Source organism: Megalops cyprinoides, chromosome 6 (assembly GCF_013368585.1).
Source record: "Megalops cyprinoides isolate fMegCyp1 chromosome 6, fMegCyp1.pri, whole genome shotgun sequence".
NCBI classification, from domain to species: Eukaryota; Metazoa; Chordata; class Actinopteri; order Elopiformes; family Megalopidae; genus Megalops; species Megalops cyprinoides.
The window spans coordinates 29,412,428-29,484,516 of NC_050588.1; the positions used below are offsets into that span (position 1 = coordinate 29,412,428).

Here is a 72,089-nt window from a genome sequence, read left to right on the forward strand (position 1 = left end):
TGTGTCGGTGGTGAGAAGCATGATCCGCAGAAAGCTGGAGGAAAGACAGTCTCAGGTTTCGTTCAGTGTATTTTATTGAGTGATATTTGTTTTTCAGAGGGGTCAATGGTGAGAATCTGATTGTACATGGATGAATGAATTTAATTTATCTTAAGTTAATCTCAGTCGTTGAGTGCTATAATGAAATGAGCTACAGTGACCTATCAACTGCGAAAGAGGCATCTACCTGATTCCCGCTAACAACTCCACCCAAATCCTGGTCCAGGTCCTTGCACTACCCTTCCGAGACTATTGCAAGTCCCTGTTTACCTGCCTCCTTCCCCGTGCATCCGAACTGCTTAATCCTCTTCAGAAAATGGCTGGTTGGTTGGTATTCAACCTCCTGGATATACCAATGACTTCACTTCACCTGTATTCATCGGTTACTGATAGCAACTCGGATGAAGTACCATGGCGCTAGCCTATCAGGCAATCAAGGACACATCTCCTACCCTCAAGTCATAATTAGACCTTACATTACAGCACTATGCTTGGCAACCATTGTCCGTTTGGAAATTCCTTCTCTACACAGCCAAAAATCTATACCTATGCTTCAGTTTCTCCTGACACATTTGCTTCATGTATCTTACCATACTGGCTTTGTATGTTTGTCTAGTATAAAACATCTGCCAGATAAATAAATCACAAACAAATACACTGTATATTCCTAAGTGGTATTTGTCAAGTTTACTTTTTTATTTTACTTTGGAGAATAACATTGCTAGATCATTTCTAAGCGAAAGCTAAAGCTGTTGAGAAGTAATTCCATGACAAAATAGAAGCCAAAACATTAACCAATCTCTAGAATTATTTTAGCAACAAAGTGTGAACTGTTTGAAGTTGGAATTACTTTTATCTTTTCGCTGTTTTTTTTTTTCTCCTTTAGATGGAGTCATCCTGCCCACACAATTCCCTCTTAGCTTCTGGCAGACAAGAAAACTTTTTCACTAGTAGGTTTTGTCACAATTTTGCTTAAAGAATAAAACGAGCTTGTTTGTGACATATAAAGGGCGAATGAAAGGGAAGTGTAGGCCCGGCTCTCAGCCTCCCGCTGCTCGGGAGACTGGTGTCAGCTGTGACAGGGTCCTGATCTCATTGCAGGGGGCACTGGCTTCACGGTGAGCGCAATTAAAACAAGAATATACAAGAAATTCAAGGTCACAACCCAGAGGGATATGTTTTGTAATCTGTTATGTCTTTGTCAGTCTTGATTGTTTTTACAGTGACACTGTGACAAGTCTTAGAAAAAAAAAGTCTTAGGAAAAAAGTAGACAATGCTGATGCCAAATGATGATTCTGTTTTCTGGTACTGTAGGCTTGTGTTGCTACACAACTTTCACTTGTATGGACAAGTGTACACATACACATTCACTGTATATCCATGTAAAAATGTCTTTCTTCCTTTTCTACATTTGAAACATAAACACATATCAAACTGAATTAGTAATGTTATCAAAAAGGCTGCAATCAGCTCCCAAGTAACTCAGTGGTTAAGGCGTTTACTTTAAATACATGCAAAGCCCTACGGGCTGGGTTCCATGACTAGGAACCAACAGCTCCACCAGGGATATTGGTGGATTTGTTGGCAGGGGTTTCTTGTCTCACCGCTCTCAGGTACCCTTTGACTCATAAAGTGGTTACAGGTTGCTCGGATTACGTCAGTGAACCCACACCCATCTCCCAATTGCCGCTTAGCTTACTGGAATCCCCCCCCTCCCCAGCTTGCAGTGGGGAAAAAGAGTGAGTGTATCAGCATGTGAGTGTATCGGAGGACTGTGTTCAGTATGCTCCAGTACTCCTGCACGAGTACAGTGGTTGTCACAGGGAGACGATTACAACATGTCCAATTCCAAACTAGGCCTGCACAGAGGGGGAAAAAACCCATAACAAAAGGCTGAGCTGAGAGGTTGAACCCTACACTCCACAGATACCCCTGCCTCTCAGAGTGACTTAAATATTCCTGTGTTCTGATAGCAAGGGTTCTAATCAAGATAGTGGCTTCTGCTGGCTTTCATTTGAACTGTGTATATGAACGCTCTATTGAGAATACCTAATACTCTATTGAGAATACCAGCCCATCCAGCGATGCTAAGTAAGTGTGTGGGGGTTTCCACCCAAGGGTTTTTTGCAGCTACTTATGCTAGTTATGGTAACCAAACTCTTTTCTGATATAATGGCATTTCAACTTGTGTGTTTTCATTAAGCAGGAGCACAATGCACCAGCAAGGAAAGTATTTCTGAAAGTGTTTTCAGAAATCAAAAGCATTTAATATTTCAGCAGTCCAACATGATATGCATAAAAAAAATTACTGAACCATGAGAGCAAAAAGGATAAAAATATTTATGGGTAAGCTCTATGGGAAATATTTAGATATTTGGTGACTTCTAGGCCTTTGAATGTTGTTCCAAATAATTTGTCAATTAATCTTTTTATTTTCTTTTTATTTAGTTTGAATTTCTTCTTTTTCCAAGTACCATAAATCTTCAAAGCTTTTTTTAACAACAAGACAATATGGTGTATATAATAGAAATGGCTCCCTCTACACTTGCTGTGAGTATACATGCAATCTAAGATGTACAGGTAGTTCTGTTTCCAAGGAAATATCTTAAGCTTTTCAACTAAATATAGTGGGAGTTATAAGAAAAATAAATGGCAACAAAATTGTACTGGAACTGTAAATTATGAAAACTGTTGAGGTCTAAAGGGCTGAATTGCTCCTTGCTGCCTCATTGAGAATATGGATTGACTGACATTTGACTACTAATTGAGGCACATTTTGTGTTGGTATGCAATACAATGAGTAAGTAAGGAACTATCTACCTTCTTTCTTATGTGAATAGATTCCCCAATGTTTTAGCATACCTTAAAGGCAGAACCTTCACATTTATGATTAGAGAGCCTTTACAAAAACTTAGTGAAACAGGTACTACACAAAAATTCAACCACTGTCATTTCTATAATCTCCACAAAGGGATTGCATTATGCAAAAACGAAAACTAAAAACCTTACATCTGCAAAGCAAATATGCTCTATAAGTAAAACACTTGCAGGCCCACCAGTAAAGTATTGATATCAAATGAGACCAAGTTACATAAAACAATTTTGACCACATTAGATCAAACTAATCAAACACTATTCCAAAGCAATACTACCCAATGTCTCAATGTTTTCTTTTCTTTTTTGTAGTCTTACTTTATAATGAGGAAGGAAAAAACTGACCAGTAACAAATTAAGATAATGAAACTACTACAGATACAAAGGTGCCCTTTAGCATGAAGTCTTGAGATTATCGGACATCTCATCAGAAGCATGAAACCATCTGAAAAAAAACAATGTATGCTTAAAAAAATTAAAATAAGATCGTAACTGTGTGCAGTGGTATTCCTTTTGATGATGATCATTTCATTATTTTTCAAGCATATTAATAAAGTAAAGGTTAGGGCAGTGACCACATCCATATCAACAAGGTGGAAATCATTTTTGATGAGAAAAAGAAAAAAAAAATCCTAGAAACATGCTAGAAACAGGCAGCCCATCTTTCCAGGTCATTGACATTTATGATTTTTTAGCTAGAGATCACACAGTTTTTTGTGTGGTGTTAAAGTGTTTCCCGTCTACCACGGTCCATGTCTATTTGTGTTTTCACCACCAAACTAAAGTGTGTCGATGGCAAAAAAAAAAAAAAACACAAATAGACATGGACCACGTTTTCTATTATGCACAATGTGACACCCATATGTCTGCCCCCATGTGAATTTTAATGAATATTTATACTAATGATAGATAATTTGCACTCCAAAGTAATAGCTCTGCAGCATGACTATTAGTGCTCCTAAAATTGAAATCTATTTCTTTATATCATGCAAAATAAAAGTAAAAAAATTATGTAGATCATTATGCTTAGAGTTGTATTACAATTTTAGGCCATTAATAATTCTGTAAATAACCAATACGTGCACACTTCGCTGCAATATAAATGACAAATGACAACGTGATACTTCAAAATGCAAAGTGTCCGAACATTCCTAACAGCAGACAGAGACACACATAAACAAACACACACACATAGTTAGGGCTGTTAGTTGACTTTGTCACATACAAATAAGTAATGGCCAGAAGCTGAAACAATCCTGACTGTGTGAAGACAGACAAAATGTCTGCTTACATACTAACCAAAGCCTTTATTCACTCTCGCTGCAATATCAGCAAGTTTTATAAGTGTGCGCTCATCACAAGTTGTTGAAAACCAGTTGTTATGCACTTTTAAAAGCTGCACAGAAAAACAAGTTATACACATCTTACCTTTATGTGGGAAATAATTCAATTGTTTGTTTTGCAAAGATTCCTATCAAAGGTGCCCTCCATTTAATACATTTAAATTAAAATTTGTATAATGGCCCAAGCGAATTCTTCCTTTGCTGCCTTACAAATGAGCTTGTACGGAATTGCTTTGGTTGACCGTATCAGCTCAAAATAAAGAACTCTTTTAAATTACACATTGCATAAACAATCTAATTCTATCTCAAACCACTTCAAAACACTAACATTCTGTTACACAGCTTTCTTAATTTGCTAGATAGTACAGATGAAAAGACATAGGACTTGGACATGTATATGCTCTAGTTATCACACAAGTCATTTTGGAGGAACAGCACCAATTTCACATCAGGCAATCTTAAATTTTTTAGATCCCCACAGAAATGATAGAAAAAAAAACGTTACTATAACACTCTGATGTAATGTCTTCAAGTATTTGGGTGGAAAGCTGCTGAAATTCCCTAAAGAAGGGGGGACACTGGTTTCTAGCATCCAGTTGTAGGAAAAGGTGAGAAATCAGTGGTGAGAAATTAATTTTGGTTGCCCTACTTTGTTATTAGCTATGTATATACACAATAAACCACATTGTGAATACATTATGGAAAATATGCTGAAATGTGTTTATTCAGTGAATACTTTTGTGGGCCAAACAGCACGTGATTGTTCTACACCATCTTTATGGTATTCTTTTCTTGGACGCCTACAATCACAACACATCCATTTCCACCTTATTAAATGTATACTAACAGCAACAACAACACCAGTAATAAAGACAGAAACTGAAAAGCATTTGAAAAGTGTTTGCAGTAATGCAAATTCTCCATTTCCATGGAACCACCAGAATTAGCATACAACCCATGCCACTGATACAAAGATACGGATTTTAGTTGTTTTGCTCTAAAGACATCAATATTTGCTATAAAGACATCTGACAATCGCCTACACATATCTGGTAAGTGTTATTACATTTGCATAAACCATTTCCAAACACTTGGTATTTGAATGGATTATGTTGGCCACATTTTGGAACATACAAATTTGCTACACTGTATAGTCTCCTATGCCTACTTACTACTGTGCAATTTTCACACCAGCTGACAGAACAGTGAGATTTATTAATTTGCATATCATGTGCCAGTGCAACCATGCTGTTTCCCTAAAGATCTGAATTTAAGAATTCTGATGTCAGATTCCATAGATGTGTCCAAAGCAAATCAAATTAGAGAAGCAGATGAATGAGATGTTGCTTTTGCTAGTATGATAACTTTACAAAATTGTGGAAAACCAATTCTGGCACAATCAGCTGTAATGTAAATTAGTGAAAAGTTTCAGGGCTCTCTACATCACAGTTGATTAAAAACATAGTGATGTTAAAATGGGACTGCCACATAAATTCTGCAAGCTGACAAAACTGAATTTTTTCCAAGCATTCTGCTCAGAAGTTATGGCCTAATTTCTAGAATGACAGCAGAATAATCAGTATACTAAACAACAGTAAGGTTCCGGAACCTCTGGTGCACGGATCTCTAATAATAGTTCAAAAATCTATTCCCCACTAATTAATAGCATAGGGAGAGCTGCAAGTATGTGTGTGCATCTATGTTATATAATGAACACATACATACAAAGATGGCAAAATATTGTTTAGTTTCTTAAGACGGGTCAAACATTACAACCTGGTTTGCACAAACAGCAAAGCCTTTGCTGCAAGCTAATCAAAATATAACTATTTGCATTTATGAGAAAACGCTGAATGCATTTTTATGCTTAATTTCCCATTTCAAAGTTTCAAATGTGCTTCATGGGTTGAATTGCAACTTAAAAGGGCACTAAATTTCAAAATTGTTTTCAGTTCCTTACACTGCACTTCATTTGGCATGCAACTGGAGTACCCTGAATCGTTTTGGGAGCGTGGAACTCTCCCATTGGTTTCTCAATTTCAACTCACGAAGCATCAGCACACATTTCCCCTTTCTAGGAAGAGAGAAGTGACTTGTGATTTTAGGCTCCCTGCAATATGTCACAGTTGTTTTTTGTTTTTTTTTTTTTTAGAGTCTCTATATGACCCTTCAAAGAAGGTTCAGACAGGTGTCTTGGACCAATTATTCCATTTACATTTTTACAGGGGAGTTATTTTGTAAGATTTCACTGAAGACTGACAGTGATCCCTTTAACACTGCTGCTCAGTGCATGCCCATCTCCAGCAGGAAAAGCGAGGTAGTTTGAGTCTCTTTTCTCAATTTCAATGTGAAATGCATCCTGGGATGTATATAACACTTTGATTACCATACATCTGGCAACATAACCATGAAAAATGTTCAAGTTAGCTCATTTTGTTGCTTAATAAAAAGACTCTCTTCCCTGTGGATCTCAATAACAGTAAAACTGAGGAGCAACACATACATTTATGAAACGGCAGTTTAATTATACCTTTTGAGATTTGAATGCCATCATGAAATAAAGCAATGAGGCAGCACACCGCAGTATTTGGTGAAAACACTTTTTTTTAATACAAGATTTCAACATACAGTGTCTAGTGGCATAAATAAAACAATGCTATTAAAAACGGTAAAAAGAAAAAAAAATGCATTTCATATGCATTTTTTGTATTATTCTTTACTCAAAGCATTCATATGACCCCGTTTAGGATTTGTTGCCATGTTAATGGGCATTTGTCAGGCTTCAGAGGTGTAAGCAATTTGTGTTTGTTTTCCATCTGCTCTTTGTCTCTCTATCTCCCTTGCACAGACAACTGTTTCTCTGGGACCACGTCTCGGATACCCACTCACGAGCTTCTCCCTCACACCACAACACCCCAACCTCTGCCACTTGTGTGACACCAGAGGGTCACATGTGCACTGTTTTGGTGGAAGGGGAAATCTAGATCTCCCCAAAACTAAAAGGCAAAAAAAAACACAAAAGAAAACAAGTGGGATTCCAACAGAACCTTCTGTTTACCACAGAAAACATTTACAGATAAATCTACCTTATTATTATTTTCTTTCGTCATACATATATCCTCGATATTCCAGTTATAAGGACTAATTTATCAAAAGTGGGAGGAAAAGAAAAAACAAACAAACAGACAAAAAATATATTCTATTGCAAAATTGAAAAGCTGCCCTTGTGGAGGCTTGAGTACTGCAGGAGACAAAGGCGTAAGGCTGATATTATTTGACACCAAGAGGCAAAATAAAAGTCAACGGGAAGAAAAACAATAGCTAGTAATGGACAAAATCAATCTGTCAAGAAAGTAAGCTACGTCAAGCAAATGAGCACGTAGGTTCAACCGCTCTTGATTGATGTGCTGTACCTGTTTTCTGCTCTAGAAAACAAGGTGGCTTGCTGTTGACTGTATTCTTCAGTGTCAGATGTTATCAAAGTAGCACGGCGCAGCTGCGTATACACTAAGAGCATTTTGAGTTCAATTCCTTTGCAATGATTCTTATCCCCTCCCTCGGTTTATTTTTGCAGCCTGCCATTTTCAGTTATGGGCCATTTTTGAGACAAAAAATACAGAACTACCCTTTTTTTTTTACATATCTGAGACAATGTAGCAATTAAAACATTTTTAAATGACTGCCATTTAAAATTTGCATCTTTGGTTTCTTCAACTGAAATCTTCACAAAATCTGATCATCCAACTTTAAGTTAGTTGCCATGGACAGTCAAAGACTGATTCATGGATTTGTTGATGCACTGCATTAAGCACTGAAGAATACAGCTGGTAAACAAGGAATATAAAAGGCCACTTACAAAGAACAAAACTGCGTAATGTTCATCAAAAACCTCAAACATTGATGCATTTGCTTGCTAGATTCATGATCAAAACCCCAATGGCAGGACAACTGTATTTGGAGATGAATGGGAAAACCCTCAGTGTGATATGTATTAAAATACAATAAATGGATAAAGCACCTGAAAACATTTTAGTATATATATATATATATTTTTTTTTTTTTGCTCTGGCCTTCCCTCCTCCACCTCAAAGTTTTGTCGACTGATATCATCTGAAATCGAAGATTGCTGAAAGCAGGCCAATATTCCAGCTCTAAGGTTCTGCTGCACTCGCTGATATCCTGTATATATGAATGGGGAATGGGGGGGGAGGGTCTTGCAAGTAACATACGTTTCATAAATACTGCACATTTGTATCTCAGGATGTATGGTGAAACACTGGACTGGAACACTGATTTTCACATGTTTACCATTCACTATTTTTGTTGTAGAGGTTTCAAAATTTCAACTTTTTTTTTTTTTTTAAGTAGTCGTTCTTTTATACCAGTACGGCTCAGTACAAGAGACACATTAACCAGCTAATGCAATATAAGGGCTTCATATAATGCAGACACAACCAGGGTCCAATAAAACCTCTGTGGACTTTAACATATTGATAAATCAATGCATGGTAAATGGAAGCATTTTAAAATAGATTATGACCCCATTTTACTGATAAAAAATAAATCTATATTTTATAACATATAGCGTAAGGTCACACACCTCTCCATTACATGAAGAGGTACTATGCTTGGTTAGTTGTTGGATCATTTAGCATTAAGCACTGACAGGGTACCCATTCCACAACGGTCAGTTCTCATAGAAACGCACAGATTATAGAAACCCAGTATTCTGCTCTGCCCACTAGAGCTGGGTGCAATCCCCATCTGACCTGCAATCATGACTCATGACTGCACCTGCACCTAACATTATTGCAAAGGGTCACTTTCAAAGAAAACAATTTAAAAAAACAAAACAGTTAATCAGATACAAAGTGAGTCATCTTCACTGTCCAACAAATAGAAGTGATCAGAAAACAAAAAGAAATCATGATTACACAGAAGGATATGAGACATCCAAACAACATAATGGTAAATCCCTTACAATTTATAAAAAGAAAAAGTTGAAAAAGTGACCCTTGAGAAAATAAGGTATATAATGAATCAATTCTCTACTAAGCTACACTTTTACAAATTGCAGTACACTATTCATTTTTTTTTCTTAATAAAACAATTTGAGGCTGTATCAAAAACTTTGTAAAAAAATTAGATTGAGATTTTTTTAACCATTTTGATTTTATTCTTTAATCTCCCATTACATTATCTCTGATTTTGCTTCCTCCATGTCTTGTCTTCTGGGAATCATGATTTCCGAGTTGTGGACAGCTCACGTATGCTTATTGGTATAGTCTGAATAGTACTGATTTTTTTTTAAATGTGAGAACAAGAGCATCACTACATAAAAAAATAATTACCCCTCAACTAAAATAAACTGCAGGAGGCTTTTTCCCTCTTTACTATTTGTATTTACACAAACTTTATGGGCTTATGATTTTCAAAAATATCAATACAATTTATTTTCACAGGCACACCATTATGTACAAAAGACACTTGTTGCAATGCCACATAAGGACAATGGCATAAAATTAACATACTGTCATCAAATTTAGCATGAAGAATACCATTTTCATGGAAAAAATAGACACTTCATAATTATCATAAACTTGATTCTTATACTACGGGGCTAATCTTGGGCATACACATAGACTGTCATATGAATAGCACAACCTCTAAATACATCTCCATTTCTGTGAAAATATTTTCAGTCGGGTGGTATTATTCTGGCAGACCTTGGCATTAAATATACATTCCCTCATTTTCACAGCAATGATTTTTCTTGGTGGAAACCATTTGTGTGCGGTTATTCTGTGTACACAAACCCTGTTTGAAACTGGGGAAAAAATGTTTCCTGCAGGTTATTTCAGTCTGGTACTTACCCCCAAAAAATACAATCTAGCAGAACATCTTTCAGATATACAGTGGATTAAATCAAAGAAGTATTTTTTTTCTTTCTTTTTACATTTTTTAAGCTAATTGTTATGATCATTTTAGCTAGACACATGTGAATAAAAACAGTACAATTAGTGTTAAAAGGCAAACCTTATTGAATCAAAACACCAACCCCAGTGCTGTCCGCAGGGCTGTTCAAGTTCCTTGTGGTTATGTTTTTTTTTTTCTTACGTGATTTTTCTCTAACAAAACTTTGAGCCTGCAGTTTGTTTTATTGTCTTCTTGTATTATTTAAAAGAAAGAGTTCAGAAGATAAAAAGAGTGCTGTTAGGCAAGTACAGTTTGATTTGAAGTCAGTCAAAGAAAGAAAAAAACAACCAAAAAAAAAAAAAAACAAAAAAAACAAACTGATAGACAAAAACAAAAGCGCTGGGGTAGGAGGGTGTTATCTCCCTTGTAGCTGTTCAGCAGTAGCCAAAACAAGGGGAGACTGAAGAAGTTCTGGATGGCTTCCCTTTCAGGCTACCACCTACCCCTTCCTCCCCTTTTTCAGCCACCACCCCCCTCCCCCTCTCCCATGTTATAGAACCCTACCCACCCCCTTTTTTATCCCCCAAACAGACAACACTGGTGTGGAACCTCGGAAGTCCCCTTTCCTCCTCTAGTGGAGGTTTCACTGACCACTAGGGGGGCACGTAAGGTGGCGGAGACCTGTAGGGTGTCATGTTCTTTGGACGCGAGCCTTTCCCTTCCATGGGGGCGGTGAAGGGCGGTGGGGGCTGGTAAGGGGGCGCATTAGGATCCTCATCCCGCAGGGCCGTGTACTCTCCCAAAAGGTCCTGGTTTAGGGGAGTGGTCTCTGGACTGGCCATGTTGGGGTACTCGGGTGGGGGCAGAGGCGGCTTTTCCTCCTGGAGGATTAAAGGCATGCTGGAGGACGGCGGGGGCTTGGAGTCATCCAGCTCGTCGGCGAATATGATTGGAACACCCTTCTTAATGAAAGTGGCCTGGTCTTCGATGGTGAGCTTACCCTTGCGCTTCTTGCGGTAGCAGATCATGGCAATGATACCAGCAATCAGTAAAATGGCAGCCACAACTACAGCGGGGATAACAGTATGGAGATACACATCATCTGTGCTCTGTCGTCCTGTGCCCGAGGCAGGGGTCGCGACAGGCGGTGCAGGCATGTAGATCTCTCCTGGCGGAACGAACATGTAGCTACGACAGCTACCTGTGCCTCTAACAGTAATATTAATAGGTTTGAAGTCTGGCTCCATGACATTATTGAAATTCAGGGTGGGGTTTCCATTTGGATCTGAGATCTTACTGCTCATAGACTGGATTTGCTCTTTGGGGCAGGGATTCTGCTGCAAGCTGTTGTTTGTCCACTCCACTACAATGGAGCCCTTGGTGATGTTCTTCAAGGTGACTGTGCTGCTGTTGCGATCCCCAAATGAGTAGGCTAGATTCTTTATTAGCAGAATCTTCTTGTGAATGTCGTTGGTAACCATGCGGGGCTCTCCTTGGAAGCGGGCACTGAATAAGACTGGAGGCTTGTCGTTCGAGGGCCAGCGATTAACTCGGACTTCAAAGGCGTCTACGGCACTCAAGCCACCCTTATCAGTAGCTTGCATGAAGTACTCATGCTTGCCTACTTGCTGCCAGTCTGGAAGGCCATACAGTAGCTGGCTGGTGCTGTTAAACTGTATCCAGGAACCTTCCCCGACCACATCTTTGTGGCTCTTCCGCAGAGTAAGCCGCAGCTTATCTGTGGTGCCGTCCTCCTTGTCGAAGAAAGTATCGGAGGGAATTTTAACTTCAAAGTAAGTGCCTACAAAAGCATTCACCTGGTCTATGGGGTTGCGTAGTTCTGGGCCAACATTGATAGTGTCAGGCACAACAGATGAAGGAGTGGTGTGCTTAGGTGGTTTGGCTGTGGTAGTTCTAGTGTCCCTTGGTGCTGGAGTAGAAGTCTTGGGCTTCCTGGGCTTCTTTGTTGATGTTGAGGTCTTAGGTCTTTTTGTGGTGGATGTTGCTGGAGTAGGAGAAGCTGTGGCTTGAACAATCACAGGTCTGGTCATTGTGGGCTGGATAACTATAGTGCTAGTAGTGTCCATAACTCTAGTGGGCTGGGGAGGCCCCAGCGTGGGGGTGTGGGCGATGGGATCTCTGGTCTTAATGGTGGGCTTCACAGGCAGAGGTACGGGGCCTCGAACAGGAGGTGCAGAGCTGTCTGAGGTGGGAGCGATGGAAGGGGATGTAGGCGTGGGCACGATGCGTATGGGGGGATCAGGGTAGGTTGTTGGGGGAAGCACAGAAGGGACGGGAGTCGGGGTGTTGTTGAGCTGCCGCCTAATCCGTTTAGGTACATGTGGTTTCTTGTTGGCAATGTGCCACCCGACAACAGGGTACCCGAGCTGCGCTGACATTGTTCCCTCCTTAGCCGGCACCTGCACGCTGCTGATATTGGGAACGCTGCTCTGGTCCAGAGCGCAGCCCAGTTTCCAGGACAGCAAGGCTCCATTCTCCACTACTTTCTTGGCGTTCCCCGGTCCAGCCATGAAGGCAGACATGTCAAAGAGACGATTGTTCACTACGGGCAGGATCTTCATGTGCTGTAGCCCTACCCCAGAGAATTTCTTCATGTTAGACAGCAGCTCCACTCGCTGTTTGGAACTCATCTTGGTAAGGTCAGCGTCTAGTATGACAGTGAGCACTGTGACAGGCTCCTCATTGCCACAGACAAAGGGCTGGACCTCGTTGTTGGCAGACTGGAGTGCGACCTGAATGGGGTCAGTGTCCGCATGCTCCTCGGGGTGCACCTCGATGGAGAAAACATCAGGGCTGCGAGAGGTCTGGCTCCCGTTGGCATGTAGCTCAGAGATTGACACAGATATGTAGTGGACACCCTTGTCCACCTCCAGAGGAATGCCCTGAAGGGTGTGGCTATCAAAGTCCCAGTGAAGCCATGATGGTAAAACATCCTTGCCAGCCTCTGTTATCTGGGGGGAAATAAAGACAAAAGGAAATCAATGTATTTTACTGTATCAAGGCAAAAAAAAAAAAAAAAAAAAAAAAAAAAAAAAAACTTATTTTATATAGCAAAATAATATGCAGGCAAAAAATAACCCAAAATAATTTTCTGTGCCCTAGACAATTACAGATGCAGCAGGTACAAGACATTAAATTGCCTAATGTGACAGCACATTTGCTCTTCTGCCCCAAATCTTTATTATCCCATTAATTTACGAGTGGCGTTTCAGATTGTGCTCACAGAAAGGACTTATGCAGAGGCCCAAATTTATGGATGGAAAAGTTGTTACCCTTAAAATATGGCTTCTGTGCAGTCACTTTGGGCATAAATTAACAACCAATATTTTTAGTCTAGATATGAAAAGCAGATAATCCTGCAATCAATGTGAAGAAACATTCTTTTGGCACAGTTTATGGAAAGAACCGCATAACCTGCCTCCCCTCATACTGCAAAACACAGTGGATTGCACCTTAACTGTAAAAGTTACGAGGACGGCATGGGGAAAATTGTACTGCATTAAGTAAGACACAGTGACAAACATCAATACACAATCAAATCCCAAAACCATAATATCTACATTCTAATATAAAACAGATCTGGTCTTTATAACCATTTTCCAATACAGTGCTCTCTTTCACGCATTTCCTTTTAATGTCAAATAAATGCCCTGATACAAATAATGAGTATATCTAAATTCACTGCTTACTTCTACCAGCACAAATTCAAAATGGACTAACAGGCAGCAGAACACAGCTTACACTGAACAGCAATAAATGAAATGACGGGCACAAACAGAGGAGCGACCTCTTATGAATGTTCTGTTGCTGAACTAGTGACCAGAGGACAACTGACAATCTGCAGTTAGAAGCTTTTAACAATTCAGTTCTTCAATGCGTGTATACAATAATAACAAATACATTCAAGAGTAATATGTTCCAATGTAATATGTTGCACCTTACTTTTACCATAGTTGGTATACCCAGCCTGAAAAGCTCAGTATTTGTTTTACCACTAAGAACAAAAGATGCTTTGAAACCAATTTGGCCCACCTCTCCTTCTCTCAGTGGACTTTAGCAAATTATATTTGCAAGTAATTTTTTACTTACGCACAAATACTTTTGGTCTTTGGTCACTGGAGACAAAAATACAAACACATCTAGCTAAGATGTTGACATGATATACTCTATGACTGCTAAAACGTTTTGCACCTTTTACTGGAGAATATGAATTTAACTTACTTTAGTAAACAGGATGGGAGAATCTAACATGTTGACTTCAAAGCATGAAGATGATTTCTCCCCTGTGGAATTGGGTCCTTTTTTTTCCACTGTATTTTCAATACACCTATCTATTAAATTATTGTTCAGTACGTTAGTTTTTTTTCTCCATGGATTATCTCACTATCAATAGAAATTGGACATGGTCAAATCCACTCTATTCTTTCCTTGATGCTGTAAGATCACTGTACAGAATAGCACTATGAATTCTTCAGATACACATATTCTGACAGCAGTGTTGGACAAGGTCAAATCAGCACTTCCACATTTGAAAGTATATATTAAAGACTTAAGAATGCAGCTTGCATTAACCGACTTTGGTAAATTCAAGAAAATAACTAATAGTCTAATTTTAGAAAAACTCCCATTCCAGTTCAACCTTGTGCATATTCCCGAGAAGCAGTACCCAAAAGTGAGTGACACATTATACCTAGCTTGTATATCTCAAAAGTGTTCATTTATTTATTTACTTACAAGTCCCTAGGGCTATTTTTTCTATTTAACTAAATTTGGCTTTCAGTACCCGTTAAACTACAAAATCTAACTCCTCCAAATATGGCTACCCATTACTACTGTTATGACTCATTTCAGCAAAAGTGATTTCCTTCTGTTTGCGACTGCAAACTTTTCCGATGCTTTTCCACAGTCAATGTGTCAGCCGTCCACAGTCGCGCGGTGCATAATCCCGTCTGAGTGATCGAAAAAGACAAACATGATCACGGAGAGGAGAGAAAGTTATCCCGGTGCCAAATCTGCACCACTTGACATGAGAAAGGATTTTTAACATTATCAATCAGGAGCTCGCCTCCTTTCCACTTTTTAGGCTGTCATCCAGGCGAGAAAAATGCAAGTCTGAAGTGCAAAAATAGCTGTCACTGTTGGGAGGTTTCTTCAGCTCAGCAAAACAACTGAAATATCTGTCTTGCGGGCGGTGAAATTTTGTGGCGTTTCTGACAGGGCAATACTGTGAATCGGTGCAAAATGAGAAGGGCAAGGGGCTGGAGAGCGGCTGATTAAAATGTACACAACATACTGGTGAACACTGCAGCACTTAAGTGGCCACGGAGTGCCTGCTCATTACAGCCGGTGGAACTTAACAGCCAGTTAAGCAGATGGAGGCGCGCTTGATGGAACTGCATGGGTCTGCATAGCTGCGGAACGATGCATCATTGAGAAATGACAATGCGTTCGAGTAAGTAAACAAATTAACAAACAAATAATGTAAAATACATTCTCGGGCTCCCAGCCCCTGCAAGTTAATTTTTCGGTTAATAAATCCAGGTTGATAAATTATGTAAGGGCCTCAGCTCCCGTGATAGATCATTAATGCACTAACCAGCGCACAGTCATCACAGGGGGAGGCGAGGCCACAGCCAGCTGAGCTTTTCCCTCACCAATCCCAGCACTTCTGCGCCTTTAATATAAAGCCCTTCGCTGCCCCTCCACCCTCATTTTATTTCTCCAAATTAGAACAGCCATTTCAAGACGCATTTGACAACTGTGATATTTCTAAATGCTGCTATTACCCTACGAGTACACTGCAGCATCTGCTGCTGCTTCTGCCCCCCCCCGATACAAAACAAGTTAATGATTAAGGAGAGACGCTGATAATTACCCCCATATACAAGGGAGTATGCGAGTCTGATGAATGCTGTACTACCTTCAAAACATCACCACCATTCCCTTCCGTAGGAGAATGGATTTGAAAACATTACTGAAGGGCAGGTATGTGTTTGCAGTAACGCCCCAGAATTAAAACAAACTATTTGCTCTGACATTGTGATTAAATGCTCCATAAATGTCCACATTAACCAACAGAGAAAGCAGCGTGGCATGATCACAGAAACCTGTTATACACCTACACATATTTACAAGAGTGATCATTGTAACAGTGATACGCTCTGTGCTGTTAACCGTCCAGGTGTGTGGAACAGCATCTGCGCAAATCAACACAATTACAATTTAAACAATCATTAGGCTGACATAAAATTAGGAATACTGCATACACTCTATATCAAAAACCATTCATGACTGTGTAGACAGCACAGACTATTTTAAAAGCAAAACATCTCAGATGCTCAGAAAATATCACCACATATTACCTCCAAGCCTAGAAATTTCAGACTGCAGCCTGCCAGACTAAAAGCAAGAGCCTTTGAGACCGCCAAACAGTTTAGTTAGACATACCATGTACCTCCTAAGTAAACAACTCTTAGATCAGACAGCTGATACTTACTAAGATTGTTTGTGCTTTCCCCTGAATTTTCCAGAATATGGTAAAAACTCAACTGGCATTCAGAAATAGTTACTCAACTGGCTAGGTGTATTATACTAAAGTATCTCATGTTCAAGTTACATAAATAATAAAGGTTAAATAACAGCTTAAATGTAATGTGAACTTTGCGCCACATAGCTTACGCTCTGATTTGATATAATCACCTGTTCCAAAAACAAATAAGAAACATGTAAAAGGAGCACTGGATTCTTGTGTTAGTGCGATAGCCATATTGTTGTTCAGGAACCTTCCAGGGCAGGAAGTGAACATGAGTCAGGAAAACTTCAGAGACCTGTGAGGCTCTGGTTCTTTACAACACCTGCAGCTGAACACAGTATACTCGAAACCTGCTAACAGGAACACGCAAATGTCTCTGATGCCGGACCACAAGACACCAAGCTACCGTACTGACAGAGGCCTGTCCTGTTAGTGAGAGTCGGAACACTTCTCGGACCTGACCTTAAACCAGGGGCTTCAGACTGACCTTCAGACACTTTCTTGGAACAAATGAAAAATGACTTACGTAGGAAAACTAGCAAATAAATCCCCACGCTGTTATTTCATTAACACTCACTGGCCTTTATCAAATGCAGTTTTCACACCAACTATGCTGCTCTCTCTCTCTTGCTTTCATCCTCCCCTCCCCTTGCCTTCTCCTTGACTTGCCTCCTCTCCTCATTTTCCCTTTCTGCACGCAGCCTTGTCGTCTGTAAGAGAGGCATTGTTTGCAGAAACAGGACAGAAAAAAAAAAAAAAAAATCATTCTTGGTGATTCTATGCAGAAGGGGGATGCATGTCTACAGGATTTCATCATAAAGCTTTGGACTTACTGTTTACAAAAAAAAAAAAAAGACTGACTGTCAGCATATATGGAACATTGATTACTCTCTTGCCACTTACAGAAGATCAATAATGTGGCTTAATTGGTTTAAAATGGCTTAATCTTTAACTTTTTAAAACATAAAATGTTGCTACTATACACACGGGGAAGATTGTTACGCTTTTGATTCAATTACCTTCAAGTCCCAAATAAAAATGTATTACAAAAGTCTTACAAAACAAAAACATTTACAAAACCCATTACATTATTATCAGTCAGCTTAGATGGAGAAAAGAAATATATATTAACATTACACTAATGACATTCTGAAATATGCAAATATTCTTTATTACTTCAAAAATAACAGAACTTACTTTTTCACCATTTTAATTATTTCAACCATTTAAAGAAGAGATAAGCAGTTAAACAAAAATATATTTTAAAAAAAAACATCAATAAGCAAGTTAGGAAAAAAATTAGAAGAAAGGAGATGACAAACTCTTCAAAATCTGGCAACCTCAGACTAGAGATCATTCTGGACAGACTGGCTGGGTCACAGAATCGAGAGGGTTTTAAGCAAATCAAAGGATGCGATTCTCTTGTCTTTGAGGGACTTCCATATAATAGTCAAGTGAAGAAGGATGGGAGGAATAAAATGGCCTTTGAAGGAGAAATAAAGTTAAAAATGAGGACTTGGCAGTATGTGCAGAAGAAAGATTCTCATTGTTAAATTGGACTACAGGAGGAGAGCCCTGAGAAAAAGTATCCATTGTTGAAGTCTACAAAGACAGCTGAAAAGATAAGATTCATGTTTTGAAGGAGTTGGCTCAGGCACGTCTTTGTGATGCGATGAGGGTGAAATGGAGGCTGGGAAGGCGGAGGAAAACTGGCACAGCTGATTTTCCAGTGGAAAAAGTGAGGAGGGACGGGCCCACGCAGGGTAGCCGAGCGGATGTTTACTGGGGATCTGGGCCTTCCAGCCCATTTTCTGCCGTTAAAAATTAATAATGTGCCATTTACTGTAGACTAGGAATAAATGCAACCTTTTAGCCTTCCTAGGATGAGAAAAACATGCTGTTCATGGAAAATGCTAAGTAGAAACTGGAACAACCATTTGGCCAAAAAAAAAAGAACACATTACAGATAATACACTGTCATGCAGCAAAGGGTAATCTTCATTATTAACAGAACGCATATCAAGAGTCAAATATGAGAAGCTGTGTGTTTTCCGGCAACTCGAACTGAAGAACGTGACCCATTTTTTCTACAGGAAAAAAACACTGCAGGAATGGTCTACTTCAAGGAGGCAAATCATAATGTAAGGCCTATAGGTAATTGTGTAAAGGTTCTGTTGGAACTTTGGGATTCCATCCATGACAGTTGTGCTTGCTCAGGTAAGCACAATGCTTCAACCTAACTATGATTTTGCAGCACAATGCTGAAACAGAAGAATTGCAAGCCCACTTCTGAAGGACAAGGTTTCTGTAGATTATAGCAATACTACAAATGAGGCATTCAAAACCAAAATGGAGGAAAGCATATATCAGCTTGACAACAGGTTTCAGCAATTGATTAAACAGTCTATAATCTCCAAGAGAGCAATCATCAGTGGAGACACCAAAACTGTCCAGATGCCAGAGATACAGGCACTGACCTCTAGTGGACACAAAGGGAAAACTCATATACAACGTGCTCCTAAAAACAACAAAACCAGCTCCATCTGTAATTGTCTTACACCTTCCCCTAAGCCTTGTTTCATTGCAGCAGACACTCAGAAGGGCAGACTTGTCACAGTATCCCAAATATTCCCAGAAGAAAATGATACACCATGAAGATAATGCCAAACCAGCTAGATGACACTGCCGCTGAACGCCGGTTGCTATGCTGGGGGAATCAAAACAAATAAAAAGGAATAGAACTCCTTCCAGACGACTGCCGCTAATCTGGAATGATTTATGTCTGACCAGAAACAAAAAATGACTCACAGTCACTACCAATTTTATCTGGGCACTACTGACACAAGTTTTCCGTTGCCACTGGTGCCAGGGCTAATTAGATTTCAGGACCAGCCTTTGTATGATAACCGAAAGGAGGAGAATTAAGAGGAATCCTGCCATGACAGAATGAGTGTGAAGGCACAAAAGAGGGGCTAGGAGGAGAGAAGTGGAGGGAGACTGTCGTATTGTGCTTTCAACATTATTTAGCACAATATCATGTGCCAAATACGGACATGTCCAATATGAAAAAATGACACATTCGGTCAGAATTGAGCAGGCACTGAGAGTGCCATGAAGGTGTCATGAGATGTGAAGCTTTTCCGCATTTTTGTTTTACTATCACACTGCAGTATGTTGTTTAAAGGGGACTGTTCCGTTTTGTGAAAGGCAGCTAATTTATTCTCTTTTTTGTTGTTGCTGCTGTGTCGCAAAAGCAGGGAATTAATTGACAAACTGCCAGATGGTTCTGCTGCCATGAAGTAGGTCACTGACATCAAAAGTGGGTACACAGACTTTTACGGTCAATTATTTCTTATGATCTGAACACTGCGTTTTTCCTCAAAACCCATGGTAGAAATGGGAGGTGAGGGTATATCTTTCCAGCTGCAATACATGGTGAAGAATGCTGCATTGACTACTGTTCAGTTATAAATAAATGCAGTTTTTCTTTGATTCAGGGCATTCGGATTTCATTTGGATTACAGCTTGGTTGTGGCATGTGAAACAAGCTGAAACGCCATCTGGAAGACAGCTCCTTAGACAATATGATTGAATTGGGTGCCATGACGAGTGAAAAGTATGCTACATTTGCCAGATATTGCAAAGAAATAATGTCGGTTCAAGAGCTGTTTTGATATTATGAGATAAAGTAGGCTAGCTAAATGGCAAGGAAATGATAACATTGGTTTTCTAACTGATTACAGCTTGTGATATTATTCTAATAAACAACAAGTGCGGGGTTATTGTAAGCAAGAAAGCAAGCTTGCTTATTTCAATACTCAAGGTTTCAAGGATGCATTTCAGGAAACAAATGCCAGGTAGTTAGCTATCCAGCCAACACTACCCCTGGCTTTAAGTGATTACACCAAATTTATTTATTTATTTTTCTTCAGGTACACTACCTCTAAGGAAAGCTGAAAAACTATATTTAGCTAGTTTTGGATATTTGAAAAAAGCAAAAAACTATTCATGCAGATGTTTTCCCCCCACCCATCATATTCACTAATATGTTTCAATGACAAATTAGTCCACTGCCTAGTACCCGTAAAACAGGGGAGGACATCACGCAATATTTAACATATAAATGGCACGTGATTCAGGCTATAAGCAAACAGCACATTATTAAGCATTTTATCGCAGAGAGGGTATTATAGCAAATCTGACACAGACGTGACCATTTCAAGCCTTTTTGATGTGGATGCAATCACTAACAGTATCAACCCAAGCTGTGTGACCGTGAACACCTGCCCGCTGAGCCTATGTCATAAACACAGGACATTGTTTTGCTTTTTTTTTGGAGGGGGGGTTCAAAGGGCCAATTTGATGTATATTTACCTGGTTAAGCTTTCATTTCACATCATGTGCGAGTTTCCATCAGGATGCTAACAGCTTCATCAGAACAAAACGCTGGCATGTTTCTCAGGATGTTTTGGGATAGCTGGGCGTACTTTTACACAGCAAATAAATGGGCAGCTACCAGTGCTCCCAAACGGCAGAGGGTGAGGAGCAAACACAACACATGACATGCAAAAGAGTGGTCAGTGTTTTCTTAACAAAACCCTGTCTGGACAAATTCCTGCTGGTGAACAGAGTGTGGCAAAAGTAATTAAGTTTATAGAAAATATTTTGGAGGAACAGCTGTACCCTCCTGAAAAAACAGGGAAGGAGAAAGTGCTGGGTATTAGCATTCTTTGGGCACAGCTGTCAGGGGAGATTTACCAAATATGCACAAAGGGCTCATGGTTTCAACTTAGAAGTGCTTCTGACAGGGCAGAAATGATCCTCTGGATATAGGATTACATGGGAAGCCTGAGAGACACCCAGATAACTGATGGGGGGAAAGTGGCAGACAATGATGGGATATGCGCTGGGGTCACGCGTTCTCAAACTGTTGGCCTAACTCTAAAACTCATCTGTGGAACACTAAAAGTACTCTCAGCATCCGAGCCACTTGATAGTAGCGTGAGGGCTTCACACCACTGAGAGGCAACTTTGCAGAGTTCTGACATGTACTGGCCATTTGTGCCGACTTGACATCATGCAAGAGGGAGGATATATATCTCTACCACCCTTAACATCTGTGTTCATTAGGTTTTTTGTCACTTTTTCAGTTATGTAGCTGCAGCTTTACCCATGCCACACATCGATATTACAACACGCAGGCAGTGTTCACTGCTATTTGCAGCAACAAAAACAACAAACAAACAAACAAAAACTGAAGCGCTAGGGTTAATTGCAGGGGATAAACACGTAGCCATGTATCGAGTGGATGTTTTTCGGTGAGGCCCACAGATGTGTCATGCTAGAGGTACATAGGGATTTAGAAGTCATACACACAGATATTAAATAGCACACCGCATTTGATCGTAAGCGTATCTGAAGGAGGGCATAGAATGCGATTAGAAAAGCAACGCTGAGGGCAACGTGGCTTCCTCTTCCCCAGAGTTGATTAAAAGGCATAAAATCCCAGCAGAGAGTGTGATGGGCTACCAACCAATCTGTTCAGGTTTAGCGCATACAATTCCTCCTACACCAACCATGGAGGAAGTGTGTGCAGCAGAGGTGATGTGATTTACATTTAATACCCTAAATTTATTTCTTTTTTTGTGAAACTTTACCACTTAAATCTCAGAAAGCCTGGGAGGGGTGTTAGTAACACGTTAAACATGGCGTGGGGGGGGGGGCTAAATCTCTCGTCACGCCCCCCCCCCCCCCCCCCCCCCCCCCCACTCTGTGAAAACATCACGAGGCATCTCCGCTCACCTTCACCGCACTGCCGGCCTCCGCCGCCTTCGTCGGAACTTTCATCTGGAAAACCCGGCCCACCACCGCCGAGGAGTCTGGGATGCCTGCGGGTGGCACCACCGCGGTGGCGGCGGCAGCCTCCTGCCAGTCCGCCAGCACGGACGAGCGCATGGAGGCCTCCAGCTGCCCGCCCACCTCCCCCAGCACCTCCACCTGTCCCTCGGGCCAGCCGCCGTGCGCCGCGGCCACCAGGAGGCCCAGCACCAGAAAGGTAGTCCTGCTCCTGCCGGGCCACATCACGCAGCACCCCGCCGCCGCCGCCCCGCCCTCTCTCCGTTTATTGCGCATTCTTGCGTTTGTTTCTCCCGATCACACCGTAGAGGACGACCGGTTGGGGGGGCCAGCATGCACCCGGGCCCGCTGCTGGACTGATCCTCTAGTCAACGTTCCTTGTGCTCTCAAATTCTTTTTGTTTTTTCCTTCTTCTCTTTTTCTTCCGATGTGCTTCAGCGCTTCAGTAGTTTTGAAATGCCATTGTTAGACTACTCACTTTAGGTCCTGCAAAAGAAAAAAGAAAGTCAATTAGTAAGCTTTATTTGAAAAGAAACAAAGCCTGCAGATACAACTGCATTCATAATCAGATCATTTACAAAGAGGTTAACAATCTTCCCGTATTTTATGAAGCCATTTTGCAATATCAGCAAGCCTTACGTACTTTACAGTGGGCACTTGAGTTCATTAAAATCTCAGAAATATCGCCAAACTTCCACATTGTCTATCATGTCTCCATGCTACATACAGGTACGCCACGTCATCTGTTCAACATTCATGCATAAATACTTCCTTTCAACTCACAATAGGAAAAAAAGCCCTTCTTTCTTTCAGTTCACCGACCGATTACCACAACACACCCACAAACTGCAGACTGCAGGGACTCTAAAGGCCTCAGAGAGACTGCTGAAATGCGTTCAGACAGGGGTCAGCCCGCGATGACCAACGAGCTGAAGCTGCCTTGGAGGCCAGGGTGAATACATGCCTTTACCATTGTGTAGAGGGGAACTGGTGTGCTCAACTCTGGATTTGTTATTTATACAGGTCTTTCATGGAGGGGAAAAAGGCATTGTGCGGAGGGGAGGGTGAGTTTGTGGAGGGGAGTGGGGGGACAGCTACTACATACAATACCGCTGATTTCCCCAGAGGCCGCACTCGCTCTCTCTCTCCGTCTGGCTGGAGTTCAGGGGGTGAAAGGCGTCGAGGCTCATGCTCTCTGAGATGCCCTCTCCTACCGCGAGTAGACAGGAGTCCAAAACGCACTCACAACTCACTCCTTATAGTTTTATCTACTGAGCCCTTAGGGCTGTAGTTAAACAAAAAGCATTCAAAATGCAATCATCCAAATGTCATGTTTTAGGTGCCTCCTTTACACAGACTGTGTACCGCAACAAAAAACCCCTGTTATACAACACTAAAACGTACATAAAATGCACTCACTGTAGTCAGAGAGTGAGAAATAGCCAGCAATGCTGTATGAAACCACAGTGTTTCAGCAGCTGTCAGGCTATTAAATAGTAAAGAGAACACCTGACAGCTCCCCTGTAGATAAATTCAATTCAAATGCAATTCTAGTACAGTGTTAAATATTTCTGAATCATCTTCCGCTTAGTCAACCCCCTTGTGTCCATTTAGTGGAGAAGCCTTCTGAGAGAAGTGTGTGAGCGCACAGGCCAAAGGTCACTGTGCACGGTTGTAAGTTCTAATCAGGTGCCATAAGGATGGTGATGAGGGACTCTCCCTGCACGGACCCTGCCAGACCCCTGACTCCCACAGTCAAGCCGTGGCATGAAAACCAGCACACCACACGCAGATTAAACACCACAGTGGCTAATCTAGTGTGTTACCACTGGATAACCTCTCTTCATAAACTGCAGAAATGTTTTGCAATACACAGGCATTTCCGCAAAAAAGACACACTTCCGAAAGTTCATTTATTATTGGTACATCTGAGGAAATCCAGCAATGCAGGCACAAACAGTGCTGATGAAACTGCGGGTTCAAGATGAACTGTCTGGACCCGGGTGCTGTGGCAACTTTGATATCCTTCATTGGACCTCGTGTTTTAAAGCCTGGATTCAGCGGAATCCCTTGAACCTTATCACTCTTCATTGAGGCTGACAGGTATGGCTGGAGGTATAGTAACCATGAGGGGCTCCTCTCTTCTTAAAAAAAGACACGCTATTCAGCTCCAACAATGAACCTGATGGAATTGGGAGTGCTGGCATGAAAAGACTTCAAAACCGTCTCCGGTGGCAGATAAAGGGCTCCTTTCACTGTGCAAAAAAGCAAAGGCTATTCACAGAGGCAAAAAGCCGTCATCGCATTCCTCTCTTGATCAGCCAGGCACAGGAGGCCCGGTCCAAATCGGCCAGAGGAACCGGCGGCCGGGCTCACAGACGGCGCACTGTAAACTCCCCCTGCTCAAACAGAACCTGATCTGGCTAAGAAATGATTTACCAGCAAACCCACAGCAGAGAGAGCCATTTCAGCAGAGCAGAGCAAGTCAGGGGACCCATGTCAGCAAGTACATAAACATTACCACAGTGAGCCATTGTGAGCAAGGGCCCGAAACTTCCAACTGCTCACGGAGAGATTAGGGTTTAACAGGAGGAAGGTGGCAGGGTGGGAGGGGGGAAGAGGGAGGGAGGGAGAGAGAGAGAGAAAGAGAGGGAGAGAGAGTTCTGCAAAGTTTCACATCAAATGAACCTTGGGGTCTGAGAAAGCCTGAAATAAGTTGTTTGTAACAGGTCGCTGGCAGGGGGAGAGGGCAGTTTCTCTCGGCGCCATGGCAACGGCCTTTGTTCGGCGTGCACTGGGGTCTTAGCCATAGGACCGGGTTGTCATGACTCTGGTTCACAAGCGGCCCATGCTGGCACGTCCCATTCAGGCGAATCCACAGGACCTCTGCAGCACAGCGCTCACAATAAGGTGTTAAAAGCTGCAGACGCCGTCACACTGGCTTCTCTGAGGCAGCACCCAGTGCTAGAGATGTCACACGCTACATTTTTTCCAATGAGGGAGTATATTAAGACATACAAATTTTTTATTTTAATGTAACTTAACCAAATACATCATCATGACATTCGATGGGTTGTGTCTTCGTGAAGGATATCTTGAATAAAATGGAAAGAACAGGAAACTGGCAGAGTTTCTTCAGTAGTCAGGTGGACCACGACTGCGGTCCCAAAATCTTTTGAAAATGTCTTTCGGAGTCAAAAGCAAACAAAAAATAAGCTTTACCTAATCCAAGACGACCACAACATTCCTATTTTTGCTGGGCTGGAGCACAAGCCTCTTCATCAATCAAAATGTTGCGGTACAATTCTTAGAATGGAAATGTTCTTAAAGATGATAATGGAATTACGGGTGCATGATCCAAAGCTATAATTAATACTGCCGTGTAAGGAAAGGAAATAAATATAAAGTCTTAAGGAGCACACTCACGGTTTCGTACATCAATACATATCTATTTTGCTGAAGGCTACTTTCACCTCTCCCCCATATCAAAACACATCGCGAGCCAAACTTTATTTTTACTTGCTTTAAATATCACACACAAGCAGTGTTACATTTCATCACAGGTGTACATCTGTCAAAACTACACTGCAAAATCTACACTCAAACTCAGATCTAATGGCCTCAATTCAATTCACGTTTTCTAACAAACTGTGGAATGGTCTTGCAATGTAAAATCTACTAGTCTACTTGAGATTCCGTATCCTTAAAAACTAGTACATAAAAAAAAAGAAACGCACACAGCAACAATGGTAGGCCTAAAAATCTTCGTTCACATGATCTAACTACATTAACAGATTTAAATTAGATGGAAAAATCAGATTAATAAAAAAAAAAAATAATCAGAACGCTGTGGCATAAACACTCTCTTTAATGGCCCGCTGTTTTCCTCCTGTGTGCCACATAGCACGGTGCATTCCTGTGCTCCTCCACTCCTACGCCACTTTCATTTTCTGAGCTGGAATATAAATATGCTGCTGACTCCCACCATTTGAACTATGAAGTTATGAAGCCCTCTTTATAAACAGACAGCACCACCTAAAAAGCAAATCATCCAAGGAGCAGTTCAGGCAAAGTACACGAGGTGATCTCACCTCCTCCTTTTTTTAATGCCGTTGGAACCAAGTGAGAGTGAACTCGGCGTCAAATTTAGGAAATGTCACCACAATTTATATTATATGCCATCAAGCCTTCATAACAAAATTAGGCTATACGTCATTACTCTGAATTAAAATATGGAAAAGAGTGTCCTGTGTGATTATACTCAAACTGCTCTGAAAAAAAAAAAATCACACGATCTGTCAAGCTTGGCTAGATTTCCTTTTAGTTTTCAGCATGTGGGACAGGATCATGACAAAATAATACACAATCTAACTTATGTAATAGTAAACCACGCTGTCATTTCAAAATCTCCTTTCATGCAAGGTTGTTAATGCATACCGTTAGTCATCATCCAATTTGAAAAGGACAAAATGGGACAGAAACAAAATTAACTATTTTAACATTATTTAAAATATGAAGAGCTAGACAGAAAGATGATATTTGGCATTACATTGAGCAGTCATTTTTCATGGTTCTCTTAACCAAAATAAAAAAAAATAAAAATCATCATCAGAATCTCATTTTATGCGCTTCTGTCCTCTAAGTGCCTAGCACATAAAATAGATTTGATTACTTAGATAAGATATTACTGTAATACTTTTTTTTGTCTGGCCTCTTTAGCTCAACTAAGGTACACTTGCAGCTACTGCAAGTGAGAGAGGGAATAAAAAGAATGTATTAACCCTAAGCTGGCAGCTCTACACTACTTTTGAGCGAATTTCCAAAAAAAAAAAAAAACCTCTGGTGTTGCTTTGTTTTGTTTCCTCTTAAGTAAATGTGTTGATTATATGTTTTAACATGCAAAAACAAAGCATTTTGCTCATTTGAATCATACGTGTATTGCTATCAGTTTCAAACACAAAGGGTGCTAAATAAGATGAACAAATGTTCATGCCCCTTCTTACTAACACCAACAATAAAGACAAACACACAGTACAGTGTGGCCAGGATCTCCCTTCTGAGCTCCTCCGACCCCACAATGCGAGCCACCAGATGGCTTCCGACACTGCGGCGGGTCAGGGGTTGTTGCCACTCTCTTAATTTGGCAGGTGGGAGCGCACTGCGGTGACGGGGGCCGTGTGATTCACGGCTCTGTGGCGCGGCCGCTGACAGGGCGCGGACGCGAGAGCCGTCCGCCGGACGTCCTCAGCGCCGGAATTCCTCCACCGACCAATGAGCGCACGGCTCCTCTCCCTGGCCCTGGTCAGCACGAGGCTGCCCTTCTGAGCCCCCCCCCCCCCCCCCTAGACGCAGCTGATCCGGCTATAAATGGCAACTGCAGGGCAGGCAGGCAGGCAAGAGGATAGCAGCTTTCTAAAACAGTCACGTCCCTCATGCGAGAAGCCCGGCCAGACTGGCGACAGCACCAGCGCGCCTGACGCCACACAGACACTTTCCTTTTTTATTAGAAATTCATTATTTTTTAAAAAAGAGGCCTAAACGTTAGGAGTATGAAGGAAAAAATTATACTGAGTCACGCAAGCACATGTATGGCAAGAAACTTAACTGGTCACATTATTCACGCATTTTTTTCGAATTTATACATTTTTTCCTTCATCACAACGTGCTTTGATTGTGCTGATCTTTGGCCCGCTTGATCTGTTGCAGTACAACACAAGCGTCTTAAACTGGTATGACTGTCACAATACCTTGAAGATCTTCAAAAAAAAAAAAAAAAAAAAATTACATGGCGTCAATTCTGAGGGGTGGGGCTGGTGGAGACTGGGAAAGGTGTTAGCAACACTGGTGTAAATTCTCAGTAAGCTTCTGACTTTTCAGACAGAGAAAATTGATTACTTTGGACCAACCATACAGCTGTCTATACAAAATTGCCACTGCCCAGTGCAACTGGAAACTTGACAACTGGCACTTTCACACAGTTACCCAAGTCCAAACATGTCTTGGGGAACGAAAACAGCTGAAACTGAATGGGGACTAAAGTAATAAAGATTCTTTAGCACTGGGTGTGGCGTCCATCTCAACGACCACTGAGGAGACAATAGGAGCTCAGACTGCAACGGTGTTAACTTCCATACCTGATTACTACAAAGTATCCCATGACTTCAGTATGTCCTAAGGGCTAATGGCAATATAAAGGAAACTGTGGCTTAAAAAAAGATCTATAGAGAAAGAAAGTACATTTCAATTTCATCAACCCATACACTTAAACATCTCCATTACTGCACACCTTGCAAGGAAAATGATTTATTATGAATATGCAAAGGTCTTCCCTACTTCTTGGTATTGTGATTGTCCTACAAAGGAGACACAAAAGCACTCTGGCTGTAAAAGGGTTGTTAGCACTACACCCCCACGTTTCCAGCAGTTGTTGTCAATTAATCATCTAATAATCTACTACTTACGATCTGCAAACGCATTTGTGCACTCTAAAGAGCCGGCCTTAGAGAACAACATCTGAAGGGGATACCATTAACATGGATTGGAAACGGTCACAAGCTTAAGTAAATAATGTAAATCTTTGACCACCCCATAGATTTTACGGAATGCAAGGGAACGGAATAGTCAACATGTCTCCCTCTACCCTGCTGTGAGGTGTAATGGAACAGTGGAATAGCTCCACACAAGGACGAACAGCACTCATTTTCCCCCTCTGTCTCAGTATCTACTGTGCGTGGCCCAAGCCACCTTTCCATTTTGTGCATGACATATCTGAGATGTCTTTCCAGTCAAATTGTGAAATGTTGCTTATATCAAAAAATCTTCCTAAATCAAAGCATATACAGCTACACTGGCATGTTAAGAGTCTAGTCCTAAAGAGTATGCTATGGCATACTGAAATACTAAATACCCCACATCACTCTACATACCTGATGTAATCCCTTAAAGCCCTTCAAATGCTATTTTAAGTTGAGGCAGAAGATTAAACAGCGGGAAGTGATGGTGGGACTGTGGTTTCTTCCCAAACACAGGCGAGCACGAGCCCACTTTGATTAGCGCTCTGCAAAGCCAGTCGTCAGCGCTTTCTGTCCTGAAGTAAAAGCTCATATGGGGCCGTGTCTCCAGTGCAGTTCCTCAGATCTCTGTAATTACATCACTGAAACACGGCGAGCAGAAAAAAAAATTAAAAACGAGAGATGGGGAGGGGGGGAAACGTAATTATTTTTTTAAACCCCTTGGAATCTGTAGGTAGTTGGGATAATTACATTGCGCTAAAATTAGAAACATTTACGTTTTCCCTCAAAGCTGCCTCTGCAGGGCTCTTATTAAGACGGCACTGTTGCCCACACTGACACATCTCTCGCAGATCAGATCCGGGATAAGAACAAGGAAAATAAGCCAGGTGCAGATCTAGGTTTGGACAGCACCCTAAATATATAGCCTTTGTATTGTGACAGCTTTGCCACTAAGCCAAGAATAACTACAAATTTTCCCCATGGATTCGGCTCCCGATTTTCCTTTCACCATATCACCATAAATAGTTGTTGTCTCAACTACCGTAACCCTCCACTCCCACTATTTCAGAAAGCATGCAAAACACCATTGTTCCTTTATTTCCTTTTAAAGACCGGTGGAGATCCCAAATGTGGAGCGCACAGTGATCTGTTTTTAATTACATCCGCTGGAGCTTGGAACTCTTTGGCCCAAGCGCACCGCAAGAGTTATTCCAATTGGCACGACACGGAGAAAACAAATTCCAGTTCACAACGCGTGGATCGAGACTGCCACCGCTCACGCTGCACTCTGCCAGTCGCAGCCCATTACCCGTCCGAGCAGATGAGCGAAATCATCTGATTTATTGAAAACAGAAGGAATCGAAACTCAGCGGCGCAAGCGAAAGGGGACCTGGCGTGGCCCCCCGCCGCACTGCTGGGAACAGTGAACCTTTGACTCCAGGGCGAGCGTCGTTAGCCAAAGCGGGTCATCGTCGCGGCCCACCAGTCCCTGCCCTTGCACAGAGACAGACAGACAGCTGGGGGCAGTTGGCGGGGGACAGCCGTGACAGCTGGCAGCCCAGGGACCCTTACATGTCACAGCAGGCTCTCCCATCCAATATGCACCCGGAGACACACCCCTTCTGCTGGATGAAGCACCAGCTCCACTGCCTCCAAAACTCTGTTCTTATATTGCCTGTATAACACACTTCACTTCAAACCACCCTCTATCCCTCTGCGATTCTCCTCCCCACCGGTGGATTACCCTTTTTTTTTTGAGTGAATTCCAGCCAGCACCCTCTTTAGTGCACCCCCAAATGCAGAGAGAGGACGCACCGCATATACAGTGAGAAAAGACAGGTGCATACACAGCGAAATATATCACCGTGTCTCTGTGCTCCGGCCACAAATTCTCATCTCACTTTCTTATCAGAGGCCAGTCTATAAATACCCAGTCTGTTCACTCCCCCTGCCATGGCCCTTTTCTCTTCACATATCTGGACAGAAATAGTTCCGGCAAGGTCAAACCAAAAGCACAAACCGCCTCTGACCAGACTTTGGTCTACGCCTTATCTTCATGATAACAAGGGAAAAAGATAACCATAAAAATCAAAGCATTAATGATATAAATAATAAGTGTTTGTGTTAATATTTTGCAGGGCCATCTTTAAAAGTTACCCTTGAGTGTGTCACATTGAACAAAGAAACCTTGGGAGAGAAAAATACTGTATTTTTTTTTTTCTTTTAAACAATGACAGAAACAATAAGCTAAATCCCATTCACACAGTTCATTACATCCAGCACACTGAAAAGATGTTAAGAAACTCCAGCTGCTCCCCCAAAATGCAGGGTTGTACCTAATTATGAGAAAAAAATTGACATAAATGGAATATTCTTGTTCTGTTGCCATTGCAAAAGGTGTGAGTAGATGGGACGAGACGTGGGCTGTGCATTTCAGGAGGAGACTCAGGTTGAGGAGTTACAAACAACAGAATCTCTCCTCAGCCACACGTCTCTGAAATGTTTTACAACATCTGGGGCACATTGGCTCTTCAGTGGTGAGAGTTTGAGGTATGACTTGCTTCCGATAATAATTTACACACTGTAATCCTTTTCAAGTATGCTTTTAATTTCACTGATGATGTTTGGACAACAATCTGTGTCACTTTTTTCAAGACTAATAGACAGCCAACCACGCATTTAACTATGTTAAGGACAAGAAAGTGAAAGAGAAAATGATGCACAGCACAGCCTTTGAAGACTGCCCCCTGTCCACAGGTGGAGAATAAACCACAAGACTAGATTTCAGCCAAAAAGCAAGGAAATTATTTGCTTCAAGTGTAGATTTTCCGCTAGCTCAAAGTGAGCTACAGTTAGATGAGAGCTAGAGAGAAAACGGAAAATGCGGAGTTAAAGCATCTGAACGAGAGAAAAAGGCAACTACTTTACCACAAGTACCTGGTACCACAGATCAACAAAGCAGTGAATCTCCTGACAAACCATGACCAAAACAAATGTGTTTGTGTATATTCTTTTGGGTTTGTCAGCACTTTTTTTGGAGACATATCAGATGACATGTTCAGCTGGTATTGGCCGTAATCAGAGCAAAGTGCCTTGGAAAGAATTTTGTCAACAAACCTATGAAAGCATGACCTTGCTTTACTAACTCCAATGGCAAACAGCACAAAGTACTCATAAGCCAAGGCCATGGGCAAGTGGCACCATTAAAATAAAAAAAGATATATGAAATGCTTAGCTTGATACAGTGAACCTGTAAGAAATAACGCTGCTAGCTACATCTGGGTAGCATATTCAAACTGGGGGCCTAGCCACAATCTGCATGGAGTTGCTAAGTTTACCTCACCACCTCCCAGTTACTGAGCTAAATTGGTGTGTGGGGGTGGGTGGGTGAAACTATAGTCCCCTGACAGTGACTATTTCCCACCTAGCCAGCATTTGCATACCCACCTCGCTGTTTGTATTTAAAACAGACTGTTACTTTAAATCTAATGTGACCTTTCAACCGTTCAACTACCACTGTGTGAAGACAACAGTTCACCACAAACATTTGAGTAGCTGAACATGCCTTGACTTAATTGCTACATGCCCTGTACTTCATTCCATTGATTTACTTCACACAATTATGCGAGACATTCCAGCAAACAGCTATTCAAACAGAAAAAACACTACAACTACTGTTCCACAGATTAGAGAGACACTCCAAACAACGGATAAATCGTTTCGCTTCAAGCTAGCGGCGCAGCGTAGAGTAATTACGATTAGCCCATAAACCACAGATTTGCTCTCTGAAGCAGCACATGGTATGCTGTGGTCTAGACTGAAGTTAGAGAAGTGTCAGACAAAACATGGACCGTATGTTTACCTGCAGTTTCTACAATGCTCTGCATTCTCTCTTTTCATTCAATATTTGTAGTACTGACCATTATTATTCACTAAACCCTCTTTATACCACTAGTGAAGTGCTAGGTCTCTGCAGAGCTTCTCAGGAAGTTCCTGGTATTGTGCTCTCAAGATATCAAGATTTCACTCCAACGCTTCAGACGTGGGCTGAAGACACACCTCTTCAGACTCTACCTGGACAGACACCCTTGCCATTTCGACCTTGTAAATCTAAGATTCTTGGCTTGTACTTGTAGCTCTATCTCTTACCTTGTATTTGTAGCACGTTTTTGCCTACATAGTATAGTGGTACTTAATTGTCCCAGTGATTGTATTCGATACATGTAACCTTCGATCAGATTAGCTCTGGCTCGCTACACCGACCTTGTGCTCAGCTTCAGCACTATCTGCATTGTTTGCCCACTATACGCACTTTTGTACATCGCTTTGGATAAAAGCGTCTGCTAAATGAATAAATGTAAATGTAAAATATTGCTGAAACGTTCTATTCCAGCTCAGTCAATGTTAGCTGATGTCTGTCAGCTAGGACAAGTCGAGCCATGTGCAAAGGACTTCTTTCAACAACATTCAAAATATATAGTATATAGCCATCTCTTTCACCTTACATCAAACAGGACCACTCTGCAATAGTTTTCTGAAATATGACAGGGTTTTCTTTGAACTGCTAAAAATCTAATTAAAGAGAAAAGACTCAATACCACAAGATAAGAAGGGGAAAGTCAATCTAGCTCCACATACTAAGCAGTGAAATTTGTGATGACAGAGCCTCTGGCTGTAAATGTGGATGCACTGCCTTTTATAACCTATCCACATATGTTGCGCTTAAAAAGAACTATCCTCTGAGACTGAGTATGCATCTATTTTAACACATTATAGTGAACACTGTGTTCCCGTAAAACTGTTCACATGAATATAAAACAAAATACCTAACCTGATTCCATAAGTGTGCTCGTATAATGTTTCTCTACAATTAGCACACCATGTTACTAATAATTTCTATTTTTATTTCTGTTTTTCTTTATCACATCTCTATCATAATCCTTGATTTTGTTTTGTAATGACTGGTTTTCACTGTAGTAGCAGTCAACGATGGCTTTACGATGCACCTCGGTTGTTGCTGTACAAATTTTTTAAGTATGCAATTCAGTTACATCCCTTCAAGCAACAATTGGAATTACCGCATTTATTAGAAGAGCGCGCTACAGTTTTAATTTACCCGACTCAGTGTGTGTAGCGCCTAACCTCAGAGAGCACGCGTCACGATGCCGTAGCAGGTGACGTACGCGATGATGCACACTCAATATGTCCTAGCAGCAGAAAGTCCTGCTACGCCACGGCCCTGACTATCTTGCATTCAAGTCACTGATCTGTGCAACAGAGGGAGGGGGTGGGCTGGGGGGGGGTTATGTGCTCTCTACTGTGCCAGGAGTGAAGGAAGGAGAGCGCTAATCTGCAAGCAGGAGAGAAAGCAGCTTGCCACATCTCCTTCGGGCGAGGAGATGACAATGGCATTCAGCACATGTACAACAAGCGAGGACAGATAGCTTTCCTTTTCTCTCCGGACCCTGTTGGGCAACTGACAATGAAAGACTGTACTGTGCAGCCTAAGAGAAGGTCTAAGGCAGACAGGGAGCGGCGTATTTGTGCTGAACTGCACGGAGGGAGGGAGGGGAGAGAGAGAGACAGCAGAAAGGCCTTGACCAAACGACTGTACTTCAAAAAGCAGCGATGTTTGCTCAGAACAAACTGCGCTACAGTTCAAAAAAAGGGAAAGCCATCATCCTCACTATCGATCTGTTTGATGACAGACATTTCGGTGCTGCGTTACTCTGGTTTCACAGAATGGTGCTAACCAGCTGAAGAAATATGCAGTGTACGCGGTACAGAGCGCCCAATTCAATGTCAGTTTTCTGTGCACACCAGATGGCTTCACACAGACCTTAGGAACCAAATAGCAAATTTGTGTTTCCTTGTTAAAAATGGACATCTGCCAAGTCTCTCTTTAGGTGAGCACACAGAACTTCTTGTCAGTGACAGTGTACTGCCACTACACCTCACAAACCCCATGTTCCATTCCTTTTGAAATAGTCAGTGAAAAACACATTCTGGAAAAATACAGGAATCCTTATATATAAGGCTATGCATAATGCATTTCCTTTACAATACCAATCAGATCTCACTCAGTGCTCTCAGATGCACCAGCCTAATCAAAGACTCAGAAATGGGTCCTGAGGATTCAGACACAGGGACAGCTGAGGAAAGGCCCAGTTGCTGCCAAGTCGGGCAGCCCATATTCTGAAAGCCTCAAACTCTCAGTGACATCAGAATCCACTGGTGGCTAACTGACGTGAAAACGGCAACAAACAAGATGGATCTGAATGTCCATGACATGTTTGTGAAATCTTTCAGTTTGATGGGTCATAACACCATGTCTAATTTGTCTAATTTCCTATCTTCACTGCAAGCTCTTGCTTGACTATTGCTAGAAATACCCACATACGGGAACACACACACACACACACACACACACACACACACACACACACACACACACACACACACACACACACACACACTATTAAATTACATCCAGCTTTGGCAGCCGCACACCCACCCGTCTCCTTCACAATGGAACACCTCCTCCACAGCACATTCATAATCAATCAAGACACTCAATTCCAGGCACCCAGTAATTACAATAAGCCAAATTCACTTTCACTTCTAAACCTCAGCATTCCTATACTAAAAAACAACTCTTCTGCTCCTGAAGCGACTCACCGCAGCACATCCTTGACTGTGCAATGTGGCGATCTGACCAAATTGTGCCACTTTACTTCGGTAACGGTGGGACACACACACAGAACTGTCCTGGTGTAAACAACACCACCAGCGAGACAAAATGGTGGATCGTGGGTCTGCGTTTCCAGCCTTTAGCGTGTTAAAGAAAGCACTTCACAAGCGGAGTGAGTGATGAGGAACGGTTGCATGAATAGGTGGGTAAAGGTTTCACAGAAACAAGGTCTCCCATTCAAATTGAAAGACGCGGCAGGGTGTGAAAAACAGGCAGCTGCGCTTAAGTGCTAGAAATGGCACAAGTGCACCATGGTGCACCCCAGAGCCCTCCAGTGCACCTTGGCCTCCTGTGTTTACCAAGTCCTGTGCCCCCGGGGCTGCGTGGCCAGATGGAGGATTTCACAGTTTGCCCCCATCAAACAGAGGTCCTTTTACTCGGGAACGTCAACTTCCCCTTTCTCCGGAACCGGTCAACTGGTAGCTAACAACTTGATGGGTAGGGGTCATACGAACAACCGCCCACCTCCCAAAAAATGCTGCAAGTTGAACGTTTGGCTGCAATGAGCATTTTAGAATGATCATATTTCAGAATTTGTGGACAGAAGTTACAGAATTAAACTATGAAAACAGAACCGGGGGTTGGACATGGAAATTCCATTTTCAGACAGAATTGGCTATTTTGGAACCAAATAAAACAGTCTGCAAAAGGCTAGCTATCAACAAAGCCAAACAGACATGACGAAATGGCTCTTCCCCAATTATAGGAGATACGACTGACAGATTTAGTCACACTTGTCTTAACGGAAACCAATTTGCCAACATTTGTCAGATTAACCCACGCTGTCTGCGCGGCTAATACACACGCACACAAAACATACAGACACCAGTTCCAGAAACAGTATGCTCAGCAGTCATGCAGGGTTTATGAAATATAATTATTTGTGATTAATCATTTCAGCAAATTTTGAGAATTGTTTCAGTGTTAGATGCTAATTGGCTAATTTTTTGCCCAATGGCTTGAGTGACATGTATGAGGCATGTTAGCATTATTAGACTTTTTTTTTGGTAATTGACTGTGTGGTTTACATAAATGCAAAGATGCAATTTTCATCACACAAGTAGAGGCAGCTCCAATACTTTCTCTATTTCAGTATTACCCAATGCATAATTAATGAAGCCTGGAATTTTTATGCATGATATTGTGCATCTTCTGGTATTGAAGAATCAGTATGTCTGACAACCTTACTGATGAGCATTGCAACAGAGGGACCTTGGTCAACATAACCCACCCAACCCCTGGTGGAACAGTGGCAATTATGTGCTGCTGCTGTTGCCTCCCAGTCAGTGTCAGCTAATAACACAGCCCGATCTAGGTTTATTTCACCAGTTGACGAATGTCCCCATGGACACCAATTGCTTGGTGCAGTATACATTTGCAACTTTATTCCCTTCCTTCCTACTTTACAGATGATGTCAGCCAAGTAGGGCCTATCCTCCAATGACCGCCCACTCCACTGTAGTGCGCTGTGTGACTTGTGGTATGAGAAATAGCCGTTGGCTGTGTGCGAGTGTATGGGAGGATTGCATTCGTTTTGCTTCAGTGGTCACACAGAAACGAGCCTAGTACACAAGTGACAATTCCAAAATATGGGTGAACAAAGGGGACGAAGTATGAAAAAATCTGCAACAGAGAACTTTGCCGTTAATAATTACCAAGATCTGTGCACCATTCTGCCCTCACCCACAAGGGCAAGCCAGCCCAACCAGTCTGGGAACGGTATTTGTCATCTGACTGAATGCTATACTTAATATATACATTCATGTGCTGGTTAATCATTTACCCAAAGTGAACATGTTGTGTGTTTATTCTCATCCATGAGTCACAGGGTAAAGAAAGCCAAAGAAAGCCACAGTTAGAGTTACAGGATGACACACGGACACTCAATCTGTGACTCCTAATCAGGGGGAAATAGTGGAATAAAGGAGAAAAATATAGAAAAATAGAGGAACGGGCAGCCAGATTCACCTTGTGCTTTACTGGTTTCAATGGGACACCATACATGTCATATTTGGGTGTGCTGGCAAATATAATGCATTTTGACAAATGTAAGTCTCAAGGCTGAAAATTCTTATAATACAGAGAGATACTCAGCTGCTTGCAAAAAGATGACTGACATCGTACAGATGGTGTGAGATAAGGGCTAGCCAGGAACAAACAACTGCAGCATTCTTAAACATCACCCAGTACTATTTGGGTGCTTCCAATTTCCCATTGCTTGTCTGTCATGTATACTTTCAAACAGCAAATAATTTCATGGTTAACAGATCAGGGGGAAAAATGTGAATCACATCACGATAATGCTAAAAGCCACTGTCAGCACTCTCTATAATTCCTTCAGTGATATTCTACACAGACCACACTGCAGCTGCGAGGTTTCGGCAGCCTCCAAAGCACAGTGGTATTTGAGGAAAATTAAATTGACATGTTCAAGATTCACCAAGAGTGGACTATGAGCCGCGTGTGCTCAGAATACTTGATTTGACAACAACCTCATTCCTTAATCTGCATTGCTGATTTTAATTGTCCAAGCCTCTGCTCAGCTGGGATAAACCAGAAGCAGCAGTTTAACATTTTGTACCACGGCGTGTTTTACACAAGCATAAGCCTGCCACCACACCTTCTAGATAACAGATACATTTTCATAGGACCATTCCACAAGTATTTAAACACAAATCATGCACCTTCGAATCCCGTAACATTTTTGTGGTGAGCAGAGAGGGAGCTGGTAGATGGCACATGGCGAGTTCAAATCTCACTTGCTGGGCTCCTCTGAAGCCATGCTCTCTGAACATGATCTACAGAATTCTCAGGAAAAGCATAATATGCTGATAAGAATGACTGCTGATGGAAAACAGCAACTGGAAACAAAAAAAATAATAGCCAACTTTAAACCCTCAAATTGATTAATCAATGGATAAGCCAAGTGCCTGGCAACCTTTTGCTTAACAGTGGCCTTGTGAACGGATTGTTTTATTGAGTCATAGCAAAACCAGTAAGGTTGCAGTTCAAATCTCACCAGTGAGCGAGCCACTACATGAAAAACACATTCAGCATTTTGGGACTTTAAGACCTAGCACATCCACTCCCCTTGCACTTTTCAATAACGTTTGTAAATGAATAACCATGCATTCACAGGTGCCATCCTTCTCTTTCGGTGTGCTGCCATTTGCTGCTTGGTTTTGTGGGCAGGTTTAACACCGCCAATGCCGACTTGCCGATCACAACGCAATTACCCCCCTGCTGCCACACCACAGTGACATCGCAGAAAAACTGTTACGATCCAGAAAAAAAAAAAAAACTTTCCAAAGAAAACCGGACAAATCAAAGAGCACCTCTCACCAACAGCTGTGCTGCAACTCTCACCAAAATTGGCCACAAATCTACTGTTTCTAGATAGTTTTATGCAGCAGTTGTGGTTTTTTTTCATGAAGGTAATTGAGGTGAGGCATTATTAACAGCTTTGGAAAGGACAGAGACTGAACTAGTTGCAAGCTCCTTCTTGGGATTAATATGAATGAACACAGACAGGAAGAAAGGCAAAAAAAAAAAAACATCAATGTATTTTCACATCACTGCATTTTGAACATTTTCAGACAAATGTTGTATAACAGAGACATCATTTAAAACTATGGCCCTTACCACATCTACCTCTGCAGACCATTAAATCAGCATCTCACACCTCATTAAGCTAAATTTCAGTCAACTAACTGGGTTCTTAAGTACGCAACCTAAACCGTTCTTCTGTATCAACACCTGCTTATTGCTTCACCAAATACTGATGTATTCCAAAACTGTCTCAAACTCTAATTCAAACAGTCATACCAAAAACACGCAACCTTAAGTCCTTTTGTTTAAGACAATCTGTGGTACGGCAGTAAATCTAAACTAAATTATGGTTAATACCTCTGCTGCATACAGGCTGTTTGTGCAGTACAAGTTGTCTGTTCTGAAAATTACAGCCATTTCTGTAAGTCTCAATTCCAGCTTTGTGTGTATAATTATGGCAACCTATCAAGGTTCATTCTGGAAGATGCACAGAAGCATCAAAAACATAATGCAAACGTGTGTTTTTTTTTTTAGATTAACAAACACCATCCATGATAATGTACTTTATAATGCATTAAATGCTACAAAAATTAAATGGATCCTGGGCCACAAGGTAAATCTCAATATCATGGATCAGCAGTGAAAATCACTTTTTCTTACTAGTATACTAATTTAGTTATCGGTAATGGGACAGAGGGGAACAAAACAAGACTGACTTGTCCATCAGACACTGCAGTGAACACAAGCGGAGTTCCATTTTCAATATCATTGAGGCTGACTGTTTTTTTTCTTTCACATAACACCTTGTTCACTGTGCTCAAAAAAAAAAAATGAATGCATTATGTGCATTTGGAGTCTCCCTTGGAAGCTACAGGCCTCTTTCATTGGACCAGCAGGGATAAATCTGACCACGTTAGGAATGACCCCTAATGCACATGAGGGGAAATATAGGTTTGATTTCATGTCTTGCAATCCTACCAGGTCTAAGTTGTGGAAAGACCTGTACACAATTTGAAACGCTTGTCATTTTATTTATTTTAAATTCCACAATTTACATGTTTTGACTGTTTGCTTTTGTGATTTTTTTCCACAAATGTTCCATTGAACGGGTCAGAGCCAGCTATAAAGCTTTGTAGAGCAGCGACACTTACACCATTAAACTATAGATCATTTAATCGGCTGCTAGAAACACAACTAGCTGGTTAGTAAAAAGGAACTCCAGATGATTCCAAATAGAACCTCTAGTTATTTACAATCAGTGTGGCAAGAAAGTAGGTTAGGCTGCTACTGAACTACGGTAACACGCTCTGCTGTGCAGCAGCAGACAGCACCTCAAAAGAGTGTTGGAGCTTGCAGGAATAAAAAGAAGTCAGTGTATGAATAAGGTAGGTGCTGCTTGCACTAAGAGCCTGCTTCTACAGCAGAACATGGGGGCTCTGTACTCCCGTCTGCAGTGATCTCTAATCTCACATCTATCGTTTCAAATGGCCGCATTTTCTCCCATATTATTCAGCAGGATATCGAATAATAGACGGGAACTATTCAGAGAGATCGAGGACTGTCACTGCATTTTCACTGCCTGAGATCTCTTTACTGATCTACCACTTTCAGTAGGATAGGCTATATCTGAAATCCCATGAGGGAACTCACTATTTGACAAATAATGTTAAAACAGCACTTCCTAGTAGCAAAGCACTGTGGAATTATCAATACTTAACTCCTAACATTCAGTCAGAATGTCAACACATACAGATATGCAATATAAACAACAAAGATCAGATGGCACAAGCTACAACCTCATACCTCAGCACATAACAATATCAATAACATCAATAGCTATCTGCACTGTGTTAGTGTTCTTTCAGTATATTAGCTATATTTTCATGTATATATTTCAATTATTTGAGCAATGTATCAGACAGTAAGGTACTTGAAATCACTAATACTCCAAGAATGTTATTGCCTGAATCTTGAGTTAGGATAATGGTTGTTGATCCATGGTACAATTTCAACAGCCAAGGGGCCACCACTGGAAAAAACTACAACCTGGAAATCCATCTTATATGACACGTGCAAATGAAATGTGTCGAAAGCAGCAACAAAATGTGTTGCAGTTGTGTCAGCTATAGACCAACCATGTTCTCCCCACAGTCTAATTTGCTGTATGTTTGCAACTGGAATGGCAAGAGTTTTTTATCTTTCTTCTCATTTTTTGCTCTTATTTAAAACCATTGATTATTTTACGCCAATCCTTTCCCAAACTCATCAAAAGCTCAGACCACGTTAACATAACCAAAACATGCAATTAAAAGTCCAAGAGTGCCAATTTACTAGAAAGAAATCATCAAGTCTTGACAACTACTACACCAAAACCTAATGTGAAAACCTGGAAAACTGAAGTGATAGAAGTGTTGTCCCAACAAGCTAAAACAGCGGCCACATATCCGAGGGGGGGCTATTTAAAAATGAAGGTAATTGACTGCCTCAGACCTAATGCCGTAAACATGATTTTTGTTTGAATGAAAGATCAAAGCAAACCCCAGCCATTGTTCCTCAGCAGAGAGCTACATCTTTGAACTGCATTCCAACCCCGCTATGTGGCACAAAATTACTGGAGTCTCCATACCAAACCTTTTCACCTGAAATGACATAACTTACATAGGCCTTGTTTGCTGTACACATCCTCAAGAAACTGCAGGTGAAATGTGTGGAGTAAAATAATCAATTTAATTAAATAATCAATAATAATTCTATGGATAAATACCAAATATACCACTGCATGTATAGACAAACAAATGAACAGAAACCTCGCTTTTACAAAGCTAAAACAAAGCATCTTTCAGTATGAATATAATATTGTTGCCAGTATTACTATTAATAACCATTCGTAGTGGAACTAGTACGAAAGAGTTGCGGTCTTTTTTAAACCTCGTGGTATTTCAAAGAACACAGATTTCGCACATTCAGCCAGCTAAAGTCATTCTGGACCTGAGCAACCTTTCTTCCCGTCGTTGTTCGGTACAATTTCTTGTTTCGTTAAATGGTTTTTAAAGTTAACCACCCTGAAAACTAGCCGTGCGGAAACGCGTTTCTCGATGTCTGACCTGTGAAGGCTGAACATTTTTTGCCACTTTACATTTTTAACAAAATATGTTGGGTTTCCAGAAAGTAAACCAGGAAATCTATAACAAATACCCACTGGCGCAAATAATGGCTAACAGTATAGCCAGATGAATTAGAACTGGATGCAGCATTATTCGGATCTTCTTCTTAATGCCATATTATACAAGGACTGTTTGTACTGACTTCAAAGCGACGCTGCATTTCACGACGATCACTCCTTAATTACTAAGAAAATCACAATTTGTTCTGTCGGACAAACGACATCTATAGTTGTCATAATATCAAATTATTTTAGTCAAGAAAATTCGTTTCATAGCCATAAATGCAATGCAAAGTCATTTTCCATAATGGCCTGCAGATGAAAAAAATATAGAGACAAATGTTTATGTAATACTAAACTACAGAAAATAAGCTGTACAAATAGCGTTTCAGCACCGACAAAAGATCAGTTGGTTAGTGATATTGCTGCTAAAACTGCTGCTCTATACTTTTTCTCTGTTGATATTCTTATTGTTTTCCTCTGACCTATTTTAAAAATTCCTTTGGGCTCCAAATTCCGTTTTCATTAAAACGAGCTTCGGGTATCTAAAACCTTCATGCAAACGCTTAATACTTTATTCAAGTCAAATGAAAGACCTCCGGTGCACAGCGGGTGACACAGCTTAATATGAAATTAAATATCCACCGAAATTAAGTGTGTACGTGTGACAAAAAATGATGAAAAGCCACGGCGGTCAAGCATGCAGTCGAGCGCAGGACAGATCGACGCATTAAACGGTATCTGTCAAACGTTTGTTCAATTTATTCGGTTGTACATATCATTTGGACGACACCAAGACGTCTCCCCCAATTGAAAGATTAAAAACGTTTCCATGGAGAGTGGGACGTGGGTAAAATGACAAAATGACATACACACTACCAGGTCCGTATTATTAGCTATATATTTGCTTGTTGTGCTCCCTTTAAAATTAAATTGCAGTGTGGTTGTGTGGGCTTCGGCGGGTTGATGCAGCCAGCCTACTAGGTAGGTGTTGTCGCTAGCTGGCTAGTATCGTTAGTGTTCAATAGCCGATTCTTCTCTCTTTTCTGGGGGTAGCTAACTAGCTCGCTAGCATCAACAAAACACCCATCTCGCACTCATATACATAAAGTAGCAACCTAACTGGCAACTACGCTTACTGGTAAGGAATATGCAGTCTATGCACCGATTATATCAGTTAGCAAATAATATTATCAGCCAAGTGTTAGAGACTGGCTTTTTTAAACGAAATTCCTGCCAGTACTTTCTTCAAGCACATTTCAAAGAAACGCATTGATTCAGCGGTAAAGAGGAGCTTGGCTCGCCTTGTGAGAGGACAGTATGAGAACTTCAGTAAGTCAAACCCGACCCCAAGAAAAGCAGAGACCAAGGGTAACGGACATATTAATCCTAGCTTCCACTAACAAAAACACTGCAATATTTAGACCGACAGGCGACAGCTTGCTGGCAAGCTCACAAGTATACAGTGGTAGAAGGATATTTCGGGAAATCTTGCAGTGCATACAGACTAGCCTTGCCGACCCCCAAACTTAGCTAGCTAGCAAACTAACTAGTTAATTTTAATTGAGGCAATATGAATGGCATCTTAGGGGTAACGCTGGTTTAACAAACTGAATGCAGTTATATTTTCTTATGTCTGATTACAGCATTACAGCAACTTCAACTAGCTAAGTCATCTTTAGCTGCCCCGTTATAACCCACGTTCGTTTAGCCGAAAGATGGCTATCGACGATAACTTACAGTATTGAATTTAGCTGGCTAAATGCTTAACTTTGCTAGCTAGCACTTGCAACCAATGTCGGACAGTAAGCTAGGGACCCCACATAAGGCCCTCTTTTCATCCGCTGATTGTCAGAAAATCATGTACCAGGACAGTGTATGAAAAGCGTTAGCTACGATTTTTTATTTTTGGCCAATATAGCAACTATTTAGTTAACTAGCTAACATTATGTACGTTGGTCAACCAATAACTAGTTGCTATATATCTAGCGAACTAGTCATCTAACGTCGGCTAACCATTGACTAAATCAAGCAGACAACCTGAAGAGACAGCCTAGCTAGCAAATACCTTACCAAGTTTTCTAGTTAACGTTAGCTATCTAAATTTGTTCGTTAGATGGCCAACTAGCCATTTAGCGGCACCTCCGCAAGTGCACCTGTTTCGACCCCCCCCACCAAAAACGCCGCTAGCCTCTAGCTAGCTCGCTAATGTTAGCGAGCAAGCTAATTTAACCTATTAGCTGGCTAACTGGCAGTTAGCTAACTACCTCCGGGTAGTGTACCTACACATGCAGAGTTAACTTAGCTAGCTACGTCAATATTCTTACCTTAATCTGAGCATCAAATTCACATTGTGCATATTTAATATTGCATAATATCTAGAGTATCTGTTTCCAGTTCCTCCCTATTTGTATCCTCTGAGAGGAAGCGAAGATTTCTCCCTCTCTCCTTGAAATTCTCTCCTGTCTACAAATAGAACACTTCACTGAGGGGAGAGGCGACAGGCTCGATTAGTCGATCCAAGAGACAGCATCGCCACATAGACAAGGGAAAAACACAAACGTTTCGAATTTTAAACAAAAGAAAATACTAACCGTTGCTTTAAACACGTATTCCTTCAGTTCCTCTTCGATTTCATCGTTGTGAAGGCCAAAAGGTCCACAGAGCGACGATAAGGTTTTGTGATGCTAGCTAGGTTGCTAGCTACTTGGCTAACGCGTGACAGCCAGCGGCCCACAGTCGTTGTTGGTGGGTATTGATGTGTGGCTGCTTTGCTAACAAGCTAGCTAATTATATGAGACAATCTCTCAACTCTGCCTCCGAGTGAGAGGTACGCCAATGGAAACAGCGTTACAGAAAAAAGAAGCGGCGGTTGATTACTAGTCCTTCTTTGGCCGCTATAATTAGGGGGGGAATCTAAGGGAAAAACGAAAGCAAGAGAGCCAAGGGCAATCACACGGCGTTATTAACAAAACAGCAAAAAAGAAGTCGTCCAGTTGAGTTATCCGTGATTAATTTGCTATCCTATGTCAATACAGCCGCAGACATTTCAACACACTTGAATTTCCAACTCTTCCTCTGTCACGATTGGACGTCGTTACTACCGGAGGAGCGTGTGTCGCTCATTCAGGACTCCTCCCTCTAAATAACCTCCTCGGCTCTCTTCGGATGAGGAGGAAAGGCAGTTATCTTTCTTCTTGTCATTACTCCACCCCTTTCTGTGTTCCTCCACCTTCCTTCATCAGTGCACTTCTAGTAGGTTATTTGACACCAAGATACTGGTGAAAACAAAGGAAGAAATAACTTTTGTTTGCTATTCAAACAATGGATCTGGGGACGCCCCGGATTGAAGGAAAAGAGGACTTAGGTCGCTAAAACTTAAGCAATCTTGCAAATCCCCGTCTTCAGTGAAGGTAGCCAGCCACTGTAGCTACGTCCACTAGGGAACAGCCGTGCGTTTTCATCGCTACCGCCTCTCTTTTTCCATTTCAGCACCCACCGTCATCAGTATTTTTAACAACGAAGTGTCGCACACAGACACCTCCCCCCTTCCCTTACATGGGCGAGTGTACATTCAGAAACCACACTGTGTTGCCATGACAATCAAACAAAAGCATTTTTCATGATGGCGGAATTTCAAGGCGCATTGAGATATTGAGTCATGGCTACATGCCTCGCCCGCGTAAGTGGGAAAGTAAAATATTGGGGATGGGGTGATACATGAATTTATTTACACCGCTGTCTATCGAAAACTAGCTGAGTGATGTTGTACACATCATGTAATAAGAATTGCAAAATGTTTTTTGGTAAACTGTTAGCTGGTAATGTGAGATTACAATATTAGAATGTGTGTTCTGTAAAACACTGTATGAAATACAGTGTCTGATAATGTATGGAGTTGAATTTGCAGTCGTGCTTTTTAAATAATATAACATCGGGGCATAAATGTGTACTCTCTCTTTTCGTGTCAGCAGGCAGGAGATACGTTCCCTGCTATTGCAGTGCGCTATGGTCCAATGATCGGATAATTGGGCTGGAACCATGGGTGCGTGATCCACATTGTGATAGCGGTTATGCAGATCACTTCACACTCACCTTTCACTTTGCAGAGAAAACTTAACACGATGGCTAATTTTTTCAAGCAACTGCCCAAAGCTTCGTACTTTTGATTAAAGGTAGCCTAGTTAATTTGCCATAGCAAGTTGCTCAAGTCTAGTGTCTTTGTTCTATGGCTGACCAACATTAGCCTCTCAAACCATATCTACCAAATACATGACATTTACACATTTAACTCAGTTTAGTTGCAGGTGTAAAGCACCATTTAAATCACAAACACACAACCTTGCACAGTCATGGTTTTTGCACCATACTTACATTCCATTACAGTGTCATTTCACAGCAAACCACAAAGTAATTAAATGCCAAAGACATAAGTCCTTTTTCTTTCCGAGGACTTGAGTTTTCAGGTTAAAAAATACTAAATGCACCAATAATTCTGACTGTGATATAGCCTTTTCACAAGAGATTAAAAACTGTACAGGGCTCCAGTGGGTCTCCCCTTTAATACTCTACCTAGAAGTAATCAATAACCAACAATTTCTGGATATAAACTGGGCTCTCTACTAGAGAGCCTGGGGTGACCATTTTAGATCAATAAGGGCCAACTTTAATTAGGTCAGCATCCCCAGCAGCACCTGCACTGATATTTTATAGGAAATAATCCTAAATCTGGGAGATAGAAGATTGATGACTATAAGATTTTTCCAGCCTGAATACTTCATCCATAGTATTGTCACAGAAGAAAGAGGTATATAAATAAAAACTGTTTTATATTTATTTTAAAGGAAATATACTACTAATTAAATAATAATGAAACCAATACCTCATTGCTACTAGCTGTTGGATTGGAGGTCTTACTACTTAGTGGCAGTTGTCTGTTTATTTATTTGGAAAGGATTTTTTTTTTTACTTTGTGATTATAATAAAGAACTAATACACACTACATTTCAATGTCATGAGTTAAAATCTGCACATAATGTACAGGATAATAGATAGATTTGCCTATCTTTGTATACTTTGTATGGCTCCATGTGCTCTAGTAAATTGTTATTCATTGTCAAGTGAAATGTAGTGAACGGTGGTTTATACTTCTCATATTGCACAGGGATTATAATAGGTCACCTGTGGGTGCAGGTACTGACTGAGGTCTGCGGGCTTAGTTTTCTCATTCACTGACAAGCAGGTCCATGTATCAAGTTAGAGTACTAATTCATAGACAGCCATGCTCCATTAAAGTAACATGGCATGGAAATAATGTAATGTTGGATTGGGAAATGACAATAGAGAATATGCAACACTATCTGTTGCCATGCGAGTCAGAAGAAATACATGTGAGTGTTTCTAATGTAAAGGGACAGCACTAACTCCCTGAGCACAGTGACATATGCAGGGATTCACTTCCTATATGCATTTTTTTTTCCAATTCAGGTTTTAAGACAGAAAACAAAAATAAGTACTTCTATTGAGTTCATAAAATCCATTATGTCCAAGGAAATTTGTTTTGTATTAGGTCCTTCATTTATTTGTGTTGACAGGTCTCTACGGAGGAGGCTAGCAAGCAGGCAATACTGGACTGGTATGTACAACTGATTGTATATTGTAAATAGATACAGGTGATTTAGATTTACTTTGATCTACAACTCACACATCATGCATTCATAAGGTTTTCAACTTTCAGCATATGGCAAAATGCATTGCCTGCATTTCCACAACCAAACACATTCTTGCTTTCACTTCAGTGAATAAAGAAATTGGAATATCAAACACCTTCAACAACTGTATTTCTTCTGCATTTCCGCTTTGCCCTGATTTGTACCCTGGAGTTAAAAACAGCAGTGATAATAACAATAACAATACTACTTCTACTTCTACTACTACTACTACTACTACTATTACTACTACTACTACTAATAATAATAATAATAATAATAATAATAATAATAATAATAATAATAATAATAACAATAATGTCAGTAACATAAAATAAGTATTTTGTTATCTCAAAATATATCAGTTACAATATACATTAAGTTAAGGCACACACCAAGAGCAGAATAAAGGTCTGTTGCTCTAGTAAAATCTCTGTGTCTAGGTAATGATAGTAACTTACAAAAGCAACAGTAATTGGTCAGAGAGACAATACACTTTTATTCTGAAATCGAAGGGAGACGCTTCCCTAAAGGCTTTGAAGTAAACTGACAAGGGACATGCAGATTTCTATTTTTGGCATGCATATGAGAACAAGGTATGAGGAAAAGGTATTTCCAGCTTGCAGCCTTGACATTCATGTGACATCTGCATAGGAAGAAAAGTTGCCAGGTTACTGTGTTGGAAGGTGACATGTGAAAATGCGTTTAAAATGTTGTATTTGAAAGCACCTTGACATTTGAAAGCCCCTGCTATTAGTTTTGCATCTGAAATGACATGGGAACACTTGAAACAATGTTCTTAGTGTATTATTTTCAGGGAACAAACATCAGCTTTTGACATACATTAAGCAGCCTGTGGTGAGAAGACAAGAAAGAGGAAGGGGATTTGCAATTTAAAAGAGAGAGATGGAGAGCATGCTGATCCTGGTTGTCTTGCATAAGGCTTAGCTGCATGATATTCAGTCTAAAGAATGGTAGTTATATCTAATTGACTCAGATTTGCAGTTTTATTCCTTCCCTTTCTATTCGCATCAAAGGGCAAATTGTTAATATTTCTCCACAAAATGTTTCTTGACTTATTCTACATCAATGAAAAAAGATTCTATTTCACATATTGCTTTTCAATATGGAAATGTTTTATACATGGGAGTTTGCACTGGTGTGCACATGCATGTGTGTTTGTGTGTCATATTAGTACTTTTTGGACTTAACTGACTCATAATTTGCCAAGGTGGAGTATTTTTGTGTAAACATCAATTTTTGTGCATACATAAAAAATAGGGAAAAGGAGACTGGGGGTGAGGGTGCAGGGTGTAGTGATTGGGAGTGGATGCAGGGAGTTGGCTTTGATTAGATAAGTATTTGTGCTCCAAGAAAAAAAATGCAATTTTCCATCTACAGGTACATAGGTATCATGGAATGGCTTGGTCACAGTGGCCACGGATAGCAGAAAATGTCAATAAAAGTTGACAGATTGTGCTGGCTGATAATGGGCAGTATTGTAAGACTAGAAGTGAAAGGCCTCTGAGCAACACACCCGCTCCAACTCATTCCCCATGAAGCCCAGCTCTACAAACACATAGACTATGCTTGGCCAGGGCCCAGGTGTTGGAAATAACCCATGAAAATGACTGACAGGGGGACAACTGTTCATTTGGAGAAAAAAGGAAATGTGCATAATGGGGAAAAAAATCATCACAGAAACTATTTCTGTTTATTTGGAAGATGTTCAGTTTTTTTCCGTGAGACTTTGTTGTCATCCTCAGAATATTCAAGGCACCATTGCATGCAAATACGTAGTGTTGACACGTTAAATTGAGTACTCAAATGCAGACTGTGGGTGGATATAAGCATTATGTCATTTTAGAGTGGAGGCCATTTAAAATGTAATTGGGCTTATAAGGTTATTAGCATTTAAGCTTTGATAAACCTCCACCAGCAGGATAAGTTGACACAGCAAGGGCAAGGAGGGAGTACTTCATCAAAACTGACAAAATAAAATAAATGAAAATAAAAATAAAATGAAAAATAAAACAGAGAAATTTGAATCGATATTACCCACGGTGTAGGCTGCGGAAGATCTCCATTCATCCTTTTCATTGTGAAAAGACTTGAAATGATTTTGATTCATTATAATTCAAGGTACAATAATAAGGTACCTTAAGAGGATGAGAGGAGCCCTGATGCATTGTGTGGTGTGACTTCAAAGCCTGTTTTGCTGGGTTTGTCTGTGATCATATTGTCAGACAGAGATAAAGAGAGTCCAACAGGGTAATGTATGTGACAGTTAATAGGTTGTACAGGTCACACAAAAGAGTTTACAATCTATCAACTGAGGGGAAATAAAGTAAAGAATGTGGCAGGTTTTGAGGGATATACAATGCATAATCATCTCTTTTTTAGCTCCCACCAATCCCCTGTGCAGTCTTTCTTCAACAATGTTTATAGATTATGCCAATTGAATTATTTTGGAAGATAAAAGCATACAGTGATGCAGAGGAGGCCTTTGCAAATTATATTGTGTACCCAGTAATTTGTTTCCCATACAGATTAAAGTAACAGTTACAAATCAGAAGGTATGAGTGCACCTCTTGAATATTAGGACTGTTAACAATTCACTTCTTCCCCCCCATCTCTGGGCATGTGGTATCCAAAAGGTAGTGATTCTACAGTAACATTTGCCACTTTTTTTTTTATCACAACACAGAAATCTTTGTATGGTTATGCCCATGTGATTATAAATAGTTCTGTGTCTTAATTTAGTGTTATTTGCCAAAATATCTTATAAAACAGGTTAATTGACTGTGGCATGATTTAGTAAATAAGGGCATTGTATCAATTCTTTAATACCTGAGTGCATACATTGGCATTAGTAGAATGTCTGAAATGGGCAATGGCACATCAGTTTCTTTATCGTAAATATATTTTTATGTTTATTACTCCAATAAACACAATCTTTCATGTAATGACATTCCAAATTGCACCAGATTACTCAAACTGTTTCTCTCTGACATACTTTAACAGACCAATAACTAAATGTATTCGGTTTCTTCAAAACTGCATCCCACAAAGCAAACACTGGACAAAACATATCCTCTCTCAGTTTTAACTCATTCAGCTTTAAACATTTTGACTTCAGTCCAACAAACAGATACACTGGTTTTCTGTTTTATCAAGTCCTTATCATATACCTTGTGCTTGTGTTTTTGTCATACATTTCTTATTCTGTAGGGAAAACCATCAAACATGTTAAGCTGTTTTATTCTGTAGCATATTTATGTTAGAGACTGATGCTTGTTTTTCTTATTCACCCACTATAATCCTCTATACTGTGAGCATCCACCCTTCCTTCCCCGTTAATACATTTCATTATTTAAAAGTTACAGAGAAACCCTTATCCAGGACAGCTTACATGTCTGATCATCCTCAACATATTACAAATTACCATGCTGAAAGATTCAATGATAGTGCCCTGTCAGGGCCTCAAATCTGAAACCTCCTAACCACTATTCCACATTACTACCCTTCACTGAAGGAATATGTGGATAGAATTTTGATGAGCATGACTGAAATGAACTAATAGATGGCTTTCCCCCTTCTGTGAGAAGCATATCAGGAATCAGTCTCAAGCCAGGAAGCCACACTTGTGATATGATTTCACAACTTTAAAGAAAGTGTGCTTCAGAGCAGCTGTACAATGTGCAAAACTTTGTATGTTTCACGATGACTGCCAACTACCACTGGTTGGCCAAAAGTTTTGTGTCAGGTTTTTTTGTTGTTGTGTTTTTTTTTTAAAGATCAATTTATTTCTTATTTTGTTTTCATAGATATTGACTGAAGTGCATAAATCATATTATGGATGTTTTTTTCAAGGATAGTCTTGAGGGAAAGCGCCCTTTAATTCTGAGGGGTTCTGTTCTCATTTAAAGTAGCAAAAAAAGTACATTTCTAAGAGTTATGGAACATTAACAGAAGGAAGCTTGCTTAATATGCAGTGCTGATAGACTACTGCACTCACTCACTCACACATGGTCACATTCCCAGCCAATGTGAAATTACTTCTTGGCTGTTGTAATTATTTTCAAATGTTTCTGGTCATTCAGAATAATATATGTTCAGAATAAACATGATGCTCCACCCAACAACCGAAAATAAAACACAAATAAAAAACGCTTTGACAGGGTGTCCTGAATCCTGTGTTGAGCGTCACAAATGATTATGATTTTTTCAATCCTAAGCTGTCTCCTCTGTCCATGTGCCATTTCCTCTGCGTCCAAAAACAGTATCACAACAAAATGCCATTTAATATCAGCTTATCTTGCCCCCCCCCCCGCCCCCCCCCCCCCCCCCCCCCCAAAGTTCCCAGTGTTGGCATCATTTTTAGAGGACCTTGTATTCCCACAGGGCACCGCCTTTGAGGAGCTATTTCTGTTAAAAGTGTCAGACCAGCACAAGAGGCCTGTGATAATTGAAAACATTTAAGTCCACTAGAATGTCACGCTGCAGATTTATTTAAACAGGCTTGTGAAAAATGGCCCCTTATGAAATCTGACAGACACTGAGATTACACCATGCACATTATGGCCATTGCACCTGTAGTGCTTTCTAAACACTACATTATCTAAGATATCTGGTAGCAGTATCCAACTGGCATGTCAGACAAGTGAAGAATATGACAAATCTGTTATTATTCATGGATTCAGTACTTCCCATCAAATTGTGACCTAAACTGTGTAGAAAGCATATGAAATTAGAATGGTAGTAATATTTCAACATTATTAATTTATCCTAACATGGATGGTATCACAAGCAGTGAGCAAACATGACAATTAAATCTCTTCATCTTGATTTCATATTAATTGCAATCACACATTAGTAAACAAAGAGAGTAAGCACATCAAAGAAATGAGATATCAGCTTGCAAATGCTGGTGTCCATCACACGCCATTAGAAGCCATTAGTGCAGTGGTCAAGTGGTTAAAAGCTTGTCACACTTCAGTAGATTCAAAGCCTGTCATTAGCTCTGGCATTACACTTATTCATGGAGGCAGACAGCAATGCTCAAGCCACCACTGTTCCACACCTTGTTCAGCAGGATGAGAATACACACACACACACACACACACACACACACACACATGCACTCATGCATGCATGCATCACTTTTAAAAATAATACCACATTGCAGTTTGATGAAAAGATATAAGCTCCAAAGAAATTTTAATTGTAGTTTTCACGTTGTTCGTGCAGGATGCATGAGGCAATAAGAATGTTGTTGGTTATCTACTAGAGGATCTACTAGTGTGCATCAGAACACAAGGCAACCACTCACTTTCCTATCCCTATTTCATGATTGTACTGAGTGCCTAAGTGTATAAAATTCAAATAAAAAACCCTTTCCCCCCATATTCAGTGTTAGTCACCATGGATGTGTTTGTACACTTAATGTGATGGTAATAATTTACCCCTGACCACAAAGAAAATGTATCTAATATGATGTGAAATCACTCACTCATTTTCTTGCATAAAATTACCACCCAATGGGTAAGCTTGAGACAGTGTCCTTTCACAAGGTACAAGTATGAGAACAGGACAGAAAGCCTGCAGTATCATCAGACCAGCAACCTCATCCCAGAATGGTCTTCCTAACTGTGAATAGGCCAAAAGCTCCTTTCTTACAGACATATCCGCATTGGGCTTTGGCTGGAATGTGATTCTCCTGCTTTCTGCAGGTTGATGCATAATCCTCGTAATCCTGATATGCAACCATGATACTCGCATGCATTTTTGTTGTTGTTATTATTATTATCATCACTATTAGCAGGACTATTATAATCACGATCATCATCATTATCATCTTCATCATTTCAATATTGCCGTCAGCTCAGTTTTGGCCCCATGATTCCATCCTTTGTTCCATATAAAGATGATTTGAGATTGCCCATGCTTACAGAGTGACAAAAGAACCCCCACCAGGCAGGAAACAGCTGAGCAAACAAAGGGGGAGACAATAGAGACAGAACGATGGGATCACGTCAGCGACACATGCTCACCCACCCACCCACACGGGAGCCCTCCACCTGCTCGTCCTCTCTGTCATTCACTGCTGAAGGGACTTAGCATTCACAGTGGGGAGATTGCAGGTGGTGTGGTTTGACAGCCAGCAACTTCCAGCTTAGCAAACATGCTGGGTTACTGTATACCCCTCTGTCAAATGGCTGGATTAGCTACGTAAGAAAGATAAGAATCTGAACAGGAGGTTGCCACAAAGCAGGCATCAATCCATTTGCAAATTAAGACGTGAGTATTGGTGTTGCATGGACTGATTCTCGCACCACGGGACACCATCTGAATTGTGTCATCTCAGAACTCCTTACAAACGAAACACCACCTGTTACAGATTGACAGATATATGCTCTACTCTGTCCTTTCTAATGTGGTATTGGCATGACCTGGGGCTTCAAGAAAGTTGGTATGAACCTCACCGTCCCTGCCCAGCCCCTCCCAACACTTTAGCCTGGAGATACCAAAGTGACCGGCTTTCATCTCCGGCCATTTCATCCCCACAGGCACCCAGATAGGTCACTAAAGTCACTCAGTGCAGAGTCGCGTCGTTGATCTTTTGTCATGTTAAATTCCAAGTGTCTCACTTTCAATCAGCGCCTTTGGGAATCACCCAAAGGTATCCAAAATGCCAGAGCCTGCTCTTACATCTAGAGGACCCCCATGGCTCAGCGGCGTGGAGAGTGGAGGGTTGTGAGACGTTTAAACTGAGAATGCCTCACCATCCCGATCTCACATTCTTTCAATATGCAGCCTGTTTGTCCCTAAACACAAAAACAGGCCTGTTCAGGACCAGAGTCACATGGGCGGGGTGAGAACTCCTGTTAAGGATTTTGGGAATGCCTTTGTAGAACCAACAGTCTCCCAGATGGCCCTGTAGTAAAACCAAAAGAACAAAAAAACAAAAAGACCAACAGCAAAAGAAAAAAGCCCCTGGTGGCTAAGCCCCAGACCTATTGTTATTATGGCATTCCAGTGTGATTACAGGTAGAGACAGAGAAGAAAAAATGTTGTCCCCTTTCCTAAAGAGTTGTCAGTAAGGAGGTCTGGGTTGTTTTGTGGGAATTCTCATCACTCATGTAACAGATTACAGTCAATGTGCAATCTAGCTCCTTGAAATAGCGCCCCCCTTGTTCCTTATGACATCACAGCCTTCATTAAAAAAAAAAAAAATGGAATCCTCCAGGGATGTTTTTGCTGTGAGTTAAATGAGCCGTGTAGTAAACTGTGAGTAAATTGGCTCCAGCTAATCCTTTATTGGATTTCCGGGTAATAAAAAACAAGGTACTGTGCATAAGATCTGGCCACGGACAGAGGACTGACATGTCAGATCGTCTGCTAAAGAAGTACTTAAAATGTGTAATTACAACCTTTGGATACAATGTCACTTGTAGCATGACAACATAATTTTAATTTAGAATATAAAAAAAACAAAATGAACAGAGTGAATGTTGTTATCTTTTAGAAAGTATACTTTAAATCACAAACATGATTTCTGAAACAATATACAGAAATGAAAAACTGATTTCTTCAGAACATCATACTGTTAAATCTTTTCTACCCTATGGCTGAAAATGTACGCATTGTTAATATCAACTTAACTTGCAACTGCTGAGTTGAGCTAACCCAGACTTAAACAAAAAAAAAAATGTTTACTATATTTTTTGGGACTATTTGAAAACATCAGCTTGTGCAGTCTAGAAATATTCTACTACTGGCTTGCTTGTCTTATCACTGAACACAAAGGCATAACAAAAGTTGCATCCTCTGTGTGCCTTGTGGCCTGGAATACTCCACAAAGCCGGGCCAATTGATTGCCCAAAAGCAATTCTGGGAGAGCAAAATCAGTTTTAAATGTGTTTTCTCCCATTTTCAAATGCCAGCACTTTGGGTCATAGCTTTGAAAACTCTGCGGTGGAAAAGTTTAGCTTTCCCTCTGCCTTGCTTTGGATGGCTGATATCTCTCGATGACATTTCCAACGGGCCGGGAGCTGTTTGCGTTTATCAACTGTCTGATCAATCCAAGTTCCCAGATCAGTGACAGTGCTCAGCACTGAGCTCAGCATACCTAATGCAGTAACATGCACAACAATGCAGCCGGCTGCCAACATAAAGATTCCTGGGGTGCTGTGACCCAAAACAAATGATTTTTTTTTTTAACTTTTGTAATGTAATTGCATCAGAAAAGTTCATGCCATAGAAAGCAATTTTATACAAAAATATTTGTCTGTGTTTTTAAATTATGGTTAGTTCCACACATACAAGACTGAGAAAGGCTGTAAGGGCAAACAGACAAAGGTAGGTACTGGAAAAGAAGACAAGAGAAGATAATATGCTATAACTCCTGTTCCCCCTGACCCACCTTAACTGTATTTGTGCCAATTTAATAAGACAAAATATGGTGGTTTGTAAATACTGCTCAAGAGGTGCTGACCCTGAAACATTTCACTTTTATGATCTTCTCTTTGCCTGCCTATTTTGTGTTTGAATGAGTCATGAATAATCAAGACCACTTTCAAATGTGTGTGACTGTTTACTAGCTTATAATGGAGGATGAAATCAAATGTTTGAGTTTTTCTCCTCGTTCCTGTTGCCTTTTCCAATAGAATATTTTAAACTTTCTACTTCAGCATCTCTTCCTCCTCGCTTTGCTGGGCCTGTGGTTTGCGGTTCCTCTTGGTAGTGCCTAGTGCTGCCATCTCCTCCCTTTAGAAACTACCTGCTTTCATTTCACAGTGCAGCGTGTCTTTGCGTTAGTGTGCATGCCTGTCAAAATGGATGTAATGCTAAAAATAGAAAACTGTGCATATTTTGTTGCCACACAGACTACACTGAACAGTCTTCCAGCGTCTGTATAGGACTGCAAGGAGAACAATAAGCAGAATTCTTTCAGACTCTAAAGGCACAGGTGAATGTGTTGCTGAAAATAATAAATGCTGGCTATAGATCATTCCTCATGCTGCAACCTATGTGGGTGTTCTATGTTTAACATGGTAGTCTTAAAAAGGACTTCATCTCTTTCCAGCCAGTACTCTGTGTCAATACTGGGTTGATTTATTGGTTTAGCTCCCCTAATATTGTAATTCTCTCAACTGTTTACTAACAATTGTTTTCAAATGTGAAAAAAAATGATGCAAGAGACAATGCTTGGCACTTGGCAACAGTGATGTGCCCAGCTGGAAGAGGTGATGTAATCAGTGTGATTGACATTACCCTCTGAAAAGGGAGGGAGTCCTGTTGGTTTCCTGCATGCATTTTACTGTTCCTGGTACTGGCCACATCTTTCCTTCCAGACATAATTACACAAAGTGGATTCAATTTTACATCTATCACTGCTGCTTCGAAGTTTCTGAATTATTTTCATTCCCTTCTAACCCTTTTAAAATAGAGTTCTGTGTGACAGGATACTTGTGGCCACTTTTTAAAATCTGCTCAATAAGCATTTATGTAGTAACATGACATCTTAATAAATGTTAGCTGAATTACAAAGTCATATGAATTAATTAATCAACTCAGGACCTAAAATAAGACAAAAAACAATCACTACATTATGCCGGTAAATAGGGAGCGAGTCATATGTGAAGGAGGAGCAAGAAATAATCTATTTATTTTCCTGTTTTTCTGTTTCTTGATCTATTTACAGATCAACATCTCTCAAGTTTTTACAAGCTAACCATTTATTTAACTGGTAGATATGAGCACGGCTTTATTTGCAACCATCAAGGCTGTGTTAACACTTTTCATGATAACATGATCACAAAGTGTTAGCAAATGCACTTTATGTGGTAGCATTTAGAATTTAGCATGTGAATAATATGCTGAAACGCAGTATGAGGGGTGACAGAGACCTAGCAACATTTTTGACATAATTCCTCGGCTCATTTTAGGGTGCCCACCTCCCGCAAAAAGTTAACAAGTAAAACTATGTTCACATCACACTGTGCATTCACCTTTTTTCTGATTGCATCCTACTTAACGTGGCAAATGGTGGAAAAAAAAAAAGAAATAAGGGAAAAAAGCCACTTTTGTGACCTTATTATTCGAAGCGGTAAATCCTCCTGATATGAAAAAGTAGGGCACAAATAAAACATGGTGCTTGAGAAACTAATGGAGTGACTTTATATGACTCCCATAAATGCCCCACTTTTCCCCGCTCTGCCATGAATTTTTAAAAAGCATAAAATGGCTTAAAAAGAGCAATTTGTTCGGAATTGTGGGGCCATCATTATGTTGATCGATATACAAAGACTGGGGGAAAAAAGAAAGAAATGAAGTGTGTCCAAATACACACTTCAAAATAATGTCTTTGCACGAGGTGGTAAGGTAATGGTATGTTTGGAAGCCATTAGCCCCTCATTTGTTCTTCCACTAAGTCATTATGTGGAGACTGATCCACAAATGTTTTGCTCACTGAGAAATCCTCAGAAGCCCCTTGGAGGGAACCTTCAATCTACCCCTCTCTCATTACAGTGAATTCCTGGAGTCTGCATTGATACAGGCTCTGACCCGCAGCTCCCAGGTGGAGCGAAGGGAATATTATGCATTGAGGGATTATTTGAGCCAGTTCATATATCAACACTGTGGAAGAGACCTTTGAGTGCAGTGCCCAAATCAACCGACCCTTAAAATTCTGAGATAAACCTTGCTTCTCGTGCAGTGGGGCACTGCATACATAATAACCTCTGAATTTGATTGAAAAGGTTCTTTGAGTTTTGGAGTACTTTAGCCTTTCACTACAGGTTACTCCCCTCTGAGGCTGGATGATGAAGAGCACACAAACAAGCCCAACTGGAACTCTATCCATGACGGTGACCCCAGAATTCACTGGCGTTGTTTTAAAAGTGGATGAAAGCATGTTAAAAAGACATGGCCACCTCTGTCCTGTCTGTCCACGGGAGAAACCGCGTGTATGAACCATGTACAGAGAGATAGAAGAGAGAGTGAAAGTCTGAACAAACTGTTGTGGCACTCAATTAATGAGCAAATACAAGAGACAGTTGCTGGAGGAACCCCCCTCCAAGCTCCTTCTCTTCTTCCTCACCCTTCACCCCGGCACCTCCCCCAACCAGATCAATGGCAGAGGCTGGGTGAGTGGATCAATGGTAATTACCCAAAGCCTCCTGCTCTGTGTAATTGCAATGTGAGGAAAGATTGGCCATGTGCCATCATCAGCCGCCATTGAGACTGTGATTCTGAGGCCATTGTTATGTAGATCTGCTGACAGGTCTCTCTCTCTGTTTCTTTTCTCCCTTTTCTTCTGCCAGAATCTGATAGTGTTTCCTTGCCCAGTTTTCCCGCCCCCTACCCCTCATGTCCCTGCTATCCCTGCTCTTAATTTAGCCAAGACCGCACCATTTCTCCTCATTCCACATAAAAAGTTGCCACACCAAGCCAATTTATGTTCATTGCATATTCAAACAAACAAACTCTAAATCTTCATAATGAACACTGTCCCTACATGTTTATTCACAGCAGTTGGTGCATTAGGACTGCTTCGCTATGTGAAAAGAGAGACAGCCACTCTGAATCTACAGGTGTTATTTTGTGAGACATAGGTTGGATTGGCATTCCCCAGTTTACATGCAAAAAGTTTTTCGACCTAGTTGTAATTTTGGCATTTGTGTAAACATCTCAGAAATGGAGACAGGGGAGACATTTAATTTGTCTTCACTGATTTTGCAATTGTGTGTGTGTGTGTGTGTCTGGGGGATGGGGAGTGGTTGTAAGAAGGATGTTTTGTTTCTTAGATAAGTTTTTCCACTACTGACATAACATAATGGATCTTTTTGGTTGTTGCTAGTTATATTTTTAGTTATTATTATTATTATTATTTTCTATGGTATAGCAATGAAAACTGAACACAACCCACACAGCCACAATGGTAATTAGCTCAGTGAGCAATATGTTTCAGTCTGAGAATGCTTCTGCCATTGCCTTTAAACCTACCTTAGGTGTCCCCTGAGCCCTTAAGATCATCATTGGTTTTCAATTCACTTAATATATAGATGATACTCATTATCCTGGTGACCACAAAATCCTCACGAGGATACGGGGGCCCTATTCATTAACAGTAATCCTCAGAGGACATGAGACATCAGCAGGCCATTTAAAACCTATTACCTGCCAGCACAGCCGAAGTCAGTCGCTTCTTATTTATGTACCCATACATTTACTCGCAAGGGGATTTGCATGAGCGTTTTCACACTCTGCTGGTTCAGAATACTGTTCACATATCTATAATGTTATCAAAGGATATGAAATTGCACAGAACAGTGGATTATGATGGCATCTATAGTCTGCTATAAATGTAGTGTTGGCAGCGAGAGGCTTTCACAAACCATTTTGTGATCAAAGGATTGCTTTATGGGTTTTTTCCCCCATTAAATGTATCTTCTTTTTAAAAGAAGTAGTGCAGTGTTTGCAGCATGTCCTATTGTTTGGGCTTGAATGCTGCTCAGTGTTGTGTTAAATACTGGTGATTCCTCTCAGTGGGCCTTCAGAGGTATCCACACATGTGCACACTGCTCACTGCTTCATAGGGATTGGCCAGGAGCAGAGAGAGCAGCATAACAGATTTACTTAATCTGGATCACTCAGCTTTGGCTTGTGTGTATTTGTTCACATAGCTGGAGAGCTGGGAGAACATTTGCACAGGTATTTGCTGTCAGGTTATTGAAATAATCCCTTATGGGATTTCATAGTGATCTTTATTTCATTTAAATCAACTAGATGTGCCTTAGTAATACAGATTTACCTCACCCACATCCATGTTGTTCATCACATAGTGTACTCTGTATTGATTCATGATCATCACTGATGTGTAAGCCACCAAAACAACTTTGCAGATAACATTTACATTCATGTGTGCTCCTGTCTTTTTGTGATTACATTACATTATTGGCATTTAGCAGATGCTCTTATCCAGAGCGACTTAAACAGATTACCGTTTTTGCATGTTATCCATTTATACAGCTGGATATTTACTTGTCTCATGTCTCCTGATCTGTCCTGATATTGGCCCATTCGGTATCAAGGTTGCCTTTTAATTTTAATGCAAAGTCTAAACCATTAATTTTTGACAGCTTGATAAGATTTGCATGACCTTGGCTGCCACCTCACAACTATATGGCTAATTGAACTCTGTGCATCTTTGCTGAAAACATATCTTAAAGTATGTTTTTTTTTCAAGAAATACATTGTACAAACTATTTCAATATGTGGCATGAATCCTAATGCTTTTTCTGAAATATTGAGGGGATGGTACGATTCACGCTGCAGCATGAATATTCATAAAACTAAGGCTTGGCGAGGTGAAGCCATGAGCAAGTGTCCCCTCAGGAATCAAATAACTGTGTATATAACCCTCATGGGAGATGGAGACTAATGACAAATCAATTGCACTGTGCATTTACAACTCTATTGATGGCAGGTTAAAACTCTTATTTACTCAGGGAGGGTCTGCTCATTGACTCTGACAGAAATGCAGAGCATGAGTGCCCAAGGTCAAGGGTAAAGCAACCGTGTGAATCTGAAATAAAAGCCGCAACAACAAAAAATCAGTCCATCAATACACAGTGTTTCATGTTTTGAGGTTGTCATTTTTTGCACTCAGACTTCACAAATCTTTCAAAAATCAGTGAAGTACACTAACAGAGAGATACTACTCCACTGACCACTTTGATAAAAACCAATCCCTTCCTGTCTTAAAAAAAGACAAGATGCCCATGGAGAATGGAGTGTTACAATGTTTTAGCTTCACTTGCCCTAACCACAGTGACAATGTCTTATTATCTGTGTAACTTAAATGCATGTCTGCAGATTCACTGACCCCGTGGCTCTTTGTTGACAACATCATGGTGATAATGTGAGTCTCTCAATGTCCTCTGGTCTCCTTTCCTCTTATTACTGCCAGCAGTGATGAAGCCTGGGCAGGAGGTTGAGTGATAATTGAGAACAGCTCTGACCGCTTAACCCTGAAAAAGTTATTTCTCATTACCTTTTTTTTTCTTTAAATCCTCTGCACTATTATTTGGGTTTAGTGTCAAAACCTCAGAAAATAACCGTGGCCTGTTCCATGGACTAATGAGCTCTTTCTTGCGTCCCCCTCTCAGCTCAGGTTCTGTTGTCTCAGGCACCCCCTGTCTTTGGCCATACAGCGTCATCTCTGAGAGCCCTGCGGCGTTCAGAAACTGGAGATGGACATTCTTGCACCAACAGTCCAGCAGGTTCAGAGAACTCCTGTGTCTGACACCCACACATGCTATTATCATCTTTAAATAAAGGGAATGCTCTTTACTGAATCCCTCAGACAGAACATAACAAAGGACCTCCAAAAGGACTGTGGAACCAAATTGTCTTTGCTATTTTTCTTCCACAAGAATGATACAGGATATGGCTGGGCCCTCGTCTGTGCTTGGTGTTGTTTTGTTTTGAAACGTTTTATTACTGTCCTATAGGGGGGTAATTAACAACATCTGTTTCTTTCTGTGTTACATCTGTTTTTCCCCTCTTTCTATCCATCTCCTCTCAGTACGAGTGATTTTGGAGTCAAAGATCCTGCTATCTGCTGTCCATTGTCATCTTATTGAGCAATAAATACAGGGCACAGAATGTGCGGTGACTTCACATGCAGTGATGAGACGGAGGTCCTCGAACAAATACTTTCTTTTTACTCAGCTACTGTAAAGCTACGCCTCCCTATTACATGAATCTTTTCTCATCTCACTCAAATCCCTGAGAAATTCAACTTTCAAATTTCAACTTTCAATTTTCAGCTTTCTTTTAAGTGGTTTCATTTTCATACATTTGAGAATTCACAATGTGGAGAGTGTTCTGGGCCAGGTCAGCTATGCTAGCTATCACACAAACACAGCAGCGGCATCATTAACACTCTTTTATAGGCTGTTGTACGCACGGTATTTTTATCCAGATTGTATGAGTATGATACATGGTTGGATTATTGGCTACTTTGTGATTGTTTTAGCATTATTTCTGCTAAGTCTAAGGTTCATAATAGACAGTGATTTATTGCCAAATATTCCGGAATTAACACTTGCAATCTTAGAAAAACCTCAGGGGCCAGGATGTATCACATTAGTGACTAAATGCCTGGATGCCAGTCAAAATGGCAGGGATCAGAAAGAATGCTTTCTACAGGAAGAAATGCATCTTAGAAATTGAGCATTCCACAACCTGTGCTGTCTAAGATTCCATGAAGAACTAAGACATCACATCATGAAAATGAATGTGAACAGGTAAAGCACCACAGTGACAATTACCAGAGAGAAACTCAAAGGTAATTATGAGTTGACTGTTTTTGGTTTAATTTAGTAAAGGACATTGACTGGGCTTTGGCTTTGTAATAGCATCAGCAGTTTGCAGGGTGACATTCCAATAATTAGCAAGTCATGTTATTTTTTATGATATTTAATAAGTGTCTGTATAAAATACAGAACATGTCAAGTATGTTTTGTTGCATGTTTGCAGAATGTAGTTACTGGCATTTCTGGAATTAATTAAGAGACATAAACATTTTCATGTCGAACCGAGCTTTGACATTTTTGTATTAATCAGATTGTCTTGGACAGATGAGATTGGTTCTTGTAAGCAGAGTGAACTGTATTTATTTGTAGTAATGGATATTTGATGTAATTCATTTTGGGTACAACAGCAATGCACCACCCAGAATTCAATTCTAAAACCTACTACTCAAGTCAAGTTCATCAATCACTACAACACAATGCTGCCCAAGATGCTGACTGCTCCCCTTAGTAGCCCAAAGGAAAAGCACTTCATAGTGGTGATCTGATAATTGGAATTAGTATATTTGCTTTTAATAGAATTAAATTATTAACTGAAAACAATAATTTAATGAGGAGAACATACGTAGTTTTCTATTTCAAGCAGGGATGGAATTGGAAAGCATATTGATTTAACCCCTGTATATTTGGGTCATTATTTAAAAGAAGGAATAAAATCCATTTTCACAGGTGACTTTATTTTAAGGCCATTTGAGCTCCACATAGTCCCTCTCATGGACTAGTCTACAAAAGATAAAGTTCCCAGTAGAGGGAGAGGTGGGAACTAAACTGATCCTAATGCAGATTCCCTTTCGCCATATGTGATTCGTCTGCTTATTTTAGAATCACTAATCTTAAAGGCAACAAACATAGAATCATTAATCTCTCACGTTGCTAGCCTTGGTCTCTAGGCAAAACATGTAATAAGGACACAGTTTTATGTCACTTTCTGCTGCAGTCTGTAATTAGAATGCAGGCAAAAATCCTGTGTCATTACACTCGCTGTGCAATCCAAGTGTCAAAGAATTTATACTGAAGGTTAGGATGATTCCAGGCTAAAATACTGATTCAGATGGATCAAGTTATTATTTTGATACAGTTACCCATCCTTTCACCTTATTTTTGACGATCTGATGGAAACGTTTTATAACAGTTATGTTACAAGCCTCAGATTAAGGAAATGGAAAACAATAATAACAGGTTAAATATTTGAAGAACTGACATTAGACCATATGGATCAAGAGCGCAGTCTGGAATCCATACTTTAACATGTTGTCCCTCTGTATTTTATTGTATTTATTGTATTTTATTGTATATTTTGTATATTTCTTTCTATGTCGTGTGCCTTATTTGTATTGTGTTTATATAAATGTTCCACAGTGTGCTGTTGTTGCAGACCACCCACAATTTCGTTGTACCCCCACCGTGCAATGACAATAAAGTCTATTCTGATTCTGATTCTGATTAGGGAAACAGCTGCAGAGGTAGTTATACTTGTCAAAGATATGCTATACATACCTTAACATACCTAAGGTTTAAGGAATTTCTTTGCATGGAAATACCTTGCAACAAAAACACTTTTTTGACTGAAAAGCATTTAAAACAATCTATAAAACAATCAATAGAACTTTGTATGTAACTTGTAAATAACATAGAGTAGAATAACATAGGCTGGTCATTTAATTTGCTGCAAGCTAAATGATGCAAACTGTTTGCAAGAACTCATCTGAAGACACTGCTGGGAGCAGGCTGGATAAGGATTGAACAAAGAATGTCACCCGACCACAGGGACTGGACAACCCCCCCCCCCCCCCCCCCCCCCCCACACACACACACACACACACACAAAACCCTCTACTCTGGATTTTCACTGCAAGGCAGCTGCTGGGAGAAGCATTCTGGCAAGATATGTATTCCAATGAGAGGGCTAGGGCTTGGCTGTGAGAAAATGAAATGGGAGGGAAAAGAATAACATGCTCTTAAAATATGGCTCAGGCTGAATTGCGCTCAAACCAGCTGGCAAGAGGTTTACTGAAGCTATGCCATGAGTAAGGTCTATCATCAGTGGCTCCATATCGGTTTGGTAACCGTGACATCTCCCCAGCCATAATTCTCATTGCTTTTCCCAGACTAAGCTAGGATCCTTCCAGATCTTTGTCTCCACTGATGTTTACTTGGATCTGGCCTAAAAAACATGCTAAAAATTATTTGATTATTATCATTCTTATTACAATATGCAAAGCAGCTCAAAGGTAGTAACACGGAGTGCAGCAACAGACCATTGCCAAAAGACAGATGGGCTAATAAGTAACTTTCTTCAATTAAAAATAGACTGTTGCTCTTGTAGGCATCTGCAAATTCCAGCAGATAACAGTGTAATATCAACCCTTTTCAATGTATTGGGTAATGGGGCCCAGACAGACCAAATCGTTACATGTCTTAAGGTTCTATGCCTATTTTGCTGCAACTTTGAGAATCTTTTGCAACAGGGGTTTGTTTCAGAAGTTGGCATTATCGGGTATTTAGAAATGGGTCGTCAGAGGCAAGCTGATCAGACAGACAGGTGGAAATTTCTAGCCTTTGAGACCAGATGGCAAAAAGCTTTTTCAATATTGCATTACTGAGACAAACATTTTTAATAAAAAACCTGTCACAGCCCATTTGCCCTCTTGAACCTAAATCTCATAATCAAAAGAGTTCTGCTTCAATAATCTGCGAAGAGCCTGCTTTGTTTATTTTGACTTGACTTTACTCAGAGTTTTTACCTGGAACAAGGTCAACCGTAGAACCAGTGTGGAGAGCAGCAGTACCAGGCTGTTTGTGACTTTGGGGATCCACAGAGGGGTTCCGCGTCAGTAGGCTGAGCAAATTGTTAGGATATTATACAAAAGGAGACTGGCAACACAGTCCGAGAGGGGAATACCTGTCACCCAGAGACACTCAACCAGCTGCTCCAAATTAGTCACAAATAAAGTGTCTAATTGATTTCTCCCAAGGACCCCCTGCACAAACTAATTGGACAGTCATCTAACTGATTGTAATTGATTATTTAGCAAGACTGTTTTCAGGAAAAAAGAATAATAAAAAATAGCAACTATGAAATGTAACATTACGACATGGCGTTCAACTGTTTCAGGATCAATGGACTGGAATCAGGAGGATTGCTGTCCCCTTATTTTGTACTTGCAGTTCTAACAGGGGACAGGTGTTATGTTACACAGAGCAGTGGGACCTGTGCCTGTCCCAGCTCCTTTTATACTTTCACTCCCTCTCTTTCTGTCTGTCACACACACACACACACACACACACTCACACTCCTACATCCTCAACACATACTTTCCTACCTGACCTTGAAGCCTCTTCAGAGTCAGAGCTATATTGTACTTCCACCTCGAAAAGCTCTCCCTGTAACATAACCTCAGTGCTGCAAAAGCAATGTAACATTCTCAACATTTATATGCTGCTGTCACACTGTCAGGGGAAAGCATTGTTTTTTTTTTTTTCCCTGCTGGTGGGAGTTTATGCTGGTCAGGAGGGGTTGACCGCTATACAGGTTCTACTATGATCGATCTCATCCTGGTCCCCAGGCAGTGGTATGGCAGTGATTCACTGAGTGAAAGATGAACAGAAGAGAGATATTGAGGAAGAGCACAATATCTGAGCTTTGCTTAAACTTTTTTTTTCCAGGAGACACACACACACACACACACACACACACACACATATAAACATGCAGACACGTGCACACCCAATGGTATTTTCAGGTACTTCAGTTTTACGTTTTTCAGACAATACCGTTTCAGACAGTATAATTTTCATGTCTCATATAAAGGAACAGCCTTTTTTTAATGTTTCCTCATCTATATCAGAGGCTCCGTACTTGGCAATCCAAACATTTCATACCCTCTGTGACGTGAAAACATATTTCTCAGCCTAAAAAAGCATCTTGTAGACACCGTGATTATTAGGCCTGATCAGAGAAAGAGTCAACATTTTGATTCGATTCTTATCTTGAATCCCTCTCATATACATTATTTTCACAGAGGTGCACAAAGCCTGAACAGCACAAGCCCCGGTGCAGCAGAGCATCACAATGTGCTGGCTGATGATGCAGCACGGCCAGGTCGATAGCAAAGATTAAGTGAGCCACTGACAAGTCTCACACATAGCGGCTGCAGGCGCAACGCATCAGAGCCAGTATCAGAGATGGTTCCTAGACTAACCTTCCCTGCTCTGAGGACATTGCAAGGGACATTCTGACTGTGCACAGCCATCCACCCAAAGTCTTTGGGAGCTATCACAGGTAGCCAAACACAGACTCTGCTAGCATTCTTAAGTCAGCATTTATTTTTATGTGCTTCCTAAGTACCTTTTAAGGAAATATTTTTATGAATAAATGCATTTTAATGGAGATATATTCCTGAAGCTGCTGGAGGGCAATATTCTACAATCTGGGTCATCCTTTGTCATTTTGGGGCCTGACAGGAGCCTTAAAGTGAAAAACTTCCTGCGATAGGGCTATATGACTCATATTAATATGAAAAGGCATATCTGTAAGTCATGTAGGCATCCTGAATACATAAATATTTTACTCTTCTTTCATCTGAAACCTTTCTATGTCCTCTTCATCTTAATGAAGAGGACATAGAAATCTTAGCAATCTTAATTAACCAATGGCCTTGTAATAGATTCTTGTACATATTAAAAAAGTAACAAGCACAAGAAATTAGTCGTTCATCGAAGCAACATAAATAACACATTGTATTTTATTTTCAAAAACAAATGTACATACATTTATCCTACCATCCAATAACACGTTTCAGATTGTTAGATGAATCTAATATGTTTGTCATTTTCATTTGATTTCTCGTTGTGCACCACTGTTGAAGCAACTGCTGTCTAATATTCCCAAGCTAAAAAGGCCATTGCAACAAGTTTCCAATCAACCCCTGCAAAAAAGACATGGGCATCTGACACGCATAACTCATGCAGTGGTGTAATTGGTGAAGACTGCAAAGCATCACATTTAGCATCACATTTAGCATCACAAACATCTACACTTTCTATTTGTGTTTGTGATGCTAAATTTGGATTAATACATAGACATAATGCAGTGCAGTGCAATAACTGTGAACACTTATCCCATGTTATTTTTCACAAATTATGTACACTATATCACTGTGGGCAAGTTTTTTAAATTACTTATTTTAAAAATAAGTTAACTGTAGATTTTTGGAAATAATTGATGGCTTTAATAAGTCCATCATAGGCTGCAAGGTGAGCAATGCACACATCTGTGGCGCCCTAAGGTGGGGGTCAAACTACTTTGACTACTAATGCAGTAGTCAAAGTGGTACCACTTTGGTAGGCTTTACACAGCTGAAATAATTGTGTTGAATGCAATTTATTAAAACTTTCAAGAATATTGGATCATTTCCAAGCACACTCATGTGTACCAGCGCTGGGTGAGAACACTGTCAAAAATTGTACATGGAACTTGACACATTTGTTTTGCTCAAAACTTAAAATAGTTCCAGAAAACATCTGTGTTTCCATTTTTCTTCTGCTTTCCAGCCCCCAAATGTTTTGTGCATTTGGTGTTATACAGTGATATTTTAAAATAAATGAGCCTCTTATTGTTCTCTTTTCATTGCCAGAACTGTCTGTCTGCCACTGTGCATGTCAAATCACAAAAGACACTTACTATTAAGACATTCCTTTCTGAATAATTTTAATTACGATTTGTTTATTTGGTCTTAAAGTGGACATAAAATACACATTTAATAATGTTCAAGAGCACTTATGTAAATCAACTGCTAAGCACATGCATTTCTTTGACGCAATGGAATATAAATTAGAAAGAAATGTGTATGAAGTTGCTATTTTATGCTAATAAGAGCTACAGCAGTAAAATTGGAAAAAGGAGACTGAAAGGTTATGACAGTCCCATGAAACAATCGGTAGAACAGAAAACATGGCGTACCAGCTAAATCAGACTGGGATGTGAAAGACAAACCAGCTGTTTTGTTGTCAGTTCGCCTCGTTTCATTGCCAGTGTACAAATAAGAAAATGTACCTGCAAATGTACCTCAATGAGTGATTTATTTACCTCTGAGCATATTTAGTGACAACATTTTCCCTATTGTGTTGCCTGTGTCAGATCTTTACTGATTGTGCACCTGTGTAAACACGCAATGATTAACAAGCCAAGAGACAACCCATTGGTTGATAATTAATTAAGCAATTACACATAAAATAACTAAAAATCAGTTTCTGGTTCGGTAGGTATTCCTTAAGAATGTAGCATATGACATGACAGAAGAACATTTGAAACATTACTGGATCAAGGCAAGTCAAGAGAAAGATTAGGCAAAACAGTTGTATTTCCACCAAAAAAATTCAAATGAAATTGGGTATGATTTGTCCTGTCTTGACACCTCTCCTAGGTTCAATCATTTTTGTTATAAGGCATCTCTGTGTCCTTCCAGCATAAACAAATCCACATGGGCATTTTAGTAGGTAAATTACATTGCACTTTGAGCATGATGTTATACCTCAAAGTCAAAGGTTTCATATTTGAGAGGTGCCAGCCTCACATTACCTTAAGTTACAGGGTCTCTCTATGGCTTCAAAGAGACTATACAGTGGGTAAAATATTGTCACTTTGTATACTTGCTGTCAAAGCTATCATGAATTAGTAGCTATAGATCAATGAGCAGGTACCTTTTGTTGTTTGTATATTTCCACATTTACTATGCACCTGAAAAATAAATGATTTATGTCTGTTTTTCCAACATATATATCTCTGCTAGTGGGTTGTTTTCATGCCATTATCACTACAGGAAAAGGAGTAAACTTTTGTCAAGTGTTTTGCCTCTTGTTTGGATTTCAAGATGGTTGAAGAGTGAAGGTTGGAGGAATTCTCCTTTCAAGGTATGGTGAAGATGGGTTTGCAGGGGACAATCGGAGCTCACATGGATGTGGGGAAAATCAACTGAGTGCCATATAAAATGTAGGGGAATAGCGAACGACAGAGGAAGTACATCTGGCCATCTTCACCTTCCAACATACGCTCTCCAACACCAGTGCAGCTTCATTAATGCATCGACGTCAACGATATCGTCTTTTTAATTTCTTAGTTTTTATGATTGTGAGGGTCTTGATCTCATTTTTATCGAAATTCCACATTTGAAAAATCCAATTTCAAACCTAAATTGAGGCTTTGGAGTGTAACTAATTGTAACTAGCGAGATAATTTAAAGAGAATTTTTTTCCTAAGGGGGAAGTGGGGCATATATCTTGCTGCAGTTTTATGCTAATGGCATATGTTACGAGGCACGATTCTGCATTTTACTGCTTTTTAACCCAAAGCCTTTGAAGTTTTATTGTTCTTGTTACACTGTTTTTTTGGATGGCTGCCACCACTGCAATGGCAGAGGGAATTCAGGATGGAATGTCTGATTGGAAGATAAAGCTAACAATACTGTTGTAGCAGAGTAATACACTAGCCTAAGGCAGACAATTACTGGACCTTTCAATTCATCCTGCAGCATTATTTTGGCACTCCCATCTCACTGACTGACTGGCAGATAATTAATTTGATTATACAGTTGCTGAGCTGGAACTGGCCATACCAAAATGCATTCTTGGAACTGATGCGGGAATAGCCATAGTTACACTGTACAGACTCTTAATATTGATTAAATGTTTGTGGCATCAGTTTGATTAATTGATCGTTCATGACTGACCGTGATACGCTCAGGTGAATTTGACGGTTTCATAAGCGCTACATCACCTCATTAGTCAGAGGTGATTGGGCACAGGAGATGAGGTGACACAGCAACAAACCTGGTCAAGAAAGACAAAAAAGCACTGAAAGGAACAAGTATGCACCACTTATGAATGCAATAGCATTATTACTGTATGTTGGAAAGCTAAACCAGCCATTTCTAACCTGACTGGGCATTATAGCTGAAGTCAGTCTGTCAATGATACACTACAATCTGGGAAACTGCAAGTGTCCTAGACTGAGTCATCATTATTGCTTGAGGTGAGTGTATCACACTCAATCCATAGAGTAGCAATTAATCATGCCAATGAACCGATGCCAAAACATTTAAGCAATATCAAAATCTGTGTTCTTTAGTTATTTTCATTTCACCCTCTTTACTACATACTATTCATGAATGCCAAGCAAATATTAAACTTGCCCAACAGAGACAGCTTCTGTACCAAAGAGGGAGTGCATAGCAGGGTGCATGCAATCTACCACTACATATGCAAGCCAATGAGGCTATTTTGGATAGTACAGCTCCCACAGCGCACACATTGGCAGACAGAGCACGGGCAGTAAGCACATCCCCCTGAAGTTATCCGATAAACTTAAAGGTGCCTGAATGAGAAGTAAGGTGGTCCGGTGTGACAAGCAAACCCTAGCTGACCTACCCACTGCGATCCCCAGC

At 40.5% G+C, this 72,089-nt stretch overlaps 1 protein-coding gene across 2 annotated transcripts; it reads right to left on the minus strand.

Annotated features, from left to right (window-relative positions):
• Positions 1–9,378: 9,378 nt before the first annotated feature.
• Positions 9,379–46,012, minus strand: dag1 (dystroglycan 1). 2 transcript variants are annotated; one of them, XM_036531451.1, is made up of 3 exons: positions 45,152–46,012; positions 22,529–23,068; positions 9,379–13,145 (listed from the first exon to the last, which is right to left on the minus strand). In XM_036531451.1, exons 2-3 carry the CDS (start codon positions 22,856–22,858, stop codon positions 10,827–10,829), a joined length of 2,649 nt encoding a protein of 882 aa, XP_036387344.1. In that variant the 5' UTR covers positions 22,859–23,068; positions 45,152–46,012; the 3' UTR covers positions 9,379–10,826. The 2 variants fall into 2 exon arrangements, with proteins under 2 accessions (XP_036387344.1, XP_036387345.1); XM_036531452.1 differs by lacking the exon at positions 45,152–46,012 and adding an exon at positions 44,885–45,026.
• Positions 46,013–72,089: the final 26,077 nt, after the last annotated feature.

Bases quoted from the DNA above. Each gene is read 5' to 3' on its own strand.
- dag1 (XM_036531451.1), bottom strand. From the start codon at position 22,858: ATGCGCAATAAACGGAGAGAGGGCGGGGCGGCGGCGGCGGGGTGCTGC. The intron at 13,146-22,528 runs GTGAGCGGAGAT...ATTTCCCCCCAG, and splicing joins AGGCCGGCAGTGCGGTGAAG to ATAACAGAGGCTGGCAAGGA.